Genomic DNA, 72,089 nt, shown 5'->3' with positions numbered 1-72,089 from the left:
TCCCCTTGTTTTAGAATATTTTCCCATGGTTCCATGATTCATGATTCCTACCTCCTCACTCTTTCCTTCCCCCTCCCAAAGCTGACAATCAGTTCCACTGTACATGTAATATTGTTCAAAACCCATTTCCATGTTATTCATATTTGCAGTAGAGTGATCCTTTAACATCAAAACCCGAATCATATCCCTATTGAACTATGTGATCCATCATTTGTTTTCCTTCTGCCTTTCTGCTCTCACAGTTCTTTCTATGGATGTGGATAGCGTTTTTTCTCATAAATTCCTCTGGATTATCCTAGGTCATTGCATTGCTGTTAGTAGAAAAATCAGTTATATTCAATTGTGCCATAATGTATCTGTCTCTGTGTACAACGTTCTCCTGGTTCTATTCCTTTTGCTCTGCATCAATTCCTGAAGGTCTTTCTAGTTCACATGGAATTCCTTCAGGTCATTCAATAATGTACTTTAAAATTTTGACTCTACCTAGCTTTTGGAGATATCATTTTCTTCCTTTTGATTTTTTGGATATGGCTATCATTAAATCCAAAGATTAAAAATAAATTGAACTTGGAATCAGATCTTCAAATTGTTTTGATGTATCACAAAATGTTAAAACAAAAATTTCAAAAAAATGAATATTATATCACATTTATCATAATAATTATAATGATAATAATATTTTAATGACAAAAGGGGGTTTGTACTAATTAATCATGGAAATAAAATTGAACATTAAAATTTAAAAATACTTTTTATTTGATTTTTATGCCATCCTTTTAATTTCTAATTTTTATATAGTTCATAATTTATATAGCACTTGGCTTAGTATTTAGCAACAGTAGCAATAAATGTCTGATGACTACATAACATATTGGTTCAATAATATATGTACAGTAAATAATAAACAGTCCTGAATTTTCTTTTTTTTTTTTTACTATTGATCTCCCCTCCCCCAAAGTTAAAAAAAAAAACCCTGGGAGACTTTTGCCCTAGATTTCTCTGAGCTCAGTAATCATGAATTTCAATTGTTCAGTGCTGCAATAAGAGACATGTCAAAACTATGAGGGATTAGTCTAATAATTTTCAGGCAATTTGCCATCTAGTGATGAGAGGTGATACTGCAAACTTTAGTCCAGTTACCCCATTGGAAAAAAAACTGAGGGAGCTGCAGTCTGGTTGCTCTAGGGAGAATGCTGCCTGATGGGCTGAAGAACCCTTGTACCACTTCTACCAGCTATCCAATTCTTTCCTCCGATTCAGTGATGGGGATTTCTAAAATGGGTCTCTGCTTGGCTGCTTTCCTAATTCTGAGGTGTATGAGGTGTTTAGGGAAGAGTAGTACCAGTGGTGGGAGAGCTTGGCCTCTCCTTTTTTCAAGGTGGCTTTCCTCTCTTTGTGTCCAATTGCCATTCAGCTCTTATCTCTGGCTCCAAAAAGCTGTAGTATGTGCTGGGTTCACCCCACAGTAAATTGTCCAGTACAAAAGGGAATTTTTATTTCCTTTGTCTATTTTAAGTTAATTAATCAAGAACTTGAAGTATACCTTCTTAACACTTAGTAAGACACTAACAAAGAAAGTTCATGCCCTAAAAGGCCACTAGCACTGCCCCCCCTTGCCCCATGCTAGGCAAATTGAAAGCCTGTGATTGATTCCTGAAAGAGCTGATGGGTGGATAAAATTGTATATAAGTGGGATCCTGAGAGAGATTTGATCTCTTCATTCTTGGAGGCTCTCAGCCTTAGTAGCGTGAACGTGAGCTCTGGTGGGATTCTTGGCTGTCTTGGCCTCCTGTGTGGTGAAGGTTCTTGGTGGTTTTCATCATCTTTTGACTCTTCAGATTTAGGCTTCCTGATCTGGACTTTGCATTCTAGTGAAGATTTCGCTTCCTGCATTGGAGACTCAGGCTTAAGACACTTACTTGGGTGAGACTCTTGCCTCCTTGGTGTGAGAGATTGCCCTTTGCAGCTCAGCCTCTTTGGTTTTGGTTTTTGGTTGTTGGAACACCTGACTGGAGACATTCTTGTGGACTGGTGAGATATGCAATCAGATTTGCATTTGTGGTCTGGAAACACCATGATTAGGACTTAGGGTATTTTTAGCTAGGTGACATTTTTTACCTCCTTCCTATATTTTCCACTTTAATATCTCTACCTTGCTCTAAATAAAACAAAATAAAACAGCCTACTGACTCATACTTTAAATTTTATTTTTATAAATGGTGACCACAACAACTTTTTTAACTTATAAATTTAGTCAAACCATTTTTAACCCTTACTCTATGCAGGCTAAAACCAGGTTGAGGGTAAACAACTGAAATAGGTGGGTAATAAGGAAGGAAAAGTTTGTAGCTTTGTTATATCAAGGTTTGACACATCACTGAGATTGTAGGCCAACAGGGCCTGGGTAGGCCTAGAATGCTATCTGACTCTTAGAACACAGTTAAAAAATATCACAATAGGTTTTATTATTATCTAAAGAAGGAGGACTGGAGGATTTGAATAAATGTATCCCTAACTCTAAAAATATTGGGTACTCCTTCCCCCTGATCCTAAGGGCCTTGTAAGAAACCGTCTTCAAAGTCTTCTGGCTCTCTACTTCTACTCTCTCTTTCTAGAATCCCAACTATATATCTCTCTGATCTAAAAAATCCTCCCAAATACTGTTTGGATAAGTTATAGTTCATCAGAGTAGAAAGGATTTGAACTCTTGGTGATTTCAGCCTCTTTGACCAAGGCCCAAGATGGCTACAGGCCTTTCCCACAGACAGACTTTACTAGGTACAGGCAGTTCTCTCCACAGACTTCAGGAAACATGATCAGGACTCAGGAACTCTAGTAGATGATGAAATTAGGAGACAGAATTGGTAGAATCTCACACCAGGAAGTCAGGGTTGTAGGACAGGTCAGTTTGGCAGGTCAGCACACTCCCACTTGTCACAGCAGAAGAAGTTGCCTCTCCAAGGACAGGAACCAATGGCTTCCCCCACTGTCTCCCTATGTCTGTTCTTATCTCTTCCCCAGGCTCTAGAATAGAGACTATAAAGTTTTGTGCATGCTGCAAGTTCCCACTTTGCAAACTCTTGCATTTAGTTTTTCTTTCTTTCTTTCTTTCTCTTTCTTTCTTTCTTTCTTTCTTTCTTTCTTTCTTTCTTTCTTTCTTTCTTTCTTTCTTTCTTTCTTTCTTTCTTTCTTTCTTTCTTTCTTTCTTTCTTTCTTTCTTTCTTTCTTTCTTTCTTTCTTTCTTTCTTTCTTTCTTTCTTTCTTTCTTTCTTTCTTTCTTTCTTTCTTTCTTTCTTTCTTTCTTTCTTTCTTTCTTTCCTTGATTTTGGACTCTTCAAGTACTAAGGACAATAACTAAGAAAATCTTTCCAACTTCCCCCTCTCACTTTTTGCTTCTCACTGCTTTCCCCCTGTAATTTTTGGGGACTCTTGCTCCTTAGATGGAGAAATAAGGGTTGAAGGCAGTGAAGAAAGGGTTGATGAAAATGGCTTCCCTCACTACTCCCTCCTAGAGTCCCTGAATTACTTGAGGGAGACAAAATGGAGATCTCCCCTTGGTGAAGGCTTTCCCCTTGGTGGCTGTGCTGGCCCTCAAGAGTGGCAGGGAAGTTTTCTCTACAAGGAGAGGTATGAGGGACTTCATTCTGGATATGCAGTGCTTTGGGGCACTCACAAGCCTCCCCCTTGTGTCCTCTTGAAAAATGGCAAGAAGATGGAGTTTGCCAATGGGCTTACTCTCTAGATGTAAATAAATGAGATTGAATTAGTTATTGTTTATTTGATTTAATTGTTGATTGGGGCAAAGGGTTAAGGTTAGAGGGGTTGTAAATTGCCCTAAATCTCTTTCTAAATAAATCTAATTACTGAAGTACAAGATTTTATCCGCTTAAGTGAGGTAGAAAAGGGGAGAGAGTGCTGCTCACCAATTTGAGTACAGTATCTCAATAATTCAAGGAAATGAAAATTTTCAGAGAAATTAAGTTTTGTTGACAGGAACCAATGATATTTTAAACAGGGCCCCATGATGTTAGAATTTCTGTCAGTGTCAGAAATCTCCACAAGTATCTTGAAATGGCCCAGAGAAATAGCTCCTCCTTCCACTCCCTTCTGTGTCTCCCCCTAAAGATGCCTCTCCTCAGGAGAATTTCCCAGAAGTCCTTGTTCAGTTCCCAACTGTTGTTCTTGCCTCATGCACTGTAGAGCTCTCAACTTCCATTTCCCCTAATGGTTCTTTTTTCATTCTCCCCATCATTATACCCTTGCCCTTCCCTCTCCCCTCTTCCCCTTCCTTCTCCCACTTTTTTTTCTCTATATCATCTACCTTCTCCCTAATCCCTATCCCTCCCCTATCTTCTCCATCTATTCTCTTCTTTTTTATCCATTTACCTTTCCTTTATCACAGAATCTCAGAACCGAAAAGGACCTCAGTGGCCATCTAAGTCCAACCCAGGCCACTATGACCTAACCCCAAAGTGGTCATTAGATTTTTTTTAATGTTCTCCAATGAGGGGGAAATTGCTACTTCTCTGGATTAATCCATTCTACTTTGGGATAGTATAGTGGTTGGGTCTGAAGACTTGGAATCAGGAAGGCTTGGATTCTAATCCCATCTCAGATAATTTCTTGCTATGGGATCATAGGCAAATTCCTTGACCTCTTTGTGTCTCAGTTTTCTCCTCTATAAGGTCTCTTCCAGCTCTGAATCTATGATCCTAGGATCTCTGGTCCCCAAGACTAAATTTGCCTCAGTAAAGTAGGATTACAGGCTCAGAACTGGAAGGGACTCTTGTGGCCTCATTTTAAACATGAAGAACTGAAGGAAAAACTTTGTCCAAAGCCACATGAGTAGTGGGTAGTAGGGATATGAACAGAATTCCTTTGTTTCCAGGCTCAGAATGCTTTCTACTCTACCACACTGCTTTCTATGTTCTACCATTCCTTTGTTTTCTCTTTTTGTCCAGAAGAACAAGTTTAATCCAAGACATTTATTCTGCTCCTTTCTCCCTCTGAAGCCTCTCTTCTCTGGGCTAAATACCCACAGTTCCTGTAATCTATCCTACTATGATACAAACTCCAGGTCCTTTATTTTCTTGGTTCATTTCCCCTGGATACTCTCCAAATTATCAACATGGTACCTGATAGGGAGTTGGATTGGCTTACTTGGAGCCATAGAATTTGTTAATGCACCCAGCTCTCCCCTAGAAAGCATTTTGGCTATTAAAAAGCAAAACTACTTACAAAATTACTTAACAGCATGAGTCAGTACAACGAATCCTAAATTTGGATCCAGGGGACCTGGGTTTAAATCCCAGCTCAGCCAGTGGGTACCTGGTGAATTTGTACAGAATACTTGGCATTTTCTTTATCTATGAGTGAAAGTATGAACTAGATAAGTCTCTTTCATTTCTAAATATTTGATATCATCATTATGCATCAACTAATTTTTAAAAGAGACATAACACAAATGAAAATGAAATAAGGAGTGTATATATGAACACAATACTCCACATGTAGTCTTACCAGAGAAAAAATTTGCTTAGGATTGCATCAAGCCCTAGTCCTGCACCCTCTGCCTCTCCTAAAACAGCTGAACATGCCATTTTCTTTTTTTTACTAGCATATCACACAATTGTCTCATATTTCCCAGACAAACTTCTGTCTAACTATACCGCTCCAATCTTGTACTTGAGAAGCAGAATCTCTGAATACACATATAACTTTACATTTCTCCCCACTGAATATCATTTCATAGAATTCAGCTGATTGTGTTATTCATGTGATAGCTTTCCCTTCAAACTTGTATCATCTGCAAATTTTACATGCCTGATCTCTCTGTTTGTGTCCAAGTCATTGAAAAAATGTGAAATAAAACAGAACAAAAACATAAACCTGGGATTCTCTCCTAGGGACATCTGTTACAATAAATTTATCTAACTAAATTATCAACTAATCTTCCTCTTTTAATATTTTCCAAGATTAAATATTCTAATAACAAAGCAATAAATTTTGTCAGCTACTTTGCTAAAATCTAGGCAAATTATATTTATAGCATTCTGTTGATGTATCCATCTAGTAATCCTGGCTGTCCATGATGAAACCAGGCTGGCTAGTTACAATCACCATTTTCTGTTTTAAATATTCATTCACTTATGATTTACTTAAAAATTCTAGAATTTTGTCAGAAATTGAAGTAAAGCTCATTAACTAAGTTATTAGTCTACAGATTCTACATTTTCATATTTTTGTAATATTGGAATGATCTCCCTTCTCCAATCCTGAGCTATCTCTTCTATTTCCCACAATTTTTCAAAATTAATTAAGAATGGGTCAGCTTTGACATGTGTTAGTCTTTTCATCTCTTGAGATTAAATTCATTTTGGCCGGATGAAGGATAAGTTGATACCCTCATACTACACTGCTTTTTATTTTGAATTTCAACTCTCCAATGGCCATCTTCTTGTCTATTCTGTCAACTACAGAATAAAAGATAATTCTCTTACTCATGTAAGTTTGAATTAGATTTGTGATTTTAACACTGTAGAGAATTAAAAGTCATATAAAATTGAATAGTAAAATTAGAACTAGAACCCAAATCTCCTGACTCTTAGGTTAGTTCTCTTTCCAGTATATTTTTCCACTAGTATATTTTTGGATTCATTAGGAAGAAGATAGAGATAGAGCCTAGACCTAAGATTTCATTGGAATAGGGAATTCCTTGGTGATGAAACTCTCACTTCAAAATGTTCCCCAGTCCTCTTACTTATTTCCTAAGAAGAACAGAGGGTTTCTGGGAAGATGGTAAAATAAGGCAGGAAATTTTCTGTTTCTCCCAAATTTACCCCAGACCACCCAGCACACAATAAACAGATTTAGAAATAATGTCTCAAAGTAAATTTTAAAGTGACATAAATAATTAAAAGGGGGAAAGCAGTGGTCCTAAGAGAACTTGAGAGGACTTTAGGAAAAAAATTGACTTTCCAGGATGATGGTTTGGCCTGATTAAAGTGCCGATACCTCTGCACAGACAATTCCAACTCAACAAATAACAAGTCCCAGGGGGTAGCTATGTTAGAGGTAGCCTCAGATTCAAGAGCTTCCCCCCCCCACCCCAGATTCTGACTGTTGGGGTTGAGCAGCTGAGATTGTGAGGCCCAGTTCATCTATCTAAACTCTTCTACTCATTGAGGGTTCTACCAATTGAATTACCAAAAAAATTTATTGAGCTAGAAAAATTATAATTCATTAGGAAGAATAAAAGACAATATTATGAAAGGGATTAGTTAAGAAATGTAAGGGAAAGTCTAGGTACCAAATCTTAAACTGCATTATAAGGCTATAATTATCAAATCTATCTGGTTCTGCTAAGAAATAGAAAGATATATCTGTGGAACCAAATAAACATATAATACACAGCAGCAAATGATTATAGTAACCATGTATTTGATAAATGTAAAGATTCAAGCTTTTGGGATAAGAATTCACTATTTGTTAAAAATTAATGAGAAAATTGGAAAGCAGCCTGGCAGAAACTATGTATAAAACAATATCTTAAGTCCTTTATCAATATGAAGTCAAAATGGATATATGATTTATAGAGATATTTTAAGCTAATTAGAACATGAACATATTATCTATCAAATTTATGGATAGGAGAAAAAATTATGAATAAACAAAAGACAGAGATCATTGTAAGATGTAAAAATGGATAATTTTGATTACATTTAATTATAAAGGAGTTGAATCAATAAAACCAATGTAGCCAAGATTAGAAGAGCAGAAAAATGGGGGGAAATTTATTGTATCTCAAATATATAGAGAACTTTGTAAAATCTATAGGAATATGAGAAATTGTCTAATTGTTAAATGGTCAAAATATATGAATAAGCATTTTTTTTGGATGAAGAAATCAAAGCCTTTTGGGAAAAATTCTCTAAGTCATTGTTGATTAGAAAAATGGAAATTTAAACAACTTTGAGATATATCAGACATATCAAATTGAGGGAAAATGATAAATGTTAGAAGGAATTGGTAAAAATAGGGATACTAATACCTCATTGGTATAATTGTGAACTACTCCAACCATTTCGAAGAGCACTATGGAATTATGCTTAAGAGTTATAAATCTCTGTTTACCTTGTGACTGTGTAATTAGAATCTGCTCCCCAGGACTCTAAATCCCAACATCCCACTTTTGTTCTCATGTTATGTCCTTACAGTTTGGAGATAAAGTTTTGTGTAGCTCCACCCTTCTCTCTATTTCCCCCTGATCACAGTTTGTGGAGGTGGGGCTTTGTGCCAGGTAGGAGAATCTATACACCTGGGTTTACTTTTTGTTAGATGATTACGTTTGAACTTCTACTTCTTTTTAGTTTACTTTCTTTCTACTTCAAGTAATCATTAATAAACTTTATAAAATATAATGCTTGGAGTTATTGGATATTAATTTAAATCTCACATGACCCAGAAATATTACTATTATGTTTATTTCCCAAGGTGATGAGGGATAATGGAAAATAACCTATATGTTCTAAAATCTTTATACTAGCTTTATTTTTGGTGGCAAAGAACTAAAAGTTGAAGTGTTATCCATTGTGAAGATTGAATTTGACTATCTCCTGATTGTAACAATGAAGGTACTTAGCTCTTCCTTTATTGTGAAGATTAAATTGTAATCCCCTGTCTATTTTTAGATTTTAATCCCCAAAGGGTAAACCCAGTACTTAAAGTAGATCTACTCATTTTAACTAACCATCAAAGGTGTGAACTAACTACAAAAGGTGTTAATTAACAACTAAAGGTGTGATCTAACTACAAAAGGTATGATCTAACAAAAAAGGTGTGAACACCCATTTTATACATTGAGTGGGCAGTCCTGGAGAGGAGCGTCTGCTGTGATTGGTAGATGTGAAATTTAGGGGAGGTGACACAAGAGGAAAAGGTCTTTAAATAGAGGAAACAAAGACTGAAGAGGAGTCACCCAGGCTTGGAGTAAAGGATCAGTCACTTGGAGCTGGAGGGAAGATAGATATTTGAGGAGAGACTGGAAAACAGACACTTGGACTTTATTGTGGAACTCAACCCTGGAGGAACTCAGACTGCTTTTCTTTTAGATGATCACCATGGTGAGTGAAAGGCTGACTTAGTTTTCTTGCCTTTCTGGAGGTGTGAACTTCCAAGAAAGACCCATCATCTTAAAACTCCTTTACTCTGGCTAGGGCTTAGAATTTCTGTATGGCTCCGAGGAAGCCAGAGCTCTATCTGCCTCTCTCTCTCTCACTCCCCTTTCCTCTCTTCCTTAACATCTTCCCTCTATTGTAAATAAAACTACAATAAATTCTATTCTACTTTAGTAATTCAATTTGGGATTTAGAAATTAAATCCGTGGTGACCACCAATTAATATATTCAGTCCAAACACAAAAAATTTAACACCGTCGATTAGGAAATGACTAAATACATTGTGGTATGTGATTGTTATGGAATACTAATATGCTGTATGAAATTATGAGTATATTGATTTTAGAAAAACATGGGAAGATTTGCATTAAATAATCAAGAGTAAAATGACCAGAAGCAAGAGAATGTTGTATATAGCAATAGCAATATTGATTGAAGAATAACTGTAAATATCCATCTCTAGAGAAAAAAACTGAAAGAAGTTGCAAGATACATTTTTACATGTATAAACACACAAGCACACATTCACACACAGTGGGGAGGGAGGGAGTCAGTGCAGAACTTAAAATGTAACAAAAAATAAATTTAGTTTAATTTAAAAAAGAGCAGCCTGCATTTGAGCATAGATAACAATTACCTGACCATTTCAAGAAAAAAAACAACAAAATATTCACTATGAAGGACAATGCCACCTTGCTCTCCATACTTTATGAAATCAGTACTCTATATCCTTTGCCACTCTTGCTAATCATCTCATATGAATCCAAAGTCCAGTGGGCCTTCCTGCACTAGGGTCTGGGGAATGAAGAGGAAGACTGATCTCTATCTCTCAAGCAAAAAAGGTCCAGCAGAGTCTTTTTCTAGCACACTATTTCACAAGTCAGCTCACAATGCCTGCATTCATCTACTAGGCTCCATGTCCTCAAGCCATAGAAATATATGTACTAGGAATCACTTCTGTATTCTCCTCTCTCTCTTTTTCCCTGGACCATAGGGGGTGCTTATCCATTATTAATAGCAGTGCTCCACCTTTTTCTTTCTCTTCTGCCACCAAAAAATGTAGACATCTCTCCTTCCAAATGTTAGAAATTCTTTCTGTTCCACTGTTGGGTGATTACAGGAGGGGCTCAGGAGAATAAATTCTCCATTTGAGCTGAAGTAAAAGGAGATGCTGAAGAATGAGGCTGGAGATTTCAGGGTGGCTATAAAAAGTTTATTATTATAGGTAACTTACACATGGATAATGGGCTGTCCATGATAGCAGGTGGACAAAGTGAGTCCCTGTAACCATTCTATACTAAGAGAATCCTTTTTATAGGGAAAGGGTATACAAAGGCATATATAACAGAACTATAAGGGTTAAATTAAAGGAGGTCGACAATGAGGAGAGCAGTCTAAGAAACTTTGTTTAATCTAAGAAAGAAGTACAGATAGAAAGAAAAGAGGAAAGAATAACTAAAATTTCTAATAACTACTATAGTAAGGAGTTTGTGAAAAAGCAAGAAGTTGCAGAGCCAACATTCCACTTGGAACTCCAAGGACTTGGAACTGGACAGAGAGAGACAGTTACTGAAAAATCAGTTAGAAGTTGGGCGCTGGACTCCATAGGAGAGAGAAGCTGTATCCTGCTTGCTCTCAAGACACTTGGAGGGTAGCTGTTTGGTATTCCTTGTGTGGACCTAGGAAAAGACATGTAGTTCCCTCTCTGTGGCTGTCTTGATATTCCTTCCTGCTTCCTGATGATTATACTACACAGTGAAAGTGGATTTCTACTGGAGGTTCTGATAGCTCTCTGGAGCAAAGGAGGACTCTTGTTGTGAGATTCCCTTTGGGCCTTGGTTGTCTTTCTCTTACAAAATCTCTCTCAAATTTAATTACCCCTTTTATTAGTTGTGTTAAATTTAGATTAGAAACTTAGTGTGTTAATATCTGGGTGGGTTAGTAGTAAGTTGGTTCCTGATCCCCTTCCATTCCCTTGTCCCTTTAGCTAATAAACCTGTATCATATATATTTATATTTAGTTAGTTAGTTAGTGTCATCCCTTCTGTTTAACTTCCCTATAACACCACCTAAAATTTCCTAAAACTATCTCTAAGTAGCTTCTCAGGACAGGTTCTTCTGCCTGGCACACCAGGATTATCTACTCTATTCTATATATTGTGAAGAGTGAATCAAACTTTCTTTGTCTATCAATCAACAATTTAAAAACTAATCAATCAAAAATTTAAACACCCCTTCTTAACACCAGGTGAGTTCCCAAGTCACTTACTAAAGTGAGTGACAACTCCAGAAGCCGCAGACCACCCCCTTGGCAGTGCTAAGCAAATTGAAAGACTGCAATTGGTTCCTGTAAAGTGGGGGAAAGGACAGGAAGTGATGTGGAAAACGGACTATAAATGTCCTGAACTTCCTGTCCAAAGAGCTTCTCCTAGTGATTTGGCTTTTGGAGGTGGCTTTGGACTTGACCTTCAGCTTGGACCTTGACTTTGTCTCTTGTACTGCTTTTTGGAGAATTGCTCCTGGATCTTCTCCTTTGGACTTTGTCTTGTGTGAGTGAGTAGATGGCCTTCCTTGCCTGGCTTCTGGAGAGATTAGTTCCAGAAAGGCCTTCTTTTCTCAAAGGCATCTACTTAGGTTGAACCCTTGCATAAGACACCACTGGGTCCTCTGGCTAAGTGTTAACAAGCCCTACCAGGGCTCAGTCAGACACTGGAGCAACATTTAGTGTGAAAGGCTAGATATTTTTTTCTACCCTCTTCTTATATTTTTCTACTTTCACTTTACCTCTTTGTATATAAACAATACTAAAAGTCATTTTGACTTGAGCTTGTATTGATTAGAATCTTGAATCCTGGGGACCTCAACCCCCCAAATTCCCTTTTCCTTTTCCTATGTGTGTGCCATTTTACGTTGATTAAAGTTTTTAGTATTGGTTTTGGTCACATTGGCTCTCACCCAGGCTAGGTCTCTCTGATGGGAGTCACATGGAAATAGGGAGCACCTGGCATGGCTTTTCTCTATATTTTACTTTCCCTTTGCCCTAATTTGATTTTAATAAATAGTATTAAATATAATACTCAGAGTACTGGATATTAATTTTAATCTTTGCATTTTGTTGAGCATGGAGGGACTTAGAACTCAGAGTCTTAAAAAAAAAAGTCAACAGACTCCTGCCTGGCTTCAGCAGAGTTCACCTCCCCCCTGCCCCCCTCCCCCACCAGTGGTTGCTGGGGCTTGTATTCACAGCCATACCTGTAAGTGGTTCCAGCCAGGTTCACATTCCCCCCTACTTAGCTACAGTGGCTGTTTGCTGCCACCAGTGAGCAACAACAAACAAATAAATAAATACTTTTCCTCTTTTTTAAAGAATAAAAATCCAATATAATCATGAAAAGTAAAATAAAATAAGCTAAATATCCCTCATTTTACCTTTCCACCACTCCTTATAATAATAATAATTATTATAAATAAATTAAAAATATACATTTTTTGGGGGGGTCAAAATTCTAAGCAGAATAAATGCTACTTTACATGAAAGCCTTCTGTTTTTTGCCCTATCCGGATTACCTCTTTCTCCTTTTATTCCTAGGACATTTTATTTTTCTGATCTTCAATATTAAGATAAAAAAATGCTACCATATGAGAGATTAAAGCAGAAATGCAGGCCAACAGGAAAAGTCAATTGGGCAATCTCAAATACTACTTACGTGATCTAATGAAAAATGCTGATCTCATTCAAAACAAGTCTGAATTTTGCTAGCCTGTTCCTGAACCACTGAGAGAGGACAATCTTATTTCTCCTGAAATGGAGATGAGATACCCCTCTCCTATATATCAAGTTCAGACCCTTCTCTCTGATACTCTGCAACATCTCTCTCATGCTCTGCAACTCCTGGCGAGACTTACCTCCCCTGATCCTTCTTCTAATCCCCATCCTCTCCTGTCCCTTCTTCCACTCCACAATGAGTCCCAGCTCCAAGGAAATCTCGCCCTTCTACCATACCTGTTCATACCCATGTTGCCTCAGTATCCTCACAGTCAACTTCTAAGGAACCACAGCCATTGAATGATTCCTACGAATTTCTTTTCCCCTTAATGGAAATGCCCAAAATAGGACTCAATGGGGGTGCGGTAATCCGAAAATACCTTATACCTTTTACTCCTCAAGCAATTAGAGAATTGAAATATAATATACCTCTTTTTGAATGTGAACCTATTGTGGTGACGAAGAAGATGGCCAATATTTTTTTGTCAATATGACTCATTCTATAAGGATGCTTAGAATTTGCTCAATGCTTTTCTAACAGAATGTGAGAAAAATAAGATCATCTCTCATGTTAACAAGGTTTGAGGGCAGCACACTGGACAGCTCAGGATCCTGACTGGGATTATAACAGCTCCAAGGACCATTTGTAATTAAATTGTTGTAGGGAGGCCATTATAACAGCAATGGGAGAATACTCTGAAGATATGGAAGGATGGACCAAATTTGAAAACCTTAGCCAATCCGATGATGAGACACCTTCACAATTCATGGATAAGCTCATTGAACTTGGGGGTCGGTACCTAGACTTTGATGTTTCTAGACAAAGATGTTAAGCAAATAAAGAAACGCTTTGTCAACAACTCTTGCAGGATGGTCCAGGATTATTTTAAAATGCATTTCCAATGGTGGCCTCAGATGGACGTTGAGGAATTGAGGAAAACTGCTGTTTATGTCTTTAAAGGTCAAAAAGAAAAAACAGGAAGAGACTAATAATATCATAGAAATCTTGCAAAAAGAAATTGAATCTTTAATGGTTAGGTTTGATAAAGAAGACAAAGGGAATGATGCTCAACCAATGGCACAAGCCCCTCTCCAAGAATCTATCAGTCTCCTACCTGCTACTTATGTCAGAAGAAGGGCCACATAATGATGGAATATAGGACTTTGTTCCAGGCAATGAAAAACAATATCCACTGGAAAAATTATCAAAGAAACAATTATAGGAATAATTACAAAGGCGATTTCAGGAATCATAATTTTAGGACTGATAATAATTCTAGGAATATAAATCAAGCACCCAATAGCTCATACCAAATGATCCCCCAGCAGTATACCTTGAGTGGAGCTTGTCCCCAAGCACCCAGGGTGCTACTGTCCCTCAGTGGGAGCCCAAGGAACTATCCAAAGATTATGAAAGTGTATGGAGGGGGGAGGGTTGGGGCATAGGAATCAGAGGATTTGATTTTCCAGATGCTGATGTATTACTGACTATTGTCTCTATCCCCTCCCCCATACTGATGAGCCCCATGTAACATTTAAAGTTGGTTACACCTAATATGATTGTCTTTTGGTCACTGGCGCTTCCCGGTCTGAATTGAAGAGTACATCTGATTTGGATTGCACTTCCATTGGTTCAATAAATGTTGTGGGGGTATCAGGAACCACCCCTAAAAGTTCCCAAGCTTTCTCCTAGAATAGTGTCCTTAGGAATCCTTAGTGTGGAACATTCTTTCCTCTTAATGCCTGGCTCCCTCATACATTTTCTGGGGAGAGATCTTTTATGCAACCTTAGGGCCACAATAACTTCCTTTCCAGATGGCTCTATGTCACTGGAATTGCCTGAGGAATCCTTAACTCTGCTTCCTGTACTTCTTTCAGATACTCATGAGACAAAGGAAACTCTTATGTTTGAGAACCCAACTGATATACCCAAGTCTCTCTGGGCCACATAATCTTCTGATGTAGGCCTACTTAAATTGTATGTCCCTGTCCAAATTCAAACAAAAATTAGCCCACCTTCTTTCATTCCTCAGTAGCCTTTTTTGAAGGAGGCAATTGATGGCATTACACCAGTAATAAATTCATTGATTGACCAAGGCATCATAATTCCCTGTAAGTCTGAATTCAATATTTCCATCCTGCCTGTTAAAAAGCCAAAACTGGGGCCTTATGGCAAGCATCTCTATTGATTTGTCCAGGATTTGAGAGCTGTGAAAAATCATGTTATAGAGACACCCTGCAGTTTTCAACATAAGCACTGTTATTTCTTCTATTTATAGCACAGCTATATACTTTACAGTAGTAGACGTGTGCTCAGCTTTCTTTTTTATACCTATAAATGAGAACTCCAGGCATAGCTTTGCTTTTATCTGGGACATGGGCTTGTTTGCCTCAGGGTTTTGTGGACAGCCCTACCTTGTTCACACAATTCATAACTGCAGATACAGATGCCATAAAATTTAAATGCAGCCCTTTAATTCAGTATATGTATGATTTACTCTTGGCTTCACTAAACTCTGAAGCATGCAAAGAGGCTAGTAAGTACCTTCTTTTAGAGCTACATAAGAGAGGCCACAAGGTCCCCGAAGACAAATTTCAGTGATGTGTCCCCATGGTACAATATTTAGATTTCATTTTAACTCCTGTGTCCCATTTAATTTCTCCTACGCATATTGAAAATATCCAAAAGTTGAGCACTCCTTCCACTAAAAACTAATTGATGGTGATTCTTGGAGCAACAGAATTTTGTCAGCAGTGGATCCCTTGCTATGGGGAAATAACTAAGCCCCTTGTAGCCCTCACAAAAAACTCAGCCTCTGAACCACTTAAATTGGAAACAGAACACCTGAAAGATCTTTCAAATTTAAAACATGTTGTCCTGTCTGCCTCTGCTCCAGGAATCCCAAATTATGATAAACCATTTACCTTATATGTCCATAAACAGAAAGGGGTAGCTCCATGTTTTTTAAAACAACTTTTGGGACCTGTTCAATGCCCGGAAGCCCAGCTTGACCCAGTAGCTGCAGGAGCACCACCATGCCTTAGAGGAGTAGCTGCCACAGCTTTATTGGTAACCAAATCTGTTGATCTGGTATTGTGATGCCTTTGACCATAATGTGCCCACATGAAATCAAGGTATTATTATTAAGACATAGGAAACAGGCATTTACTGACCAAAGGATTACTAGGTATGAAATAACCTTATTGAATAATGAATATGTTACATTAAAACACTGTGGAGTTCTTAATGCTTCAACCTTGTTCTCTGATTTGCCAACTTTCAGAGTACCTTTACATGATTGTACATCTTTAGTGTCCATTGCTGATAAATCTTGTAATGATTTACTGGACACCCCTTTGGATAATTCATATTTAGTATTATTTACAGATGGTTCTTCACATATGAAGGATGGTGTGCACTATACAGGAACTACAGAAGTTACTGAATTTGGTACTCTCTGGTCAGCATCCTTGCCTGCAAATGTAAGCACACAGGGTGCAGAACTCATAGATTTGAAACAGGCCTATATCATTGCAATGGATAAAAGAGTCACAATTTACACAGACTCCTGCTACATCTTTGGCATATGTCATGCCGTTGGCATGCTATGGCTTCAGAGGGGATTCATAACATCAGCTGGAAAATGTATTGCCAATGCAAATGTTATTACTGAACTTCTTTCTGCTGTCCATCTCCCCAAAGCTATAGCTGTCATCCACTGCACTGCACATATAGGTGACACTGACCCTGTCTCCAGGGGAAATAACTAAGCAGATATTGCAGCAAAATTAGCAGCCTTAGAAAGCCCTGAATTAATTATGCCACTAACAATTAGTGATGATTTGGATTTACCCCTTTCTTATAATGAAAAGGAAGTGGAAAAATGGAAGCAGAAATTTAAAGCAAAACAGATAAATGGAGTATGGGTATCATAAGATGGCAAACCCTTATCCCTAGAGTTTTCTATAACCATATTTGTCACCCCATTCATAAACATAGTCATTTTGGCACCCAAGGCATTGTAGACTCTGTTAAAAGAGTATGGATAGCTCCTGGAATAACTACAATTGCCTTCAATGTATGTACAGCTTGTCCTACCTGTCAGGCCATTAATCAATACGCCTTTTGCAGAAAAGCCTTCAGTGGAAGTCCTCTTGCTTACACACCATTTGAGCACCTACAAATTGACTTTATCTCTATGCCAAAAGGTGGACAGTATACATTTTGTCTGGTCATAGTCAATTAACTGACCAGGTGGCCTGAAGCATTTCCTACTGCTCATGCCACAGTGGATTTTGTTGCTAAAATCCTTTTGAAAGAAAGTATGCCTTGTTTTGGCCTGCCAACACATATTGATTCGAATAAAGGAACTCATTTTACCAATTTGGTGTTATCTCAAATTTATTCATGTCTGGGGATAATTCCTTAATTTCATACACCATATCATCTCCAGAGTTTTGGCCAAGTTGAACAAATGAATAAAGAACTTAAAACCATGATTGTCAAATTGTGCATAGAGACTCATTTTAAGTGGCCTGAAATTCTACCTCTGGCCCTCTTTTATCTCAGAAGCAGACCCAGAGGTGATTTACACATCTCACCATTTGAGATGCTATTTGGACATCCACCTATTCAGGCACAGCCATTTGCCCCTGCCTATACCTCACTATTAGGAGGGGATACAACCATTGCTACATATATCAGACAATTACAAATAAAATTGAATGGACTGCATGACTCTGGAGCTACTGTTCAAGCAGGCTCCATAGACTTCTCACTTCATGATTTAAACTCGGGTGATAGTGTGTACATAAAGAATTTCAAATGTACTGGGTCGACTGAACCTGCTTATGATTGATCATTCCAAATCCTACTAATTACACCAACAGCCATAAAAATTGGAGAGAAGGACTCATGGATTCATTGTAGCCATGTAAAACGAGTATCTTTTATTGATGGTAAATAATTGCTTGCACTGATTGTTTTTGATTATTGATTGTGATTGGACTTCTTTATTGCTGGATTTGTACCATTTTGTTTCACTTTATTTGGTTAATCCTTGTACTTGCACAAATTGCCTTGTAGGACAGCACATATACTACCTCAGAGAAGAAAGTCTGTATTAGTGACCTATGTTGACCTGATGTTCCCTTTGTAACATTTTGTGCCTTTTCTAATATTTTTTTTGCATTTTCTTGAGTGAATTATTGCTTTATCTACCTCATTTGACTAACTTTGTTTTGTTTACCTTATTTGCTCTCACGCTGTGGATCATGGCAAGTCAAAGAGGAAGTGAATCTTATTTTTTGAAAACTAGCCTCTATACCTCTGTAATTGTGAAATACCCATTTTAATATTTTGTTTTCTTCCTACATGTGTCATATAGTATTTGATTTTTTCCCCTTTTTCTCATTTTTTGTCACTAGTATTGAAAAGGGTTTTTAAAAAATATTTTTACTTTTTGCAATAGAATAACCTAAAGATGTTTGTTTACCTAGCATATAAAAGCATACCCCCAAATCTTTGGACTATAGCAACCTGTCACTATTATTTAACTATTATAAGACTTGTTCGATGACTATGTCTAATGCAAGGAGAAATGAACCACAAAGGAGCACAGAACTTGACCTGCAAAGTGCCAAACAAGCACAAAAAGGTAAAAGAAACTAAGCCAATCTTATGGGGATTGATGACATTATGCACAAAAAGCACAATGACTTGATCATTTGTGAGACTCGTGGTTGTGGCTGTTAAAATGTGTTAAATGCAGAACTTCCCTGTACCACACTCTATATCAAGCAAAAAACATCAATTGTTCTGGCTTCATTATCCTGAAAAAGCGAAGGAAAGGGTTGAAGTGGGGAATTCTATTTCCCATTTGTCTTGATATCTAGTCTCTTTTTCTATTTTCTCTCATGATGTCGCAAGTTACTAGAGTACAAACTCCTAAATTGGGTTAGTGAATGATTGTTGTTGCATGCTTATGGGACAAGGATCGCTACAAGAACCTGTTGTGAGATGTGAAATTTTTTTCTTTTTTCTTTTTTTCCTTCTTCCCAGAATTTTTTCAAGTTTTCTTTTTATATTTTACTCATAGTTTATTTTTTAATTTCTTTGACTTCTTTGATATTTTTGATACTTGATTCATATGTCTTATGACTTGACCATGTATCCCTGTGTAATTCCCATATGTATCCCTATATCCTCCTCAGGGGGGAATGTATTATTATTTTCCTCAGGGAGGACTATGTTATTGTTGTGATCTTTGACTTGAATTTGAGTCTAATTTAGAACAAATTGTCTAGTTGATTGTCTAGAACTCTTTAAGTATTCCGTCATATCATCTGCAAAGAGTAATAACTTTGTCTCCTCATTGCCAGTTCAAATACCTTCAATTTCTTTTTCTTCTCTAATTGCTACTGCTAGTGTTTCTAGTACAATGTTAAATAATAGAGGGGATAATGGGCATCCTGGTTTCACTCCTGATCTTATTGGGAATGCTTCTAGTTCATACCCATTGCAGATGATGTTTGCTGATGGTTTTAAATAGATACTGTTTATTATTTTTAGGAAAGGCCCTTCTATTCCTATACTTTCCAGTGTTTTCAATAGGAATGGATGTTGTATTTTGTCAAAGGCTTTTTTTACATCTATTGAGACAATCATGTGATTTTTGTCAGTTTGTTTGTTAATATGGTCAATTATGTGGATGGTTTTCCTAATATTGAACCATCCTTCCATTCCTGTTGTGAATCCTACCTGATCATAGTGAATAACCCTTGTGATGACTTGCCAGAGTCTCCTAACTCCTCCTCCCCCAACTCCCTGAGATGATAAATGTGAAACTGGTTCACAATAAGACTTTTCCTGCTTCCTTGTGGGGAACATTCAATATTCTTGACCCCCAAATTAATGTTGTTATTTAGTTGACTAATTAATAGACACTGGCATAACAAGGAATTCTCTGTGAGAAGGGTTTTGCCACAAAGCTCTCAGTATTCAGCAGTCATTTTGCCCATTTTAGCTTAAAATATATACAAAACAACACAATAAATGTGCTTGATGGTGCACATTATACCACATGTACAAAGATTCATAGGACAAACGTGTGAGAGGGATAATGGAATACAAAAGTTTACTCAGAAGAATCTTAGGAACAATGGAAATGACAAGATTTCAGGACAGCCCACTACAGTAAAAAAGGAAAAGAAAATGTCCAGTTACATAAAAAGTTATATAAAGTAGACTTAAAAAAAAAAATCCAATTCCCACATGTAATACCCACCATGCAACACTAGAGAGCAGTGTTGATAATCAGCTTACACTCATTCTAAGCTACTCCAATGTGATCAGAGGGGAAAGAAGAGAAGAGGGAAACCTGTTCAGGTTAGCATCCATATCTCTATACATCTCCATCCCTTTGACCTCACCACTACAGGCCCAACAGAATCTCACCACAGAGTCATCACCAATATAGGTCATGGGATATTAGGGAATGAATGAATAGTTATAATCATCCTAGCTCTTAACCCATACAAAGGGCAAGTGTCTGTCTCTCACACAACAGCAGTGGTTAGAAACTAAACATCATCCTTATAACACAGAGGATCTAACATTTTTGTGTTCTGGATCACTTTAGCTGACTGGTGAAGCCTAATTATACTTTTAAAAATGATGAAAGGAAATGTTAACTTTCAATTAAAGGTCAGTGAAAATAAAGTATAATCATTGCCTATTCAAGTTCATGGACCCTCTTGAAATCTTCCCTCTAGCACCCCAAGATATAAATCAAACTCAAAAAGAAAAAAAAAAGACTGCTCACATTGTATCATTTGAAATTTCTAAAGAAAGTCACAATCGTCAGTAAAGAAATTTGCCTGGGTGTGTCCTGACCAAAGTGTTATAACCAGAGTCCTTACTTTGATGTGGACAATCTCAAACCACTATTGTGGCTAGCAAGCAAAAAATTTGAGAACTTGAATCCCTCATTATCTATGTCCCCTTATGAAGAAGTTTATGAAAGGGTAAAAGGGAGAAGAAGTGGTCAAAGGATGCAAACAGTTTTCAAAAGTAGAAATTCAAACTATCAGAAGAAATAATGTTGAAAATCAATCACACCTATTAAACTAATGAAGAAGATAAAAGAAGGGAAACTACTTGCTGGAGGGACTATGGAAAGATAGCCAGATGAATCAACAAGCATTTATTAAGTGCCTAATATGTGCCAGGTATTATACTAAGCCCTCCGGAAACTGAGAAAAAGCAAAAATAGTCCCTGCCTTCAAGGAGCTCACAAGTATAATGGGGTTAAGCACTATAGAAATTACTATGTAAAAACAGGATGTATATATAGGGTACATTGACAACAATCTTAGAGAGAATGCATAAAGATTAAAGAAGATTGGCAAGGACTTTTTTCCCTCATTTTTTCCAGATTACATGTCAAAATAATTTTAATGCTCATTTTCTGACATTTTGCAATCCATGTTCTTTCTCTCCTTGTTTTTCCTCCTCCCTTCCCCTGAAGGCAGGTAATAGAGAATGAAGAAATGTTGTCATACAGTACAGATTTCCTTGTTCATCATGTTGTAATTCAAGACATATATTGCTTACACTAGAGAAAAATTCATGGAGAAAATAAAATTAAAATTGGTATGCTTGAATCTGCATTCGAAATATGTCTGTTCCTTCTTTGGCTATGGATATCCTTTATCATCATGAGTCCCTGGGAATTGTCCTGAATCCTTTCCTTGTTGATAATAGTTGTCATTTACAGGTGATCATCATGCATTATTGTTGTTTTGTGTACAAAGTTTTCTTGGTTCTGCTCATTTCACTTGGTGTCACTTCATATAATTTTGAACATTGGATATGATTTTTTCTGCAAGGCAGTATTATAGTAACTCACAAGAAATATGAGATGCTAAGATTTAGAGACAACTCCACTCCAAATGTTTATATTGACTATTTGCATGAAACCTGTGGGAAGATCTTTAAAGCTCATATTGATCTGATCAGCCACATTTCAATATACTTTATAGCGTGGACCACTGTAAATTACATCATGTTATCATTAGAATGTGAATATTCTGAATATGAATGCAATGTTTTAGAATTTTGTGAAATTATAGAATATGAATTATATCTTAGAATATAAAGCATACCAATTGAAATTCATTCCTGGTGGGGCTATGGATCAGTTTAGACATCCTGGAAAGCAATTTGGAATTATGCAAGAAGAAATGACAAGATGTTATTATTTGATATGGAGATCTCATTATTGGGACAATATCCCGAGAAGCCTTCTGACTTCATTTTGGGATGATAAGTCACAGTTAGATACACTATACATTGACTTAGACATTGTGATATCATATAAAAACAATCCCTTATTTTCTGTCTTAGAATCAGTACTGTGTATTGGTTCCAAAGTAGAAGAATGATAAGGGCTAGGCAATGGAGGTTAAGTGACTTGCCCAGGGTCATACAGCTAAAAAGTATATGAGACAAGATTTGAGCCCAGGACTTGGTTGTCAATTTACTGAGCCGCCCAGCTGTCCCTATCATGATGGCATTTTGATCCTCTTTGAGTCCAAAGGACAATGACTGACTGACTAATAGAGAGGTATCATGGTAAAAGATAGAAAAAGCTGATCTCAGAACTAGGAAGAACTGAGTTTATGTTCTGCCTCTAATATGTTCTTGCTGTCTAAGCATGGGCAAGCCCCTGGACAATTCAGAAATTTCATCTACTTTCTAAGATTATAAATTATAGAGAAGTTGATGACCTGCTTTGGTAGAAGAAGTTTCTCACTGGAAGCCCCCTACCTTAGAGAAATCATAGCTTTAGTCTGTCACACAATTCCCATCACATTTACATAAAGCTTGTAGCTCTACAATGACATATTGACCCCTCATACTGCTTATGAACACTGACATCAAATACCTCTTTCAATATTCAGGAATACCAACAGCATGCAAATTAAGGGCTCAGAGCCACAATGGGGGTTACATAGCCCCCACGCTGAATATACACAGAGATACGATCATATGCTTGTTTCTATAGTTATCATGTGCCTGAGAAATACTGTTAATTTAGGAATCCAGTTGTTTCTGTCACCCTGTTACGTTGTAGCTGATAGAGAGGTTGGTTTTTATGACATTGTTGGCTCTGTGTAGGTATGATTTCTTTTTTTCAATTCCTTCTAAGTTGTGTATTTTAATTTAAAATCCAAGAATTTTGATTTTTTGTTGAAGATTGTATTGTTATAAATATCTAAGACTTTGAATTTTGTTCGAGAAATTATCTTCAAGAAAGAAGCTTGAAACTCCTATATCCAGAGAATGAATTATTGCAGAAAGATGCCAAAAATTCTACACTTCATCAAGAAGATCAAGAATGAACTTTGGAAATGATTGATTGAACTGAACTTTGATTGAACATTTATTGTAAATGTACACATTTATGCCAAAAGGGACTGCCCCTAATTTAGCTTTCTGTCAATGCGCCTAGCAAAACATGGTTTTGCTTTCTTTTCTTTCCTATTTCCTCCCTCACTATTCTAATTCCTCTTAGAAAATTGAATATTGTGTATATCTATAGTTAGAAATGCATTTAGGATGACAAAATGATTGTGTTAAATGATCAATGGGGAGACTAGTCTCCCAATGATCATCAGGGGGGATTGTAAATCTTGAAATTTCTCAGACTTGTGAATGTTAAAAATTTCCCCATCAGGGAATTCTCAATTGGAACAATTCCCTACTGGGAACATTCCACATTTGGATGTGAGAACTCTATTTAGATTAGAAATGGGAAGACCTCTACTCCACCCGTACTTAAGGACTGGTTTATGGGAAAAAAAACTCCTTGCTAAACAATGAGGGTACTTGGGCCCATACTTATAATGAGGTAAAAAGTTCTTTAAGCCATGCCTATTTTTAGAATTAATACAATGGGGTGCTAAGTACCAATTAAAGGTTAGGCAACTTGTAAACTTGCCAGGAGCAAAGAGGTGAAAACTTATTCAGAAGTTTTTTCTGGTTCAAACTTACTAAAGGGATTAGTCGACCCAGCAGTGAATTCAGAATGGGTTGTCCTTTGGAAAAACATCTACTGTAATTGGTAGATGTAAGGACTTAGGGGAGGTGACATAAGAGAAAACCCCCTATCTAAGAAAAAGCAGAATCTCTTGAGAAAAAATCCTTTTGGAGAATCACTTGAGGAGAAATCTCTTGAGAGAGGCTCTGGAGAAGGGAAGCTCTTGGAGGACAGTCTCTAAGGAGGTCTCGCTGGAGCTCCTCTGAGGGGACTCTGTCCCTCTGGAGGCTCTTGAGAGAGGCCCTTTGAAACAGTCTCTGGCTGGAAGGCTCTTTGAGGAGGACTCTGGCTGGAACTCTCTCTGAGGAGACTCTGTCACTAGAATCCTTGCTTAGACAGACCTTGTGGTGAGTGATAAAAGACTGACTGACTGATCTCTCTCTCTTAAGACTCAGGTCTAGGCCATGTTGGCTTAAGGCCCTTCATACTTATTTACTTTTTCTCTCTTTCTCTCTTTTCTTTAATTCCTCGTTGTATTATTAATTAAAATCTCTATAAAACCCAGTTGACTTGGGTATATTCATAAATTGGGAATATTTCCCTGGCGACCACCTTATATTTGATTTTAAAACCAAGACACTATAGTGAAACATATTTTCTGCAGTCACAAATTTACTCACCCACTCTTACATCTACTCTTATTATATCTTCCACTATTTTACTAACTACAGTTTACAACCTCAACTCTTTTAACTGCCACAGTTTATGGCATCCACTCTTTTAAATATAATAGTTTATGGCTCCACTAATTTTAAATATTACAGTTGGGTATATCTTGGGTCTACTTTTCCACTATTAACTGTGGGCAGCCCTCTATTGTTTCTGTTTAAAGGATGTGAAGTCAGGAAGACTGACCTCTTCTATTGTTACATCATCACTACAGTTTAGTAAAGGTGTTGAAATAGTTGACACTCTGGGAGACTAAGGTCTTCCGTATGCCAGATCAGGAGACTTTTAGGATGGTAGTAGGTGGTACCTGTCCACTACTATCTTTTGTTTTTCCCACTATCTTAAGTAGTTTGTTTATAGATAAGCAACAGGCTTTGTCTCTTCCTAATTCTCTCTCTCTAGCTCCCATCTCACTCACTAGAAGGCAAAAAAATGATATTAATTATACATATGAAATTACATAAAACATATTTCTATACTAGCCATATCACAAAATGTAAAAATCAAGCTAGAAAATTATACTTCAATTTGTATTCAGAGTTGATCAGTTCTCTTTATGGAGGTGGATAGCATGTTTCATCATGATTTCTTTAGAATCATCTTGGATCATTGGACTGATCAAATAGTTATTTCAAAGTTGATCATCATTTTATTACTGGGACTCTTGGGTAACTTCATTTCACTTTGTATTAGTTCATATCACTCTTCTCATCTTTTTCTGAAACTTTAAAAATAATTTCTTACGCTTTTTAAATTAAATTAAACCTTTAAAAATATTTTCCCCAATTACACATAACAATTTTCAACATGTTTTCCAAAATTAAAGATCCTAATTTTCTCCCTTCCTCCCTTTTCTCCTCTCTCCTAGAGATGTTAAGTAATTTTATTTGGGTTATACATGTAATATGTGTTCCCATGTCAATAATTATTGTGAAAGAATACTCATATAAAACCAAAATACCAAAATAAAAACACAAATAACCCCAAATGAAAAATAATATACTTTGATCTGCATTTGGTCTCCAACAGCTCTTTCTCTGGAGGTGGATAGCATTCTTTGCCATAAGTCTTTCAGAATTGTCCTGGATCATCATATTGCTGAGAATAGCTAAGTCTTTTACAGTTGATTATCATACAATGTTGTTGTTAGTGGCATAATGTTCTCCTGGTTCTGTTTACTTCACTCTGTATCAATTCATGTAAATCTTCCCAGCTTTTGCTGAAATTGTTCTACTCATCATTTCTTATAGAGTAATAGTATTCTATAACAATCATATACCACAATTTATTCAGACATTCATTCCCTTGTTGATGGACATCACCTCAATTTCCAATTCTTTGCCACCACACACACACACAAAAAGAGCTGCTATAAATATTTTTGTACTGATAAGTCCTTACTCTCCACACATACTTTTAAAAACCTGTTTTGGATATAGATCTAGTGGTGGTATTGACATGGGCACTGTACCCCAGAAACCCAGGCGAACTATGGTCAAAGGAACTCCCTTGTTGTTTTTCTAACTCTGAGACTAAAAACATCCAATGACCCCACCTAGGGTCCTGAGATGACTATCTTCCTTTGATCGTCCTCTAGATGGTCAGAAAGATGCACCTTCAGACCACATCTCAATCCTATCAGACATCTGTTTGTCCCCTAAAACTAAGGGATCTTTATGTCCCTAGGCAGACCCCAGTATGATCACCCCACCTGAGTGACTAACTGTTGTGAAGAATGTATAAAATCCCCAGAACTGATGTCGTCTGGGGGACAGCCTCTCCATCCATGCTGTCCTCTTAGGGGAACAGCCTTTCCTTTCATGCTGTCCTCCCAGGGAACTGCTCCCCATCTTGCTGTTCTACCTTGCTATCCTCCTGGCCACTCTCAACATTACTTTCTAAATTAATAAATCTCTTTTTGTTTTTAAGCTAAGTTTTGGAGTCATTGCATGCTTGCAAAAGGCATCCTTCCCTAACCCCAAAGGGTATCCTTTCCATACCCATAACAGTATTACTGCATCAAAAGGTAGGCATAATTTTATAGACCTTTGGTATAATTCCAAAATCACTGGAGCAGTTCACAACTTTGCCAACATTGCATTTGTGTCCTAGTTTTGCCACATTCCCTCCAATATTTATCATGTTCCTTTACTTTCATATTGGCAAATTCATCATTTCTTATGATACATTATTCCATCATAATCATATACCACTATTAGTTAAGCTATTCCTCAACTTATGGGACATCCCTTCAATTTCTAATTCTTTATCTCTACAAAAGAAGCTACCATAAATATTTTGTACATATTGGTCCTTTCCCTTTTTCTTTGATCTTTGGAATACAGACCTAGTAGTGATGTTACTGGGTCAAAGGGAGTGTACTATTTTATAGTCCTTAGACCAGTGGTTCTCAACCTCTCAATTTGTAGCAATGAGAATACATAATGCATATCAGATATTTACATTCCAAATCATAACTGTAGCAAAATTACAGTTTTGAAGTAGCCACCAAAATAATTTTTTTGTTTGGGGTCACTGAAATATGAGGAACTGTATTGCGGGGTCATGGCATTAGAAAGGTTGAGAACCACTACCTTAGAGCATAATTTCAAATCATTCTCTATAATGAATGATTGAGATAGTTCACAATTCCAACAGTATATCAGTACCTATTTTCCCACATCCCTGCCAGCATTGTTATTTATGATAGCTGTGAGGTGGTACATTAGATCTGCTTTAATTTGCATTTGTCTAATCAATAGTGATTTGGAGCATTTTTTCCATGAGTATGGATAGTTTTAATCTCTTACAATCAGAAGTGTCTATTAATATCCTTTGACCATTTCTCCATTGGGGAATGTTTTGTATTCTTAAAAATGTGACTCAGTTCTTTATATATCAATTAGAAATATGAGGCTTTTGTCAGAGATACTTGCTATAAATCCCTTCTCCCCACCCCCGAAATTTGTTGTTTCCCTTCTAATCTTGGTTGCATTGGTCTTATTTATGCAAAACATTTTAATTTTAATGTAATAAAAATTATCTATTACATTTCTCATAGTATTCTCTATGTCTTGTTTGGCCTTAAATTCTTCCCCTATCCATAAGTCTGACAAGTAAACTTTTCCTCTAATTAGTTTATGGTGTTACCCTTTATTACTAGATCGAGTATCCATTTCAAATTTATCTTAGTATATGAAGTGAGATGTTGGTCCATGCCTAATTTCTAAAAATGGCTTTCCAGTTTTCCTAGTAGTTTTTGTCAGATAGTAAGTATCTAGTAAGTGATTTGTGAACTCTTAGTGATTTACTAAGTGTTAAGTACAGGTACTTTTAGTTCTTGATTGATTAACTCAAAATAGACAAAGGGAATGTAAAAATATATTTTTAAGCTAATGTTTTTTGGAGGTAGTGGTTAACAAGTATATCATTTTTAGAAATGCTCTTAAATCAGGGTACACCTTGGTCCCTAGAAAGCATGGATTTAAACTTGAAGTAACTCTCCTCAACCCCATCCCAAAGTGGGATACATTATTCTCTCCTATATCAATCACTCACTGGGAAGAATGGCCTTAAACTTCAAATACTATAGCTAAAAAGCATTCCTTCTATTTGTCTGATATAATTGATGTATAAGTTACTGCTTTGATTGTAGTACATGGCTTATAGATTTTTGAGGCTGGTGCCTTGATTGACTAGAATGAGCATGAGCCTTAGGGCTGCATTACCTAATAAGACTCAGATGCTACAAGTGTGACAGACGTGCTCTGGAGGGAGGGAGGGAAAGAGAGAGAGAGAGAGAGAGAGAGAGAGAGAGAGAGAGAGAGAGAGAGAGAGAGAGAGAGAGAGAGAGAGAGAGAGAGAGAGAGAGAGAGAGAGAGAGATGTAGGGAGGGAGAGAGGGAGAAAGATAGAGGGAGGGAGAGAGGGAGAGAGGGAGAAAGATAGAGGGAGGGAGAGAGGGAGAGAGGGAGAAAGAGAGAGGGAGGGAGAGAGAAGGAAGGAAAGAAGGAGAAAGAGAGAGGGAGGGAGGGTGAGAGAAAGAGCTTTGTTAAATGCCTCAGTCATGTAGTTGATTTGTATGCACAACACAATCACTTAATTATGTCTCAGTAGCCAGTTAAAATACTTTTTATGAGCACAGGATAATTCAATAGGAAACAGGAATATCTGAGCATATTTAGAATCAGGGGCATTACACATCCCCAGAAGCAGGCAGGAACACTTACTGAGTTATCTGGTGGCTTCCCATTTTAACTGAAATAACAAGAAAACCGGAAAGGCAAGGGGTGTTATTTGTCTTATTTTCTGGTTGTCAAGTACTTTGTAAGTTTCTGTGGCTTATGCAAATCACACTTGAGAAGAGGCCTTGGGGAAAAAGGAAGGAAATGGGTGCCAAGGACTTTATGCAAGGAGAATGAACAAGATTTCACAACTTATTTTATGTGGGGTGAGGGGAAACCACAGGTAAGGAAATGCCTCGGAGAACTCTCAGGTTGTGAATTTGGATGACTGGAAGGTTTGTGGTATCCTTGCAGAAACAGAGAAGATCAAGGGGGGTGAAGCCTAGAGAGGAGAAAGAAAGAAAGAAAGAAAGAAAGAAAGAGAGAGAGAGAGAGAGATGTAGGGAGGGAGAGAGGGAGAAAGAGAGAGAGAGAGAGAGAGAGAGAGAGAGAGAGAGAGAGAGAGAGAGAGAGAGAGAGAGAGAGAGAGAGAGAGAGAGAGAGAAGGAAGGAAGGAAGGAAGGAAGGAAGGAAGGAAGGAAGGAAGGAAGGAAGGAAGGAAGGAAGGAAGGAAGGAAGGAAGGAAGGAAGGAAGGAAAGAAGGAAGGAAGGAATTGAAGGGAAGAAAAAGAAGAAAAGAACGATGAGTCATTTTGGTTTTTTTTCTTTGCAATGTTATTGATGTGTTTTGGTTTTCCATTCTGTATATTTGTGGATCCTTCTTTTAACAAGGCAAAATATAAATAAAATACTTATAATGACCTTGTTTACAAGAATATACAGCATCTCTAACACCTCCCTACTTCTCAATTGTGTTTTTTTCTTTGAATTAATTTATTTAGTCAATTTAGAACATTATTCCATGGTTATGATAGTCACATCATTTCCCTCCCTCCCCTCCACCCACCCTTCCCGCCACATAATTTCATTGGGTATTACTTGTGTCCTTGATCAGAACCTATTTCCATGTTATTGAGGTTTGCACTAGGATGATCATTTAGAGTCTACATCCCCAACCATATCCCCTCAACCCATGTATTCAAGCAGCTGTTTTTCTTCCATGTTTCTACTCCCACAGTTTTTCCTCTGAATGTGGATAGTGGTTTTTCTTGTGGATTCCTCCAACTTGTTCAGGATCACTGCATTGCCACTATGGAGAAGTCCATTATATTCGATTTTACCATAGTGTATCAGTCTCTGAGTACAATGTTCTCCTGGTTCTGCTCCTTTCACTCTGCATCAATTCCTGGAGGTTGTTCCAGTTCCCATGGAATTCCTCCACTTTATTATTCCTTTGAGCACAATAGTATTCCGTCACCAACATGTACCACAATTTGTTCAGCCATTCCCCAATTGAAGGGCATCCCCTCATTTTCCAATTTTTTGCTACCACAAAGAGTGCAGCTATGAATATTTTTGTACATGTCTTTTTCCTTATGATCTCTTTGGGGTACAAACCCAGCAGTGCTATGGCTGGATCAAAGGGCAGACAGTCTTTTAGCACCCTTTTGGGTATAGTTCCAGATTGCCCTCCAAATTGGTTGGATCAGTTCACAACTCCACCAGCAATGCATTAATGTCCCAATTTTGCCACATCCCCTCCAGCATTCAATTCTTTCCTTTGTTGTCATGTTAGCCAATCTGCTAGGTGTGAGGTGATGATTTTCATCTCTCTGATTATAAGAGATTTAGAACACTTTTTCATGTGCTTATTAATAGTTTTGATTTCTTTAACTGAAAATTGCCTATTCATGTCCCTTGCCCATTTATCAATTGGAGAATGGCTTGATTTTTTGTACAATTGGTTTAGTTCTTTATAAATTTGGAATGATTAGTTTTATTTGTACAAAACCTTTTTAACTTGATGTAATCAAAATTATTGACTTTACATTTTGTGATTTTTTCCTAGTTCTTGCTTGGTTTTAAAGCCTTTTCTTTCCCAAAGATCTGACATGTATACTCTTCAGGTCATTCACCCATTCTGAGTTTATCTAGTGTAGGGTGTGAGATGTTGATCCAGACCTAATCTCTTCCATACTGTCTTCCAATTTTCCCAGCAGTTTTTATAAAAAAGTGGGTTTTAGTCCCAAAAGCTGGGATCTTTGGTCTTATCATAGACTGCCTTGCTGAGGTCATTTACCCCAAGTCTATTCCACTGATCCTCTTTTCTGTCTCTTAGCTGGCAGCAGATTGTTTTGATGACCACTTCTTTATAGGACAGTTTGAGACCTGGTATTGCAAGGCCACCTTCCTTTGCATTTTTTTAATGATTTCCCTGGATATCCTTGATCTTTTGTTCTTCCAAATGAACTTTGTTATGGTTTTTTCTAATTCCATAAAAAAGTTTTTTGTTAGTTCAATAGGCATGGCACTAAATAAGTAATTTATTTGGATAGGATTGTCATTTTCATTATGTTAGTTTGTCCTACCCATGAACAATCAACATTTTTCCAATTGTTTAGATCTAGTTTTAATTGTGTGGAGAGTGTTTTGTAGTTATGTTCATATAGTTCCTGTGTTTGTCTAGGCTGATAGATTCCTAAGTATTTTGTATTGCTTGAGGTGATTTTTTAATGGAATTTCACTTTCTAATTCTTGTTGCTGAGATGGGTTGGATATATATAGAAATGCTGATGACTTATGTGGGTTTATTTTGTATCCTGCAACTTTGCTAAAGTTGTTGATTATTTCGATTAGCTTTTTGGTTGATTCCCTAGGATTCTTTAAGTAAATCATCATATCATCCACAAAGAGTGACAGCTTGGTCTCCTCATTGCCAATTTTAATACCTTTGATTCATTTTTCTTCTCTAATTGCTACTGCTAGTGTTTCTAGTACAATATTAAATAATAGAAGAGATAATGGGCATCCTTGTTTCACTCCTGATCTTTTTGAGAAGGCTTGCAGTTTATTCTCATTGCAGATAATGTTTGCTGATGGTTTTAGATATATACTGTTTATTATTTTTAGGAAAGGCACTTCTATTCCTATACTTTCTAGTGTTTTCAATAGGAATGAGTGTTGTATTTTGTCAAAGGCTTTTTCTGCATCTATTGAGATAATCATGTGATTTTTGTCAGTTTCTTTGTTAATATGGTCAATTATGTGGATGGTTTTCCTAATATTGAACAATCCTTGCATTCCTGATATGAATCCTACCTGGTCATAGTGAATAACCCTCATGATCACTTGCTGGAGTCTTTTTGCTAGTATCCTATTTAAGATTTTTGCATCTATATTCATTAAGGAAATTGGTCTATAGTTTTCTTTCTCTGTTTTTGACCTGCCTGGCTTTGGAATCAGTAACATATTTGTGTTGTAAAAGGAATTTGGTAGAACTCCTTCTTTGCTTATTTTGTCAAATAGTTTGTATACTATTGGAATTAGTTGTTCTTTGAATGTTTGATAGAATTTATTTGTGAATTCATCTGGACCTGGAAATTTTTTCTTAAGGAGTTCTTTGATGGCTTGTTCAATTTCTTTTTCTGATATGGGGTTGTTTAGGTAATCTATTTCTTCCTCTGTTAGCCTAGGCAATTTATATTTTTGTAAATATACATCCATATCCTCTAGATTGCCATATTTGTTGCCATATAGTTGGGCATAAATAGTTTTTAATGATTGCCTTAATTTCCCCTTCATTAGAGGTGAGGTCTCCCTTTTCATCTTGGATACTGTCTATTTGGTTTTCTTTCCTTTTTTTTATTAGATTGACCAGTACTTTGTCTATTTTTTTTCAAAGACCTGTTTCTAGTCTTATTTATTAAATCAATAGTTCTTTGAATTTCCATTTTATTAATTTCTCCTTTGATTTTTAGGATCTCTAATTTAGTCTTCATCTGAGGATTTTTAATTTGTTCACTTTCTAGTTTTTTAATATGCATGCCCAATTCATTGACCTCTGCCCTCTCTAGTTTGTTAATATATGAACTCAAGGATATGAATTTCCCCCTGAGTACTGCTTTGGCTGCATCCTATAGGTTTTGAAAGGATGTCTCATCATTGCTATTTTCTTCAAGGACATTATTAATTGTTTCTATTATTTGTTCTTTAACTGGTTTTAGAGAATCATATTGTTTAATTTCCAATTAATTTTTGATTTACCTCTCCATGTATCCTTACTAATTATTATTTTCAATGCATTGTGATCTGAGAAAGTTGCATTTATTATTTCTGCTCTTTTGCACTTGTTTGCAATGTTTTTATGCTCTAATACATGGTCAATCTTTGTGAATGTACCATGTGCTGCTGAAAAGAAACTTTGTTTCCTTTTTGTCCCTATTTATTTTTATCCACATGTCTACTAACTCTAATTTTTCTAAGATTTCATTCACTTCTCTTACCTCTTATTTATTTTTTGGTATGATTTACCTAGTTCAGATAAAGGAAGGTTGAGATCTCCCACTAATATACTTTTTCTGTCTATTTCATCCTTGAGGTCCACTAGTTTCTACTTTAGAAATTTGGATGCTATGCCATTTGTTGCATAAATGTTGAGTACAGATATTTCCTCATTGTCTATACTGCCTTTTATCAGGATGTAATTACCTTTCCTATCTCTTTTAATTAGATTTATTTTTACTTTGGCTTTGTCAGATATCATGATTGTGACTCCTGCCTTCTTTTTTATCAGTTGATTCCCAATAGATTTGGCTCCATCTTTTTACTTTCACCCTATGCATATCTACTTTCCTCATGTGTGTTTCTTGTAGATAAAATATTGTAGGATTTTGGATTCTAATCCACTCTGCTATTTGCTTGTGTTTTATGGATGAGTTCATTCCATTCACATTCAGAGTTATGATTACCAGCTGTGTAGTTCCCAGCATTTTGATTTGTACTCCTAGTCATGCCTTTTCTTCTTTCACTATTTCCTTCTACACCAATATTTGTTTTTAATCAGTTCCCCTAGTTCCCACCCTTATTTTAATTCCCTTTCTACCCCTCCTCCCTTCTTATTCCCCCTTGTTTTCTTTGCAGTCTTTTTAAAAATTACCTCCCCAGGGGGCAGCTGGGTGGCTCAGTGAATTGAGAGTCAGGCCTAGAGACGGGAGGTCCTAGGTTCAAATCTGGCCTCAGATACTTCCTAGCTGTGTGACCCTGGGCAAGTCACTTGACCCCCACCGCCAAGCCCTTACCACCCTTCTGCCTCGGAGCCAATACATAGTATTGACTCCAAAACAGAAGGTAAGGATTTAAAAAAAAATTAAAAACAAAAAACAAAAATCTACCCCCACCCTCTCCCACCCTTGTACTGCTTCCCTCCGCACCAGTCCATTTTTTACCCTTCTACTCCCCTATAGGGTGCAAATCTATTCTCTGCCCCAATGGATTGGATTGTTCTTCCCTCCTTGGATCAATTGCAATGCACATAATAGTTGAGTATTTCCTATCTTCAACCTCTTTACCCTTCCAGTGTATTGATGTTCTCCCCCCTCCCACCATGAGCTTCTTTATGACATATAAATTTACCCCCTTTTGTTTCTTTTCCCATTTCTTTTGGTATTAACCTCTTTTTTAGCTCTAGTTGTATATATGTATATATATATATGCATATATATGTGTGTGTACATGTATATGTATTTATGCATACATATATCTATATACATATTTATGTCTTGTCATTTCATCCTATACAGTTTGTCACTGTTCCTTCTATGTGTAATTCTTCTAGGTGTCCAGGTGATAATAACAATTTTTAAGAGTTATCAATGACCTCTTTTCTTATAGGGATACATATCATTTTAACTTATTGGGTCTCTTAAAAAAAGTTTTTTGTTTTTTTTTGTTTTTGTTTTTTGTTTTTTACCTCTTTTTAAATCACCTTTTGATGATTCTCTTGAGTTCTGTGCTTAGGCATCAAATTTTCTGTTCAGGTCTGGTCTTTTCTTTACAAATGCTTGGAATTCTTCTATTTTGTTGAATGACCATACTTTCCCCTGTAAGAATATAGTCAGTTTTGCTGGGTAGTTGATTCTTGGTTGTAGACCTAGTTCCCTTGCTTTCTGGAATATCATATTCCATGCCTTTCCGTCCTTTAGTGTAGATGCAGCCAGATCCTGTGTTATCCACATTGTGGTTCCATGGTATCTGAATGACTTCTTCTTGGCAACTTGTAATATATTTTCCTTGGTCTGATAGTTCTTGAATTTGGCTATAACATTCCTGGGTGTTGTCAGTTGGGGATTGAGTACAGGATCTGATCTGTGGATTCTTTCAATCTCCACTTTTCCCTCTTGTTCTAGAATATCAGGGCAGTTTTCTTGGATAGTTTCCTGTAGTATTGTTTCCATGCTTTTTCTTTTGTCATGGTCTTCTGATAGACCAATGATTCTTAAGTTGTCTCTCCTGGGATGATTTTCTAAATCTTCTGTTTTGTGAATGAGATATATTTTCCTCAATTTTTTTCATTCTTTTGGTTTTGTTTTATAGTGTCCTGCTGCCTTATGAGGTCACTTAATTCTAGTTGTTGTATTCTGGTTCTTAAAGGCTGGATTTCATCCCTGGCTTTTTGGTCATCCTTCTCATTCTGGTCTGATTTTTTTGGGGGGGTCATCTTTCATTCCCTTTACTTCATCTTTCATCTCCTTTACCTTGTGTTTTGTCTTCTTTGCCTCATCTTTCATCTCCTTTGCCTCATTTTCAAGCTAGTTGATTTTGGCTTTCAAGACACTATTTTCTATTTCCAGATGACTTATCTTAGTTTTTAAGTTCTTTTTCCAGTTGTCTTCAGCCTCTCTTAATTGTGTTTTGAATTCCATTTTGACTTCTTCCAAAGCCTGTATCCAATTTGCTGAGATTTTGCTTGATGTTCCCTCCTCCTTCTCTGTTCAGTTTTCTCTTTGTTTGTTGCCTGTATAGAAGCCGTCGATTGTAATTTATTTTTTCTTTTTCTATTGTTTGCTTATATTTACCCCTTCTTTGCTCCCTGCAATTGTCTGTGCTCTTGTTCCTCTCATTTTTTTTTTGGTTTTGGGGTTTTCTGTCAGTCTCTCTTTTTGGAGCTTTGTCAGATCTCTCAGTGCAGTCTGTGGGGGAGGGGTGTTGGAGGTTGAGCTTCCCTGACCTCTGAAGACTTTTGATGGGATTAAGTTCAGCTGGGTTGGGCTGGATGTGCACTGAGGCCAAAAACTCCTGGAAGGCTGGAGCAATACAGAGTGTCTCCGTAGCTGTGATCAGGCTGTCAGCTCTGTGCTCCCTCTCCAGCTCTTTCCCCACTGCCTGTGTTTGATGCTCTGAGCCTGGCACAGCCCTGCCCGCAAGGTACTTCCTCAAGACCAGCACCTTTGCCTGCCCAGAGGTTCCTGCTGCTGCTGGAGGCTTAGTGCTCTAGGTGGGGGAGGGATCCTGGGACCTTCCTTCTTCCTTCCTCTTAAACCGTCAAATTCCAGCTTTTGGGGGACATACCTTTAGAACTGAGTCAAGCAGGAGGGTTCCTTGGCTCTGTCTTTTTGTTAGGTTTGATTTTTAGTCCCTTGGGAGCATTTAATTTGTAATTGGTAAGGAAGGGTTTTCAGAGGTCTGAACTTTTGCTGCCTCTATGCCACTACTTTTACTTTGCCTCCACTCAATTGTTTTTTTTTTAATAAACAGAAATTGTTTCTTTTCCCTACCACTTCTCATACCATTAGGGGAAAAAAAGAAAATTTCCTGTAATAAATGTACATAGTCAAGCAAAAGAAAATTTCCCAGTGACTATTAAAAAAAAATGTGTCTCATTGTATAGCCCAAGTCCCTCACCACTTTGTAATGGGAAGAGTCCTTCACCCTTGGAGACATATTAAATTCATAATTATTTATTTGCAAAAGAAAGAGAAAGAATGAGCAGTCTAACTAAAAGGTCTCCAAGCTTAGTTGCATCCTTTGAGTCCAAGTTCTCACACAGCAGACTGGTGGGTGCCACTGATGCTACAGGTCTCAGCTTCTTCAAGCCACCATTTCTTAGAGATTTATTCCCAATATAAACTGTTACCGGAGTCGCTGAGAGCTGAGAGAGGAGTGCTGGTCCTGTGAGAAGAAATGGCTCAGATCTTACACTTGTCACACTGGCCTTTGAAACCTCATTTTAATCCCTTCCTCCCAGATTTTCAAGTAGTGCAGGTTTTGACTTCAGTCCAACACATCATATATATTGACTTGTGCACTGGAAGATTAAAACACATGCCTTAATGGTGCCTGTCTGTGAGTGAGCCTTTCTGGAATTGGGGTCCCGGGATATTTAACTCACACCAATCTCTGGAATCACGAGCAGTAACTTGGAATTCCATTTTGGATGTGTTCAGTTTGACATTCCAGCAGAGATGTCCAGCAGGCAGTTGGTACTGAAGTTTTTTCTATCCTCCAGGCTCAGCATGTCCAAGGGAATTTGCATGAGATAGTTTCCAGCCTCTCCTTATTCTGCTCACCCTCCTCTGTCCAGATTCTGGCTTGCCTCTGCCCACCCTCACTTGTGGCAGCAGCTTTTGAGCTTCACTTCATCACTGAGGATACTTTTGATTACCTCTATCAAAAGTATCCAAACAGTTTGAACCTGATTGGCCAGTTAAACAGTTTTGAAAAGTTTTGAATCTGTATTGGAACAGTTTTTCCATCTAAATATTTTATGTTTATAACTTGCCAATTTTATTTTTACACTGCAGAGAGGAGAAAGGGTCTTTCTTCCTCTTAGACTGTTAGGAAAGAGAGCAGGCCACTTCTCTAGTTCCCATTGTGGTCTCAGGGTCCTAGGATGATGACAGCAGCCCCCTCCCCAGCTCCCACCCTTGGGGATTGTATTTTTCAGACTTCTACTCCTCTCCACTGCCTCCTAATGGCCAGTATAAATGTTTACATTCCTTGATCTGTCACCCTTATCTAAACTAACTCAAAGAAGGCTCATATTTTGGAAAGATGGCCCATTCTCCAGTGGCCCTGGGCTCCACTCTCCTCAGGGCCTCCCACCTTTTTAACTCCTTCAAGGTCCTCCCTCTTGCTCCCAGGGTCTTTTCCCTGGTTGGCCCCACCTGCTCAGGGAAATCAGGACCCAAACCTCAGGGAAGGTGGGGGTCAAGGGAAGGATCATTGAGGAAGCATCTCCCTGCTGCTAGCTTAAACTTGTTGCAACTCAGGATTTCCTATTACTTTCCTCCTTCCTGTCCTGCCTCATACTCCACCCTGTATGTAAGAAGTGTGGAGCAGGCCTGATGCTCCACCGTGACTGTGCCTTCTAGGGCTGTCCACTGTCCCAGGCACTCTCCTAGTCATCCCCCTTAAGGGCGATTCACCCTTCCTTTGGACCCAAATGCTCATCTCTGGGCCCTGCAGTCTGTCCCTGTAGCGGGTACCAGGAGAGCCATGACAAGTGCCCGGTGATGGGTGGGAGTCTGGTGAATTTCGCCCCTGACTTCTGAATGAGCCCTAAGTGGTCAGCCCCATCTCTGCCCTCGGTGACTCAGCGAGTGCGTGTGCCTTTCTTGGCCTCCCTTGCTCAACCCACCCGCATCGCAGAGATTTTTCTTTGCTCCTTCCATATTCGCCTGCGGATGGTTGTTCCAGCCAGGGCTTGGCTGGCTGCCCAGCCTCCGTCTCCTGTTTATTTAGAAGAGGAGGAGTGGTGTGGCTCTGGAAGCAGCCAGTGATTGGGAGGGAGTGAGAGGAGAGGGAGGAGCAAGGCCGAGGGCATAAGTCTCTGGGGCTCTGTTGAACCCAGCAGGAAACCCAGAGGCCTGTTGGAGAGGCGGGATTGCTTTCTACTTGACCCAAACTCCGGAAGCAGGGACACAAGGACTCCGTGGGTGGAAGAGAGCTTTGTCTTCTACCCTGAAAGGCTCGAAGCTCTGAAATTGCAATTCAGACTTCGACCAGGTTAGAAGAGACATCCAGAGAGAGAAGTAGCTTGAGTCTGCTCTGTTACTGTAGTCCTTAAATAAAAAGCATTTGTTTTTTTTGGGGGGGGGGAAGGGTAGACTGGGGCCTGGAAAAGGCCAAGAGGGGTGATGAGCTTCTAGGCTTAATTACCACCCACAAGAAAGTGCTGGCCACCCAGAAAACACAACAAAACACCCAAGACCGAGATGCCAGCTAGGGGAAATGAGGGGGCCTTTTTTATTGGGGTCACAGTTTTCTCTAGTGTGTTTGAGGTTTCCTTTAGGAATCTGGGGGATGGTTCCCCTCTAGGAATGTATGTCTAGAGGACTTTGGACCTAGAGGGGCCAAGGTCCTGGTGCCTCTTGACTTGGTGTCTTCTTTCTTCCACACATCTCTCATTTTCTTCTATTTCTTTTCCCTCTTATCTTTCCTAATCTTGATATACCTCCTTAGACTCCCCTACAATGGCCCTCTACATTTAGGCCCCCACTCCATCCCTCTTTGTTTCTTCATTCCTCTCCCACATTTCTAGCCACTTCTTTTCTCCCCCAGCTGACCTATACCTCCTGCTATGGTTCACTACCTCTCTTCCAGCAGAATGCTGCCTGGCTCCAAGTGGCTATCTCACCACCTGTGCCTGTCAAGCCTAGAGGCTGAGGTTTCTTCCATCTTGATCTTGGCTGGCCTGACTCTTAGCACCTGGATCCTGGTCCAGGGCCTGGCCTGGGCCCACCGATATTATATCAACTGCCAGAGGCTTCGGTGCTTCCCTGGGCCCCCTTGTCAGAACTGGTTCCTGGGCCACTTGGGAATGGTAAGTGGGGGTCCTGGGATAAAGACTAAGACTGGAGGGACTAATGGAGTGTGGGGAACTTGGGCTGGACTACTAGTGGGGAACTAATGGGCTAAGGGACTAAGGGGATGTCAAATTAATGGAATGAATCCCGTAGACTAGAGGACATAGCATGGTATGAAGTCTATGGGTCACTGTGGAATTTGTTAGAATCTTCAATATCCCTTTGGGAAAGCAAGGTGGTGCAAGGATAGAATTCCTAGTCTGGAGGCAAGAAGATTTACCATTTCCAGCTCAAATGTGGCCTCAGGCACTTATGGCCCTTGGCAAGTCACTTCACTCTGTTTGCCTCAGTTTTTTCATCTGTAAAATGAGCTGGAGAAGAAAAGGGCAAACTACTCCAGTATCTTTGCCAAGAAAACCCCAAATGGGGACAGAATTAAAACAACAACCCAAGTTCCTTTTTAGGGACTGATATGATTAGAAGCAGGACTACAAGGACAAAAACAGTAAGGACTTGGGAATACTGAAGGCAAGACAGGAGCTAAAAGGCCTTGGGGAATGGGGGGACAGAGAAAGAAGGATCACGGGCTCAGAAGATTGAGCATCTAAGATGGCCAAGGGCCTGAGAAGCTTGGAGATCCAAGGAAGTGGTTGAACCAAGGTCACTGAAGGGCTGAGCTGAAGAGCTGCTGATAAATTGAGATTCTGAGTAAATCTTCCCTTTAGAAGGATGGCCTGAGCATTCTGTCTTTCAGTAACTTATCCTCAGAATTGTCTTAAAGAAACATAGGGAAAGTGGCTGTTTTTCAGTGTGATGTGGAAACATGAGAGGCTAATGGCCCAGACTAAATGCCAAGAAAATCACAGGGAGGTCTGAAGAGTCTAGCTGTGTCTGGATCAAGGGCACCAGAGACATCTTGGGCCAACTTCTCCCTCCAATTTAGTTTTTCCTTTATTCATCCTCCAGACCTCTTCCCAAGTCAGAGATTTCCTGCCAGAGGCTATAGATTTCATTCCAACTTTCCTCACCTTTACTTCTCCCCTTTCTACATTCTTCTGAATCCCTGTGACCAGGAATCTGTCACCCTAAACCTTTCCTTTGTTACATGATCCAGTATCCATCTCCCAGAGTCACAGAATATCCTGCTTAAAAGGAACCATAGAGAGCACTTAGTCTAGGTCTTACCTAAACATAAATCCCTACCATGTCTTCAGTGTCATCATCCAATGTTTGCTGGAAACTCTCCACTGGGAGGTAACTTTTGTCCCCTACCTGCTGCGACTTCCAAGGCAGCCCATTTGACTTTGGCATAGTTCCAATCATTAGGAAGTTTTTCAGTTCTAAAAGTGTCTCTTTCACTCAGTGCTCCTGGTTCTGCCCTCTAGGATCAAGAAGAATATATCTAATGGGCTTCCACATGATAGCCCTTCAAATACTCGAAGACAGTTATTATAGCTTCCCTTTTCCTCTTCCTCCAGTCATCTCTTCTACAGGCTAAAAATAGCCTCAAATCCTTCAACTTATTATTCCATAGCTTAGTCTTGAGGCCTCTGCTCTTCTGGCTACTTTCCTCCAGATGCTTTCTATATTGTTAATGCCCTTCCAAAACTGGTCATGGTAATTTATTTGTGATCATGACTGGATGCCTCCCTCTAGTTTAACAATCCTTGGATAATCTCTATGCCTTTATCCAAATATTTGCTTTTGTAAAAGCTTAGATGGTGATAGAAGGATAAATTCCTGGGGCATTACAGTAGAAATCTTCTTCCAAATTGGTTTTAGGACATAAGTGGCTCTTCTTTAGGTCCAGCCATTCAAATAGTACAAAATCCATTTAATTGTTCTGTCTCCCAACTCATATTCCTCAGATTTATAATAATAGTTAATATTTAAGTAGCATTTACTATGTGTGAGATAATGTATTTTAAAATTGTATTTCATTTGATCTTTATAACTTTGGGATATAGGTACTTTTAGTATCTTCATTTTAAAGATGAGGAAACTGAGACAAAATGCCTTGCCCAGGGACACAAAAATAGTATCTAAGGCTAGATTTGGACTTAGGTTTCCTAGTCAGTATTCTATCTACTGCACCAGTTAGCTGCCTTGTCAAAAGAATGACAAGAAAGATTTTCTCAAATGCTAAAATCTATTTAATCATCACTAAACTGGCAAAATTGCTAAAAAGGAAACTCTGTTATCCTAATAATAGCTAGCATTTCTATAGCAGTTGTAGGTTTTCAAAGAGCTATTTGGGTATTATTGCATTTGATCCTTACTGTAATACTTTGAAGCTCCTTTTCTTTTCCAGTTGATCACGTACATTATCATCATCTTTAAAACTTCTTACATGGGGGAAGCTAGGTGGCTCAGTGATTTGAGAGCTAGGTTTAGAGATGGGAGGTCCTGGGTTCAAATTTGGCCTCAGATGTTTCCTAGCTATATGACCCTAGGCAAGACACTTAATCCATATTATTTAGCCCTTACCACCCTTCTGCCTTGGAACCAGTACACAGTATTGATTCTGAAATGCAAGGTAAGGTTTAAAAAAAAAACCCTTATAAATATTATCTCAATTTTCCTCAAAACAATCCTCAAAACAAACAATGAGGTAGGAGCTACTATCATCTCTAAATCCTAGAGTTATGCAGAGGCAAAGTGGCTTGCCCAGAATCACATAGCTGCTTAAATGTTTGAGGCATGAATTTGAACTCAAGTCTTAAAAAAAACCCTAATAAAATCAAGAATAAGCGTTGGTTCTGAGGCAGAAGACTGGTAAGGCCTAGGCAATTATGGTTAAGTCATTTGCTCAGGATCACACAACAAAAGGTACCTGAGGCCAGATTGAAACCAGGACCTTCTATCTCTAGTCCTGGCTTTCTATCCATTGAGTTACCTAGCTACAACCCTCAGCACTTCTTAACTTCAGGTCTATACTCTGAGTCAACCACCTGCCTATCCTTCCTAACACCCCTGATTTCAGCCAAACCAACAATAAAAAAACAAATATAAAAAAAACCCTGCTAACATAAAAAAATTCCATAAACCTGCTAATACTTCTCTAAAGCCTTTAGCATGTGAAAGCTTAGACACTGTCAACAGAGCAATAATAGAAATATTGTTAAAAACGTGAAATAAAATGTATAGGATTACAAAGGAAACCAATTATATTTGACACTTCTCTGGTGGCCAATGGCCAATTTTCCCATACTAGTGAATCTATATGATAAAATTCTCCTAAATCATCTGCATTATATATCTGGGGGGAGGAGGGGAAAAGCAATTACCAACAAGGAAAGTTTCTGTTGTATTGTGGTCAGTGTTATTGGGAAAATAACTACAATATTCTTTAAGCATCAGTACCACACGTGTTTTTTTTTTTTTTTTATTTGAGCAATAGCCCAAGATTTAGCCCTGCCAATTTCTAGGCCCATCTTTAAGCTCTGGATGTAATAATATTCTTTCTTCCTCTATCTCAGGTGATTCTCTGTACTGAAAGGCTTGGGAAGCTTCCTCTCTAGACTACTGTTTAACTTGTGTGTAAATAGAACTTGCTCCCCTGCCCCCCTCTCTCCCCAGGGTCATCTGACCCAGCTTGTCCAGCCCAGCTCATTCCATTTGCATGCCTGCATTGTATGATGTGCTGGCACAGAGAATAAAGATGTGGTATGGGGCCTGGGCCCTCTCCCTGTTCCCTTGGATGGTGGCGGTATAGTAGGCTGAGAGCCATGCTGGTGGACCAACCCATGTGGTCAGGAAATTAGGTTAGAAAATAGGTTTTAAACCTATACCTATCTGCTTTCTTTATTTCAAGTAATTATTAATAAACTCTATAGAAACTAAGAACCTGGAGTTTGTAATTTGACTTTAAACACTGTACTCCAATCTGGACAACCCGGTATCTCTGGAAGAATGAGGAACTTGAGCCTAAACAGTAATGGTCCAGAGCCAGGTCCTCATACCTCTTCCCATCTCTCTGCTTCCTTTTATTCCTTTCCACAAAAACTATGTTTGGAAGATGAAACCGAGTCTCTTGGTGGGAAGATATGAAAGTTAGAGATGAAAAATTTTCCCTGCGTTTTTAGAACTCAAGGAGACCTGAGAGTATCATATGATGTTAGATCTAAAAAGGACTCTAGAAATAAGTTAGATTAACTCTCCATTTACTGAGGTCTAGAGAAGTATGGGAGCTTGCCCAAGGTCACATAGTCAGAACTAGAGTCAAGTCTTCTGATGCTCAGACCAGGGATTTTTATGACAAGCTGTCTCTCTTGTTGGTGTACAGAGGATTTCTGTAAGTCAAGGAACTACTTTAACTCCCTCCTCTTCAATTTCCTTAATTAAACCATATAAAGGGTAGTTTTGAGCTCTCTTAAGTGGCTGACTGGAGCTGGTGACTCCCCCTGTTTCATTGTTTGCAGAATGGCCCCTTGGAGGAAAACATGGATCAAATTGTTTAGCTGGTGGTTGCTTATTGGGAAGCCCTTGCAATGTGTCTTGGGTTCTTCCACCCATTGCTTATACTTTGCCACCCTGTTTACATCAGCCCCCTTCCTTCACTCTCAGGTACAGATGCCCCAGGTACCATGTTCATTGGGAGCAATATCTAACTAATCTTGAGTCTATTTTCAGGCACACAATGCTCTGTTCTCCCTCTTTCACACCTGTCAAATCATCTGAGCTTTCTGACTGTGAATCTTCTGTAAGACTCCTCTTTTTGTGTCTCAACACTGAATGAAAAACACATTTATTAAGTTCCTAATGTATCTGTGTCAATTGGTCTAGTTTTCTCTATTTCATTGTCTTTGATAACTTGAATGCCCTCTTCAGTACCATCCCATAATACTCTCTCTTTTTTTCCCCATCTTGTATCCTATGTACCTTCCTGAATCCATCCTTCCCCATCAAGAATTCTTAGTCATATTTTCTCCCTCTTCCTTGTTATTATCTATATCTTCTCCCCCCTTTTTCTCTTCTATGGTCATCTTATTTCTTCATTTCTGAATGGTCTCTAGCTCTCCAATCCCTGCTAGGTAAAAGTTTGGGGGAGGGAGTAGTTAAAGGAAAGTGACTCTTATTTGACTGAAGATGGATTGGGACTTTCCTGTACTGGGAGTTGATCTTAGAAGGCAGCTGTCTGGTCTTATCCAATAGCAGGTGTAGGTATGAGTGTGAGTACATGCATGTATGTGTGTACATATAGTATGCCAACAATGAAAGGGGGAATGGAAGAGGTAAGCTGAGGCTCAGAGCAGCAGTGACTACTTTGGTCCCAAAGGCCATCATTTTACAAAAAATATTAGTGACGGTGGAACAGAATCTCTAATATTTGAAACTAGAATGATCCACAGTTTTGGTGGTAGAAGAGAAAGGAGTTGATAGGGCAGTGCTCTTAATAATGGAGAAGGATTCCTGGGGTCAAGAGAAAAATAGAGATAATACAGTGGCAATTTCCAGGCCATATATTGCTGTTTTTTGAGAACATGGAGTCTAGTAGATGAGTCCAAGCATTGAAGGAGGATTTGTGGAAGAGTAATTAACACTAGGCCTACTGGAGAGGGAGAAGATCTCAGCTTTCCTCTTCCCCCTGCCCACTGTGTTCCAAGAAGACCCACTGAACTTTGGTTTCATAAGAGATATTAGCAAGAGTGATAAAAGATGGAGAATCTTGCTTTCATAAAGTATAGAGAACTAAGTGAATTTTCATTGACCTTCATAGAGAGTATTTTGTTCTTGAAATGGTCAGGTAATTTTTATCTATGCTAAAGTTACAGATACGTCTTCTTCTTAGGAAATAAGGTAAAAGAGCTTGAGTACCACCTCAATTTTATCCAGATAATTAGAGAGAATGAAATATTCCTTTAAAAAATGGAAGAACTTCAAAGTGAAAAAATAGAAAACAAGAAAAAGGTTGTGTGGTAGATTCCATTATACTACATTCATGTGATTAGGATTCATTGAAGTGGGAGTTTCTTCATCAGAGAGTTCCCTAAACTATTGAAATCTTAGAAGTAGGTCCTATCCCTGTCTTCTTTCTATTGGATCCAAAATAGACTAGTGGAAAGAGAACTAATCTAAGAGCCATGAGACTTGGATTCTAGTTCTAGTTTTACTATTCACTAAGCTATGTGACTTAGAGTTCTCTACAGAAATTAAGGCACAAGTTTAGTACAAACTTATCTGCCTAAGCGAATGATCTTTTATTCCGTATTTTACAGAACAGATTACAAGATGGCCACTGGAGAGTTGAAATTCAAGATAAAAATGGGGGAAAAAAGAGGGTACCAAGTTATCCTTGGCCAAATGAACTGATCTCAGGAGACTGAAAGACTAATAGATGGGAATGTTCATTCTTAGAAATTTTTGAAAAACTGTGGGAAACAGGAGAAGAGATTCAGGCTTGGAGAAGGGAGATTGTCTCAACATTTCCCAAAAGTATGAATGTGGAGCTTATGTGCAAGCTTGGCTTCAATGTATGACAAGATTCTAGAATGAATTTTTAAGTAAATAGTGAATGAACATTTAGAAAAGAAAATGGTGATATAATCAGCAGGGCTTCATCATATGCTTTTTGCACAGGGCTCTAGATATAGTTTACTTAGATTTTGGCAAAATATTTGACAGAATATTTCATATTGGTATTCTTTGTTGGAAAATATTGAAAGATGTAGACCAGATGAAAATATGGTTAGGTGGAATCATAAGAAAGGATAAGTGGTCAGATTCAAAGAAAAGATGCAAATGATTTTTTGTGGACATTGCAAGAAGTCCCAGAGGAGAGTCCCAGGGATATAGTTTCGACTCTGTGCTGTTTCACTTTTTTTGGCAATGACTTGGACACAGGTAGAGAGAGCAGGCTTGTGAAATTTGTAGATGATATGAGGTAGAAGGGGTAGCTATCACAGAATAACAGAATTAACTTTATCTAATAAGATAAAGTTCAGTGGAAATAAATATAACATACTTGTATTCAAAACTTCAATTTCTTAAGTATAAGATTAGAAAGGTATGGTTAGACAGAAGTTTGTCTGGGAAAATTCTCTGGGTTTTATTAGACTGCAAAGTCAATATGCATCAATAGTGATGTGGTAGTAAAAAAATGAAAATGGGATGTTCAGCTGTATTGAGGTCCAGGGTTAGGGATTGCTGTGATTCTATAGGTAATCATTGCTCTGGAATGTTGTATTCAGATATACATTCCACATTTTATTTTCATTTTTTGTTATATCACCTTTTAAAAAGTTACCTGACACTTAATAATGGGATAAAAAAATTAGAAACAAAGGGGGCCTTATAGATTGTCTAGTTCACACTTTCACTGACATGTAAAGAAACTGCTAAGTATGCTGTACAAATTCATATTGGTATTCACTGGCAGAGCTGGAATTTAAACCCAGGTCCTCTGGTTCCAAATACAGGTTTGATTGTTCCAAACCATGCTGTTCATCAATACATTGCTTTTTTAATAGTCAAAATGCTCTCATGGGGAGAGCTGGGAGCTTGTCCCAGCTTGACCACTAACAACCTCTGTGGTATCAAGTAAATCAGTCCATCTCCCCATCAGGTACAACATTTCAAATAAGACATCGATAATTTGGAGAGTACCCAAAGGAAGGGTACCTGAAGCACCTGGAGTTCAGATCATAAGAAGATGAATTAAGGGAACTGTGGGTGTTTAGTCTAGAGAAGAAAGATTTCAGAGGGAAAGGGAAGCAGAATAAATATTTTCCAGAATTGGAAAGTATAAAATTTGTTCTTCTTGATCCCAAAGTGCAGAACAAAGAGAGACAGAATAGAAAACAATGGGGGAGAGTGGAAAAACTTTCTGGGTCTCTATTCAAATCCCTACTACTTATTGCATGTGTAGCTGTAGACAAAGTCATTTAACCTTTTGTCTTTTACTCATATTTAAAATGAGGCCACAAAGGTCCCTTCCAGGTCTAAACCTATAGTCTTATTCTCCTGAGTTGCAAAAAAAAGTACATTTAGACTTAGGATCATCAGTCCCAGGATCAAAGATTAAAGAGCTAGAAGGGACCTTACAGATGAGGAAAATGAAACACAGAGAAGTTACAGAATTATCTGAGGTCCCATTGCTAGGAAGTATCTGAAATGGAATTAGAATCCAAGTCTTCCTGATTCCAAGTCTCACATCCTAATAACTATGGTGACCCAAAGTAGAATGGACTGCTCTAAGAAATAGCAGTTTTCCCTCTCACTGGATGTTTTTTAAAAATGCTAATGATCCCTTTGGGGTTCAGTTATAGAGGTCTCAGCTGGACTAGATAGCCACCGATGTCCTTTTCAATTCTGAGATTCCATGATTTGGGGAGGATGGATGGGGAGAGAAGAAAGGAGAATAGATGGGGAAAAGAGGGAAGGGACAGGAATTATGGAGGGGATGATATAAGGAACAAGAGAAAGGGAGAAGGAAGAGGGAAGGGAGGAGAGAAATAGAAGTGAGAGATAAGAGGGAAAAGAGAGGAAATAGGAAAGTTAGGAAGGCAATAAAGGAAATCCCCACTTCAGGAAGCCATGTCTGAACTGGAGTGCTCAGGAGAGAGGAAAAAATTGGGTAGCTGTCATGAAGAGTTCTGTGAAGGCTCTGTAGCTTTTTTCTTGTGTGGGTTTCTAACCCCTGCTTGTTGCCTCTAGGTCTCCACTTCTGAAGAGGGCATTCGCTTTATTCAGGATGTGACTCGGCATTACAGTGATGTCTCCCTCTTTTGGTTTGGGCCTTTAATACCTGTGATCAGACTCCACCACCCCCAGGTCATCTCTTCCTTGGTTAATTCCTCAGGTAGGGCCTTTGGTTTTCTATGGGCCCTGTTTGGAAAGGGAGACTTTAGTCTTAGAGGGGGTCCAGCCAGGGTCAGGGTGAGGATCCAGGGGAAAGAATGTAGAGTGATTCAGATTCTCTTCCATTCTCAACTTCTAGGCTATTTTTGCCCAATATTAGGTAAATATTTTCATTCTCTAGATTTCATTATCCTGATCTATAAAATGGAGATGGACCTGACTTATCTAACTTATGTTTGATTCAATTCAATCTAATAAAATATGTAATGTGTTTATAAGGTTCAGGACTGTGCTTCTCACATAAAAAATAAGATGTTCCTTTGCAAGGAGCATTAACTGCTTGTGTAATGAAATTTAGCAGAAGTGGGACAGAGAGGTGATAATATACTTGTGGAAGAGTAAACAATGGTTTGACTAAATTTGAGTTTAAAAAGTTGTTGTGGTCACCATTTACAAAATTAAAGTTAAACTATGGGTTAGTAGGCTATTTAGTAGCTTTATTTACATCAAAGTGGGAAATATAGGAAGGTGATAAGAAAATATCATCTAGCTAAAAATACCCTAAGTCCCAATTCTAGTGCCTCCAGACCATAAAAGTGAATGCGAATCACCAGTCCACGAGAGTGTCTCCAGTCAGGCATTCCAACAACCAAAAACCAGCGCCAAAGAGGCTGTGCCACAAAGGGCAGTCTCTCACACAAAGGAGGTAAGAGTCTCATCTGAGTAAGTGTCCCTCTTTAGTGTCAGTCTCCAATGCAGGAAGCTGAATCTTCACTAGAATCCAAAGTCCAAATCAGGAAGCTGAAATCTGAAGAGCCAAAAGATACTTAAAACTGTCAAGAACCTTCAGTGCACACAAGGCCAAGACTACCAAGAACCCCACCAGACCTTCCTCTCACACTCCTCAAACTAAGAGCCACTAAGAATGAAGAGCTAGAATAAAGACCCCTCTCTCAGGCTTCAGCTTATATAGAGTTTTCTCCACCCATCAGCTCTCCTCCTTACATCTCAGTTATCAATTATAGCCTTTCAATTTGTCTAGCACTGGGCAGTGCTTGTGGCCTGTTAGGGCATGAACTCTCTTTGTTAGTGACTTACTAAGTATTAAGGAGGGATACTTAAGTTCTTGATTAACTTAAAATAGACAAAAGGAATAAAAATTTCCTTTCACACTTGCACACATAAGCATGATACATGTGATGAGATAGGGGAAGAAAAAGACAAAATGCTCTAAGAAAAATTGAAAATGGAGAAATCAACATTAGCTGGATGAATGAGGGAAGGCCTAGAAGTAGCAGTCTCTGAGGTGAAGCCTAAATAAAGGTAAAAGTCAGGAAGGAATGTGTTTATGATGTGTGGGACAGCCTGTAGAAATGCATGTTGATAGGAGAAGGGAGAACTAGATGTGGAGACCATTAAAAGTCCAATGTGGCTGGAGCTTGAATGTGTGATGGGAAGTAGGGAGTTAGCTCACCTGACCAGATGACAGGATTCAAAAAATTCTTGTGACAGTCAGGATTCAGAAAACCTTGATGTGTAAGAATATTGGGCTGAACTTAAGATGAAATTTAATGGAGATAAATTATATTTGGGGCCAAAAAGTCATTTTCTCAAGTACAAGATAGAGAAGCATAGCTAGATATAAAAGCTCATCTGAAAAAACAACAAAAAATCCTGTGATATGGTAACTAAGAAAACTAATGGGATCTGAGACATATTGAGAGGGGTTTGAGGTCCACAACTAGAAAAAAACTTGTACTGCTTGGATGTACTCTTCCAGTGAAGGACTCTGCCTTGGTTGGGCCATATGGAATATTGTATTCAGTTCAGAGTACCAAATTTTAGGAAGGGCATTGATAATGTGGATGATAACCAAACTGATGAAGGGCTTGGAATTCCTGTGATGATGTGGGAACTAAGGGGTACTTAGCCCAAAGAGAAGACAAAAATTAGAATTGTTTTCTTCATTTATAAGGGATTTATTGCAAGAAGTGATCTGTGGATTCTTTTAATTTCTATTTTCCCTTCTTGTTCAAGAATATCTGGGAAATTTTCTTTGATAATTTCTTGTAATATGTCTAGGCTTTTCTTTTTTGGTATTGACTTTCAGGTAGTTCAATAACTCTTAAAAGTCATACCTAGATATATTTTCCAGGTCAGTTTTTTTTTTCATTGAGATAGTTCATATCTTCTATTTTTTCATTCTTTTGATTTTATTTTGTTGTTCTTGATGTCTCATGAAGTCATTAGCTTCTATTTAACTAATTCTAATTTTAAATAATAAATTTCTGACATGATCTTTTGATCCTCCTTTTCCATTTGATCCATTCTACTTTTCACAAAACTCTTTTCTTAATTGGATTTTTTTTGTCTCTTTTCCAGTTGGCCAATTTTGTTTTTTAAGCTGTTATTTTCTTTTTGTATTACTTTCATTTCTTTCTCCCATTTTCTCATATCTGTATTATTTGATTTTTAAATTTGTTTTTGAGTTTTTCCAGTGCTTGAGACCAATTTCCATCTTTCTTTGAAGTTTTTCATGTGGTTGCTTGGATCTCACGGTTCCCTATTGATTCCATATTTTGCTCTTTGTCTCTCCAGACATTCTCTAGGGTTAGGTGTTTCTTTTGTTATTTGCTCATTTTCCCAGCCTTTTTTGATTGCGAATTGTCATATTAGTCAATCTGATAGGTGTGAGATGATTTCACAGAATTTCTTTAATTTGCATTTCTTAAATCAATAATGATTTAGAGCATTTTTTCATATGACTATATATAGCTTTGGCTTCTGAAAACTGCCTGTTCATATTTAACCATTCATCAACTGAGGAATGACTTGTATTTTTACCAATTTGACTTAGTTCTCTATATATTTGAGATATGTGGCCTTTTTCTAGACATTTGTTATAACAATTTTTTCCTTCTAATCTTGGCTGCATTGGTCTTGTTTGTGCAAAAAATAATTTTTAATTAAATATAAGCAAAAGTATTTACTTTATATTACATAATGCCCTCTAACTCTACTTTGGTCATGAATTATTTCCTTATTTATATTCTGACAGGTAAACTATTCCAATATCCCCTAATTTGCTTATGGTGCCACCCTTTATGTCTAAATAATGCACCTATTTTGACTTTATTTTCGTGTATTGTATGAGAAGTTGGTTTTTATTGTGAAGAACTTATTATTACAACAGAAAGACTTGCAAGCAAGTGCAAGGAATGAAAGCTTGAAGATCTGTAAATCAGGAAGACTCCAAAGGAGAATGTGGCCAGGAGGGAGGCAGTTGGAATAAGCTGGCCCAAAATTTTTTTACTCATCTCCTTCTTCCTTGGACTCTGAGGAAGGGGCTATCAGAGAGAGTTATTCTACCTTTCTGGTTATTGGCTTCTCCTTGAAAGACTTGTGGCACAGCTCTGAAGATCTTTTCAAGTTACTAACAATATCCATTAAAGACTATTCAACCTTACTTACTCATATTGAATTTATAATAGATTAGGGAACCCACAATTCCCTCTCTCCTATCACCACTCCTTTAGCCTTCTTCCTTAAAAATAAATCCCTGTTTTCAGTATTATAGAGTGAGATTAGTCTGTTAAAAGCTGCAGCCAATTTACCAACTCTGAATCACTGTTGCAACTAACAGAAGGAAACAGGAAGTGGGTGGGGGGGAGGAGAAGTAAGATCTCAATCTTTCCTATAACTGTATTTCCCTATGTGACTGTTCCAGCCTTTATCCTTACCTTAAATACCCTAGTAACTGAGCCTCTAACACAATATCTAGTTTCTACCATATTATTTTCCAGTCCTGCCTGCAATTTTTGTCAACTATTCAATTCTTCTCCCAAAATCTTGTATTGGTTTATCAAACATTACATTGTTATGGCCATTTACTACTGTGTATTGTGTACAATCTATTCTTTTGATCCAGTACTCTATTTCTTAGCCAATATTAGATTGTTGTGATGATTATATAATATCTATACAATATAATTTGTACTCTATTATAACTACTTCACCTTCCTTCACATTTCTTTTCACTAATTCCTGTGATATTCTTGACCTTTTATTCCTTCAGATAAATTTTGTTATTTTTTCTAGCTCTATAAAATAATTTATAATAATTTGATTGGTATGTCACTGAATAAGTAAATTAATTTAGGTCAAATTGCCTATTTTTTGTAATATATTGGCATGGCCAAGCAATGAACAATTGATATTTTTCAAATTGTGAAGATCTGACTTTATTTATGTGAAAAGTCTTTTATAATTGTTTACATAGAGTTCTTAGGTTTGTCTTGTCAGGTAGACTTTAGTGTATTTTATCTTGTATATAGTTATTTTATCTCTTGCTTCTTGGGTTTGTTGGTAATTTATAGAGGTGCTAATGATTTATGTGGACTTAGTTTATATTTGACAATTTTGCTCAAGTTGTTTTTCATTTTAATTAATTTTTAGAGAATTCTCTAAGATTATTTAAGTATAGCATCATATCATCTCTAAAGAATGATAATTTAGTTTCTTCATTGTCTATTCTAATTCCTTCAATTTTTTTCTGTTATTGCTAGAGGTAGAATTTCTAGTACAGTATTGAATAATGGTGAAGATTATAGGCATCCTTGCTTTACCTTTGTTATTATTGAGAAGGCTACTAGCTTATCTTTGTTACAGATAATGCTTGCTGATGGTTTTAGATAGATATCACTTATCATTTTAAAGAAAGCTCCATTTATTTCCATGCTTTCCAGAGTTGATTTATTAAAAATAGGAATGGGTATTGTATTTTGTCAAAGTTTATTTCTCCTATTAAGATAATCTATGATTTCTATTGATTTTGTTATTGATATGATCAATTATGATGATAGTTTTACTAATATTGAGCAAGACCTGCATTTCTGGAATAAATTTCACCAGGCCATAGTATATGATTCTTGTGATATATTGCTATAATCTCCATGCTAGTATTTTATTTAATTTTTTGTTACCACTTATTTTTGTATTGGTATATACCATAAAATGTAACATAGCAATAATTTGAGACATATGGTTTGTTATAAGTATGTAATAAATTATTAGAAATATGCTTATCCAAAAGAAACAAATTCTCACATTAGCTATGTCCAGAAATCTGTCTTATTTTTTCCCTTCCCCTATTTCTCTCTTCTCTCTCCAAAAGGCAGTTAATATGATATAGGTTGTACATATATTATAATATAATACATATTTCCCTGTTCATCACCGTGAGAAACAAGATACATATTGCCTACTGTTGATGAGCTACATGTAACTATATGAAAAATACTCTAAATCATTATTGATTTGCATTTCTCTAATCAATAATGATTTAAAGCAATTTTCATATAGTTACATATAGCTTTGATTTCTTCATCTAAAAACAGTCTCTTCATGTTTTTTACTTTTTATTGATTGGGGAATTGTTCATATTTTCATATATTTGACAAAGTTCTTTTTGTATTTTAGATTTGAGTCAACTATCTGAGAAACTATAAAATTTTTTCCCAACTTATTGCAGTTCTTCTAATCTCGGCTACATTTGTTTTATTTATACAAAACTTTGTCATTTTAATGTATTTAAAATTATCTATTGTACAATTCACAATGATTTCTGTCTCCTATTTATTAATAAATTCTTCCCCTAGCTGTAAACTGATAGATAATATGTTCCGTGTTCTTCTTATTTGTTTCTGTCTCCGTAGTATTTAATATCTAGTATTTTATTAAACATTTTTGCCTTAATATTCATTAGGGAAATTGGTTTCGAAAGCAGGCCAGCCATCTCTCGAAGCTGAGGGTTGTTTTCTGGCTAGGTAGGATGACTCAGGCAAATAATGAGGAGTGGGAGACAGCTGAGTGCTCAGAACCTGATGCTCAGGTGTCACAAAGCTGTTCCATCAGGCACAGGGTTCATGTTTATTATATATATAGCTCAAGGGTTATGTGCTTTTCTGGTACACAGTCATTTTTCAACATACACCATTTCTTGTAGGTAATTGGCTGTGTCACACATTAATTTCTAACAGATTGTTTAATTAACATTCTATGATCATCTTGCATATCATGTTGCTACAACAGAGAAATATGTGATAGAAATAAATGACATAGACAGGGTAACCAGGGGGTCAGTTCCCCCTGACCTGTGGGGTGATCAGATAAGAGCATCATTGTTGCTTTTAATCAGCTTTCATAATCAATCACAATTACTTAGGAGATAGGTAACAAAATATTTCACAGCTAGGTACGAGGTTAAAGGGTAACCTATGTAAAGGGTAAGTTTAGGTTTGAGACTGAATATAAAAATTATTGGTTGCCAGGGATTTCATTCCTTAAATCCCAAATGAAGCACTCAAGTAAGAATAGAATTTTATGGTGATTTAATTACAATAGGAGGAAGAAATTAAGAAAGAAAGAGAGAAAGAGAGGAAAAAGAGTTAATTTAAACTGCTCCAGCTCAGGCTGAGCCAGGCAGGAGTTCAAGGCTTTGGTCAATGGGGCCTCCCCTGAGAGCCAAGGGAAAAGGGAGTCAGTCTTATCATTCACCACGTGACCATCTCAAGGACACTGTCTGAGGGAGCTCCTCCAGGATTGAGTTTCAGGATTGAACTGGCACCCAGCCTCCTCACAGGAAGTGATGAGAACTCCAAAGGCAGTTCTCTACATCACTTCCTGTGTCTCAAATGTGCCAATTGTGGCTCAAGCTTGGCTTAGGACAGCCCAGGGGACAGTCAGTTGTTCCTGATTTGTCACTTGCTAACACATGCCAGTGTAGTGTGGGTGTGTACATTCCTGGGTGCTAGACTAAGCAAGATAGAGAAATTCTAAAAATCACACTTAAGACAGACCAGAATCAGGAATTTCCTCAATTTTCATGTTACTTTTTTCCAGTGTTTCATTAAAGCACCTTAACAATGTTGCCTGGTTATTGTACACAAACAGATTCAGTTAAGTGTGTCACATTAGCTTGTGCTTTGAGGAGTGATTGATGTGCCTGTGTGTTTGGCTTGCAATGGGTGTGGAGAATCTGAATGTAACTCTGCTAAGAGAGAAAGGAGAGGGTAGTGGGTAATGATCTTTAGATTTTTAATTCTGTGAATATGATCTTTGGGGTATTATTCTAGGGAAATTATAACAGGACAAATGAATAAATACTGTGAGTATTTGCTCTCATCTGTAACTGGTTTAGAACAATAATCCTAGCTAGTAGTAAGGGAAGTTGGTGGCATAAGTCACATAGAGGGGATTGAGTGAGTGCCTCATCTTTTCTGAAGGCTGCTTTGCAGCTTTCATTCTCCATCTGAGACTCTATCAGACAGCATGGATTTGATGGCTTCCCACAGATTGGTTTCTTTTTTCTTTTTCTATTTTTGTTTTCCCAGATTTAGATGTCAGCACCATATTACTGTCATAAAAGGAATTTGGTGGAATTCCTTTTTCACCAATTTTTCCAAATATTTTATGTAAAATTTTAATTAATTATTCTTCAAATGTTTGGAAGAATCCACTTGTGAATCCAGATGGGGATTTTTTTCTTAGGGAGTTCATTGATGGCTTATTCAATTTCTTTTTTCTAAGATGAGGGTATATACATATTCTATTTCCTCTTCAGTGAATGTGGACAATTATGTTTTTGTAAACATTCATTTTGCTTAGATTGTCAGATTTATTGGTGTATAATTGGGAAAACTAGTCCCTAATGAATGCTTTACTTTCATCAGGAATACTTGAAAGTCCTTAATTTCATTAAATATTCATTTTTTTTACTCTGAAGGATTATATTTAGTTTTGTTGGATAGATGATTCTTGTAATTCAAGTTCCATTGCATTCGGGAAAATTATACTCCAATTCCTCTGATCCTTTCATTAAAAGCTACTAACTCCTATGTAATCCTGACTGTGTCTCCATGATATTTAAATTTTTTTTGGCACCTTAAAGTATTTTCTTGTTGGTCTCCGACCTCTGGCATTTGGCTATAATATTCCTGGGAGTTTTCATTTTGGGCTGTCTTTCTGGAAGTAATCAGTGGATTCTTTCAATTTCTGTTTTACCCTCTTGTTCAAGAAAAATGGGGCAGTTTTTTATAATTTCTTGCAATATGATGCCCTTTTTTTCAATCATGACTTTCAGAAAGTCCAATGTATCTTAAATTGTCTTTCCTTGATTTTCCAGGTCATCTTTTCTATTTTTACATTTTTCTATTTTGTCATTCTTTTGATTTTGTTTTGCTGTCTCATAGGGTTATTAGTTTCCCTGTGTCTAATTCTAATTTTTAGGAAGTTATTTTCATCAGTGAGCTTTTGTGCCTCCTTTTCCATTTGGCCAATTTTGCTTTTTAAATAGTTTTCTTCTGACAATTTTGGTTTGGATTTTTCTATTTTTTATACTTCCTTTACCAAACTGCTGACTTTTTTATTCATAATTCTCTTCTATTACTATAATTTATTTTCCAAAATTTTTATTCCTCTCATATAACTTTTTAATTCATTTTTTAGCTTCTCTAGGAGTTCTTTTTGGGTCTGACACCATTTCACATTTTCCTTTGAAATTTCACATAGACATTTTTATATTGTTTTTCTCTTCTGAATGTGTTTTGGTTTTTTTTTCTGTCATCATAGTAACTTTATATGATTAATTTATTTTTATTTTATAATATTTTTGTTTTTTGCTCATTTCCCCAACCTATTTAATTTTTTTAAAATTCATGCTATCATCCTGGGGGGAAGGGGGTGCTGTCCCAAGCTTGTTGGGTGGTGGGGAGAGGTTTGTCTGACTTTGGGCTTGTATGCCTGAAGGCTGCACCAGCAGCCATTTGGACCTAGCTGCCTGGAAGATCCTTCTGAGGAACACTTTGGTTTAGGTGCATATGGAGCTGGGATAGGGTACTGGGCAGTAGAGCTTTGGGAATGGCTTATTGAGCTAGGCATATTTATGGCTTGCCTGGATGCTTTTTGCATTGGATTATACTCCTTGCTTATCTTGCTGAGACAGACCATTCCTATAACTGTCTCAGTTGTCTTGGGTGGAAAATTGTTTAACCCCATCCTTTTGTTGATTCTGTAGCTCTATAATTGATTTTGAGACATTTTTAAAAGTAGATTTTTGGAGGTGAATTTGGAAGAGCTCAGGAGTTCCTGATTTTTCCGCCATCTTTATTTTGCTTCCCTCTTGGACTAATCAATTCTACTGGAAAGATGACTAACTCTGGAGTCAAGGGATCTGGGCTCAAATCCCTTTCTGATGTTTAATAACTAAGTGACCTTGGGCATGATGCATAACACCTCCAGACATTAGTTTCCTCATCTAGAAAATTATGGGATTCTAATTCTGAAGTTCCATCTAGATCTAGGATCCTGTGACCCCATGAACCAGTTTGGGTCATGCTTGAAGCAAAGTTAATGCTTCAAATAGAAGGAAGGGCCCAGATACCCAGAATTTCTTCTCCTTCTAGTGTTCTACCAAACTCTTTCAAGGTCTGTATATTTCCTTCTGCCATGGATGGAAGAACTACTCCCTTATTTTCCCCTCTTCTCTTCTTTACTCTGTCATAATTTCATGGGAGGATGTATTCTGGGAACTCTTTTCTAAGTGAGTTAACAGAATTGAGAGGGATGGAGATATCAGAAAATGGGAAGACAGTGGCTCTAGGTTCCTGTCAGTTTTTCTGCTCATCTGGCTCCTTGCTCCTCCTGCTTCCTCAGGTGTGAACCCATCCCTCTCCATTCTTCCCCCAGATTCATAGTTCTGAAGAGGGCTTGCTGTACAATCAGAAACTAGTCTGCACCTTCAGAGATGTGTGCTGCTTGTGGATAGGGCCCTGGTGCCCTGTGATACGTATCTTCCACCCCAGTTACATCAAGCCAGTCCTCCTGGCCTCAGGTAGATGTTTCTCCTCTGTGCTCCACCCTTTTCCATCCCCTTCTCATTGAAAAGCTTGACTACTGAGGTCTCTGTGTTGCCTGCCTGCCCTAGAGAAGGAGAGATGGAAGTAATGACCAGGAATCCTTCAATCAAGCTCTGTAAGCGACAAGGGAATGGAGAATGTTGGTTCAGGCAACTTTGTCTCCTGTTCATCTGGTTCCCCAGGAATCTTACTCATTTAGCCAACTGAACTGGCAGAATTGTATGACTGAAATGCATCTTATGCCTTTGCGTCTGACCTGCCTATATCTGTGATTTGTCTGGGTTCAAGTCTCTGGCTGCTTAGTTCTACATCCAGAATGTATCTGAGCTATGTTGATGTTGTGTTTAGGATCATGTCTTGGGGTGTTCAGGGCCTCGACTGAGTTGTGTGTGGGCTAGATTTAGGGCTCCATGCAGCCATATCTAGTGTGTCTCTGAGTTGGGTTGGTGTCTTATTTGGGGCCATGTTTCAGACTGTCCTGGGCCATGTCTCAGCTTTTTTGGGAATATGTTTGTGTCATGTCTCAGACTGATCATGGTCATGTCTAAGCTGCTTTTCTTGCTATGTTTGGGGCTTCCTAGAACCATATCCAGAGTATATCTGATCTGTGTCTGAGTTTTATTGGTGTCATGTTTGAGATCATGTCTTAGGATGTTCAGAGTCAAGTCTGAGCTGTGTTGGTACTATATTTAAGGCCATATCTCAGGCTGGTAGGACTACATCTGGGCTGTGTGTTACTATGGAGGCTGCAGTTTGGGATCATATGTGAGTTATAATGATGCCAGATTTTAGGGGCATATCTAGGCTATCCTTGTGACCACATATAGGTTATATCCAAAGCCATGTCTAGAATGGGGCTAGAGCTATATTTAAATTTATATCCAGAGTATTTTTTCTAGGGTTGCATCCAGGATCAAGATTAGGAGGTTTGGGGATCATGTTTTTGGTAGGGGAACCTGGCCTTTATCTCAACAATATATCTAGATCATCTCTTGTGAGACAAAGGTTGATGGAGGGGGGAGTTACTGATGCCTTTTGGAACTATGTCTATAATTCTGGGTCATGTATCCATAGATATTATATTGGAAGCCCTGGGACCAAGTGTGGGAGGGGGATCTGTACTATGTGAGGCATATCTCTAGGATGATATCTAGGGCATGAGAGCAGACTGGCATAATGGATAGAGGTCTCTCATTGGAGTTAGAAAGACTTGGGTACTTATACTATCTCTGACATATACTAGCTACATAACTATAGAAAAAAACAGTTAACGTCCTAGGGTCTCACAAAATTCTGAGATTGTAAGCTTCAGATGAGTGGAAGATATGCAATGATGTCTAGAACTTTCACAATGGAAATTCTCTGCACCAATAAAATCAGAAATTAATAGGGGAGAGAGAGGCAAAAATACGCAGGTTATATCCAACACCATGTGCGCATTTTGTCTAAGTCCATTTTTAAGTCTGTGTCCAGAGTATATATGTCTGGGGTTCTCTATAGGGGCATGTCTTGAGGAATGTTTGGGCCATGTCTATGGTGTGTCTTGGCTCATGTCTATAATTTGTATGGTCAGTGTTTGGGGATGGATGGTACCTGATAAAATGTGGATGCTATGTTGGCAATGTTCAGTCAACTCTGGACCATATCCAGGGTACTTTGCACCAAATCTGGGACCTTCACTAAGTTGTTTCTATTCAGCATAGCCAGATGTGTCTGGTCATAATACTATCTCCACTCTCCTTCCCCTGTTGTCTGCATAGCCAGGCCTCTTTTCTAACTCCTCTTTTTTGTATTCCATTTTTTTTTTTGTCCATGCTGGGCATAGAGGGGAGGTAGAAGGGATGACTCAGGAAGGGAATCTCTACATGCTTTCCTCCCTGACTTAGAGATTGGGCCCCAGACATAGTTGACCTCTCCTTTCAACACTTCTGGGCTGTTATATGCTCTTTGCCCTTCCCCTCATCCTTCAATCATATGGTTATGTCAGACCTCTAAAGGATCTCGCTCTTTCTGCAGCTTTTATTTTACCCAAAGACGACTTCTTCTATAGCTTCCTGGAACCCTGGCTGGGTGAGTGATGTCTAGGAATAAGATCTGGGAAGAAGACAATGGCCAGGACATAGAGGATGGGTTGGATTGGTCAGGAGAATTTAGGGATGTATATCTGTGACCTGAGAAATTGAGGCTTGAGATGGGGCCATTGTTTGGAAATCTGGGAGTTAGGCTCTGGGGATTAGGTATTTGAAGTGATGGAGGATGAAGCCCTTGTTTTAGTGAAAATGGGACTTGAATATTGATATTTGGGAACCGTAAAGGGGAACAGACCATCCCCTTGCAAAAAGCTCTAGAATTGGGAGCAAATGGTCTAATGGGTTTAAGGCTAGGGAATTTGTGATGGGAGGTGTGGGCTGAGGATCTAGTATTTGGGATCTTGAGGCTAGGTTAGGGGTAAGGTTGGGAAAGTGAATAGAGGGTTGAGATGAGGGTCAATTGTCTGGTCCTAGGGGCTGGGATTGAGGCTGAGACCTAGAGATTGATATCAATCACTATCTTTCTTCCAGGGAATGGATTGTTGCTGAGTAAAGGAGACAAATGGAGCCAGCACCGACGCCTGCTGACCCCAGCTTTTCACTTTGGCATCCTCAAATCCTATGTGAAAATCTTCAGCCAGGGTGCAGATATTATGCATGTGAGCCTGGATTATCTGGGGCATGATGGGAGGAGGGACCTATCCAGAGTTGAGACTGCACAGTAGTCTGGATTCTAATAGACTTAATGGGGGCATTCTTAGTCAAATTTGAGTTTAATGGGATTGGGTTTGAGAAACATGAATGCCAAGTCCATGGTGACCATCAGCCAGGAGACTCTTCTAGGACTTTACAGGTAAGTTTCTAGTCCACATGTCCTCATCTCCTCCAAATATCTTGGGAGGTATAGATGGCAATAATTATCCCAATTTTACATATGATGACGAAAGATCTGAAAGATGTAGTCACCTGTCCAAAGTCACACGGTGTTTTAGGGGCAAGGCTAGAACTAGCTCTCAGTTCCTGACTCCCAGCAGAGATGCTTTCCATCTCAAAGACAACTTCTCAAGGTGGCTCAGAACCCTGCTATTTACTGTATTGCAAACTAAAGACATTGTGCATGACATTGTCAGATGACATTCGCATCTGTAAAATGATGAGAGAGTTCACTAGATGACCTTTCATGTTCATTGTAGTTCTAAATCTATGATTTAATATCTCCAATCCTTTCTGAGAACTCTGGGAGCTCCCTGACGTCTGGGAGAAGGGCCTAGGTATGAGTTTAATGGGGAAACTGGGTAGTTTCAAGTACATATTGTGAAAAGTATTCTTTACTGAATGAGGATAATTTTTCATGGTTCCAGTAGCAGCAGAAGACAGAAAGCCTGGGAGAGATTCTGCAAAACACAATAGATCTTTAAGGAAATCTTTTAGGTCACTGATTCCCTTGTTCTGAGTGCCTGAAGGGGCAGGGGCCAGTGAATCAGGTTCTAGGAGAAGATCATCACCAACACTAATCTCTCTCTCTCTCTCTCTCTCTCTCTCTCTCTCTCTCTCTCTCTCTCTCTCTCTCTCTCTCTCTCATAGGCAAAGTGGAGGCGTCTCTGTGCTGAGGGCAATACTCGCTTGGACATGTTTGAGCACGTCAGCCTCATGACCCTAGACAGTTTGCAGAAATGCATCTTCAGTTATGACAGCAACTGCCAGGAGTGAGTCTTAGCTTGGCCCTTGGCTGTGCAGACTCAGGACCTAGAGATGAAGAAATGAGAGCCCCAGGAAGTAGGGGGAGAACCTCAGAACTGGTTGAATGTTTAGTGTTGAGGATGGAATCTGGAAGGGTTGGGGAGGAAGAGCAACTTAAAGCTAATATGGAAACATGAATGAGTATGAGAGGCCATGGAAAATGTGTTGGATTTGGACTCTTAAAGACATAGGTTCAAATTTCAGTTCTCCTATTTACTACTGGTATGATCTTAGAAAGGTTAACTTCTCTTGGGCCTCAGTTTTCTCATCTATAAAATGAGAGGATTGGACTAAAGGACATCTGATATTCAATCTAATTCTAAATCTATGTTTTAATGTCTATGATTTTCTTCTGAGAGCTCTGGTTGCTCTCTGATACCTGGGAGAAGGGTCTAGGTGTGAGTCATGGGGAACTGGGATAACTTCAATTATATATTAAAATATTTTTTATTGAATGAGAATAAGCTTATTTTTCCAATAGTAGCAAGAGACAGAAAGCCTGGGAGAGATTTTGTGAAACATAATAGGCCTATTGGGAAATCTTCTGGATCACTGGATTCAACCCAAAAGAGACTTCAACAAGTTTAATTAGGGTGATCCATTTATGTAGACTCTCCCTGGGTTTGCACCCTAATGAGTCAAATAGGTTTCTAAACAGTTACAAATATGGACATTCACCTGGCCAGATTCAAGCCATTAGCTACCTATTTTGCCTATAATTGCTCTGGCAATTATCTGGGTCAGATAGTAGTCATTAGTATAAGTGGAACCAAGAGAGACCCTTTAGTTCATTTTGTCTTTTTTTTTTTTAACAATGTCATTAACACATGTATATCCTACACCTTCTGCCATTGTCTTCTCTCTCTCAAAGAGAGTCATCTTGTCATGGACACTTCCCCAGACTAGGCATTCTAAGTTATTTTGTTTGTTTCAACACCAACCATTCACATTTTAGATGGCTCCAGGATAGGCATACTGTAAGTATTAAACTAAGACATCTGCTGGAGGCAAAGCAGACCTCTGGAAAGCCAGGAAATAGAAGTCCAGGTTTGGAGGTCATTTGTTCTGATCTCTTCCTATTGACCTTTCTGATTTTTCTATCTCTCCCTCATTCATTCCTTTTCAACCATTTCTTCTTCTGTAGAACTGCACTTTTATTGATTCCTTTAGTGCTTAGCCCAGCGTCTAGCACATAAGAAGTACCTAAATATTTGTTGACTTGTTCCTCTTATTCTCCTGTTGCCCTGAACATGTGGAGTGCTAGCAGGGGTTTTTGTGGTGGTGGAAAAAGCCAAATTGGGAGCGCAATGACCAGATGAAGCCACAGGGCAAATTACTACCTTGGTGATTAGGGAAGGCTTTATTGGAGGAAGTCCAAGTAGGAAGGCAGTTGATGTGACTTAATATAACCATTCAGGGTACTGATTCACCAGGAGGACAGCATTAGAGGGTTCAGCTAGAGTTCTTAAATAGAGATCCTAGAAGGCAGGGAGTCAGCCTCAGTAGGATTTAGTAACAGGTAGCTGAGACTGATCCATAGTGGTTAGGGATACTGTGTAGGGCAACATACCATAAAAGGTCTTGAAAGAGAACAAGATGGAGTTCCATTCTAGATGGATCCTACTAGTCCATTGTGAAATAGTATAGAGTAGTGGAAAGAGTTCTAGTGTAAGAGAGAAGACTTGAATTTTGGTCCTGACTTTGTAACATCCTTGCCATGTGATCTGGGCCAAATCATTTAATCCATCTGTGCTTCATTTTCTTCATCTGCAAAAGGAATATGATAATGTTTGTACTTCCTTCTTCCCAGAGTTACTATGAGCAAAGTGCTCTGTAATGCCCAATTCTTGTGGTAGTCACCTCTGAGTCAGCTATATAGTACAGTCAGAATACCATCTTGTTAGAACAAAGATCAAAATTAATGCAAAGCAGAGAAAAAATGTCAATAGCTGGTATTTCCACAGTGTTTTAAGGCTTGCAAAATGCTTTACAAATCTGATTGAATTTAATCCACACCACAACCTTGGGAGTGTAACAGTTAAAATTTAGGAATATGGGAAGACTGAGGCAGGTAGAAATTAGTTCCTCTCTGCAAGGAGTATTATATTTTTTAGAGGTTTATTAAGGATTAAAGAATATACAAGTAAGAAACATATGCCTAGGCCAGAGGCCTAGACAAAATAACCTCACATCATGGAAGAATTGCCTCTGCTCCAAAATGGAAGTCCAAAAAAGAGCCCCAAAAACCTTTGCCACCAGCTTAAATCCTTCCTCCATCTCAGCCCACCTCAGAATTCCTGTGAGATTACAAAGCATTTTGGGGAAGTGGAGCAAAGGCTTGTGGGGATTGTAGTCCTGTATTCAAGTCTATTGTTTACAGGAGGTAGGTACTATAGAAGTACTAATATACTAATATACTAACCCTAACCTTATAGAAGAAGAAGAAGAAGAAACTGAGTCAAACCAAGGTGAAGGCACTTGAATTTTGTTAGATAATTGGGAAGTATCTAAAGCAGATGTTAGGTCTACTTGACAAGTGCATCTCATTATTAATTCATGGCTCCATCTAGCTGGATCTATCAGTAATTATAGGAAACAAAATCAATTCATTTAATAAAATGAAGAGTTTTGCATGACAAAAAGAAATTCATTGAAAATAAAAGGTAAAGAAACAGATTGAGGAAAATGTTCCAGAAATATTACTAGCAAAAATATGACATAAAAATAAGAAATTGATTCAAAATTATGAAAATGAGAACCATCCTCTGTTTTTCAGTTGATAAAGTACATGAACAGGAGTAAAGATGGACTCCCTGGTCCCTAATAGGTTCCCTAGAGGTATTAAATAACTAGGCATAGGCTGTGACAAAACTATTGCCTTTCTTATTCCACAACTCAATGGCACTTTCATCCTGTTATGTCAATCTAGATTGTCAGTCACTCCACTTGGCTCCTGACCTTTGAAGCCAGATTCTCCTCTTTTCTCTATAGACACCAAGAATAACCAGGCCTTGGGGAAGTCCTTTTCCATTCCCCACCAGCTAGGTAGAGACAAGGAATATTAACTGGTTTAAAAGAAAATTATTGAAATTGTTCTGGGTCATATGTAGTCTGAGGGGTAAGAGTTCTCTCCCTACTGAACCTGGCCTCTGACCCTGGGTTTCATATTTTCATCAGGAAACCAAGTGCCTACATCTCAGCTATCCTGGAGTTGAGTTCCCTTGTGACGAAGCGTTTCCAAAAGCCACTTCTATTCTGGGATGCCTTGTACTCTCTCACCAGCGAGGGAAGGTGTTTCTCTCGTGCCTGTCGTTTGGTGCATCATTTCTCAGAAGCTGTCATCCAAGACCGACGCCAAATCCTCACCAAACAAGGGACTGAATCCTTCCTTAGGGAAAAGGGCAAAAGAAAGACCATGGACTTCATAGATATTCTCCTATTGGCCAAGGTGAATAATGAGATTGGGGAGGAGAAATCAAAGGAGAGAGCTGACAGCTTATGGGGATCCTAAAGAAGAGAGGGATAGAATTTATAAGGAATATGAAGGAGTTTGCAGAAGGGAAAGTCATAGTCTTAGATATAAGAGCTAGAACGCAATATGGAATTGGCTGTAGTCTTGAGTCAGTAACAAAAAACTACCAGACTCTTGCTCACTTCTTCAAAAGCTATCTGAAGAGGATGTACTATCCCTCTGAATGGAGAATGGAATAGTTACCCCCTCACTGGTTCTAGATATATTAGCAGAGTCTATGAGCTTATATATATATATATATATATATATATATATGTTATTCATATATTATATTTATTTTTCAATGGGTGAGTATTTCTAGTAACATTGAAAAAAATCTCCTTCATTTTAGGTATATAAAGAGAATATTTCTAATTCTAGGTGAAGTTAAAAGTATTACTGTGGCTGATTCTAGATTTATCTAGGCATATAAGAGACATTGCTAGAATTCTAAATATATCCAAAAGTAACTCTGTAATTCTAGGTATATCAGAATGCTCTCAAATGGCCTAGATTTATCTAGAAATATCTCTGTTTTGGTTCTCCACCTATCAAAGGAGGTTCTAATGAAATAAGTAGTTGAATGGATAGATAGATAGATGTCATTGATAAATATTGATTCAAAAGAAGGATGGACACAAATGTAGATGAGAAAGGGAGAGAGGAGAGATAGAAGGAGAAGAAAGAAGGGAGGAAAGAGAGAGGGAGAAAGAGGAAAGTAGATAGAAAGAATAGATGTAGGGAGGAAGAGGAAGGTTCCTGAGGCTATTTTTAGGTATATTAGGGAAATCTCTTAGATTCTAGGTATACTTAGGAGCATCTATTGATTGTTTCTAGATATATCAAGAGAGCTTAAACATACTAAAAAGACCCAAAAGTTGTGATGATTCTCTGAAATATTCTCACTGGTTGAGAGTATCTTCTAATTTTAGGATTCTTTGATTATCTGTCAGTCATTTCATCTAGTTTCATCTGGGCAGGTTCTGAGATTCTAGGTACATCAAGGGACCTTAGTGTTGCTCCAGGTATCATAGGTGATAGGGAGATTAGCCTTAGGGTTCTTATGTGGCAATAGGCACATTATATATAACTTACTTGTTCTTTACAACAACTCTGTTTGGGACTATCTCCATTTTACAAATGAGGAAACTGAAGTAGATGGAGAAATAAAGTTATTTGCCCAAGGTCATAGGACCAGTGTCTGAGGCAAGATTTAAGCTCAGGTCTTCCTGACTACCAAGTCCTATGCTCTTCCATTGTGCCACCTAAGGGAGTAGTTCTAGGTATAATATGATTATTCGGGGGGTGGGGATTTCCTTAAGCCATCTAATCAGGTTCTCTTGGAAGTCAAGGGACCAAGAACTCAGACAAGGGTTTGTTCCAGGATAAAGATGGAAAGACTCTGTCAAACAAGGACATTCAGGCAGAAGCAGACACTTTCATGTTTGGAGGTAAGCTTCAAATGGGACAGAAGAAGCAGAGCTGAGGATCCTTGTGAAGGAGTTTGTATTTTCCATTTGTATGCTACTCCTGATATCAGTCCCACTGATCCTCGCTTGAACTAGGGTTGACCTGGAACCAATCCTTTGCCCCAGATTAAGGATCTGGTGCCAAGTAATCCTGGGGACATGGGCATGTTCTTCCCTCAACACATAATGAACCCCACTATTGCCTTATACTGCTTCTCAGGGATTCTCACCCTTTCTTTCTTTCCCACACCCTAGGGCATGACACAACTGCTAGTGGCATCTCTTGGGCCCTCTATAACCTGGCCCAGCATCCGGAACACCAAAATCGCTGTCGCCAGGAAATAGAGGAGCTCCTGAAGGGCCGTCAGCCAGAGGAAATTGAATGGTCAGTGTGGGCTAACACTAAGAATGGAACCCAGGGCTGAGGGGAACCTTGAATATGCTGGAGCCGGCTATAACTATAACAAGAGTTCAATGTTAAATTGTCAGTGTGAGCGTTTATACCTCAGAAATCAGTTATCAGGTCTTGATTTCTTGTTTTGTTGACTGTCTAGATTTGAGAAAGAAATGCAGAAAATGTAAACTTAAAAGTATGTTTATACATATATGCCCTTTCCCTCCCCAGTTTGGTTGTTAAACATTTACCAGTATAGCCCTCTATTGCTCTATAAGCATTGCTTGAGCTCAGCAAGAGTGCATTAGAAATCTCAGAGAATGATGCCATCACCATATTGGATGTGTGGTGACTAATAATAATAATTGGTCTGTATATTGTATTTTAAGGTTTGCAAAGTACTTTATATCCATTATCTCATTTGCACCTTACTATGTCCTTGGGGGGAACCTCTAGGGATGGAGAGAAGGTGACAGAGGCTAGCCCATTGTTCCATCTGGTTTTAGCCCAGTGTTCTCCACAAGTTAAGTTGGTTACTAGATTCGTGTTGGGGTTTTGGTTAAATTTCCCTCGCTACTACCCAGAGCTAAAATACTGGGAGATTTCTACACTCAAGACTCAACTTTAGGTCAGGTATTCCCTCCTATACACCCCTCCCCCAGTTTTCTCTTCTTTCATGGTCCCATCAATATCCTCCAAGTTTGGAATGTAAGAGTCCAGAGACAGACTGTTATGCCACCTCTTTCCCATATTTGACATCCAGTGCTTCATGATCACTGAGTATCAGGATAGCATAGACTTTGCCTGTCTCTCAATCTCTGATTATCGAGGTTTTGGATGTTAACACTGTCCCTTCTGCTCCACTTTGGAATGGAGAAGAATCTCTTCCTCTTCACTTTCCTGGAGCTGACAGGGTTCCTTTCTCCAGGGATGATCTGGCCAACATGCCCTTCCTGACCATGTGTATCAAAGAAAGCCTCCGGATACACCCACCAGTTCCCATGGTCTCCCGCTATTGCACCAAGGACATCCAGCTGCCTGATGGGCGGGTCATTCCCAAAGGTTCACTTGTCAGGGCCTCACACCAGAGCAAGGGGAAGGGGTTAGAGAGGTCTTAGGGGACCTCCACAGAGTCCCACTGGGGAGGTTGGGACCATAGGTAGTTTACAAGCTATATTAGGTTCTCTCCTCATTCTGGCCCACAGGGAACATTTGCCTGATCAGCATCTTTGGAACTCATCATAACCCAGCTGTGTGGCCCAACCCTGAGGTATCTTTGCTGTCCTTTTATAGAAACTCTCTGGGCTGATCAGAGCTGAAGAACAGGGACATTCATGGGGAGGGGGTAGGACTCTATTCTAAGCCAAAGTATAAAAGGCCTGAAGGCAGGAAAGGCTTTGATTATCTTAGTAGATGTCTAGCTGTCTTGAAGATGAGTATCCTGAGGAGGAGGGAGGGTTTATGTCTAGGATGAAGAGGGTTCTGGGCTACCTTAATCTGTCTCTGATCCTGTGAACACTCCAGGTTTATAATCCATATCGCTTTGATACCAACAATGCTGAAAAGATACCACCCCTGGCCTTTATACCCTTCTCAGCTGGACCCAGGTGAGCCAATTCTTCCATTTTTCCCCTTTCTCTCTTCTTGATTCCCTCCTCCCTGAAGTCGTGACTCTATTTAGGCCAATGTGGGAATTATGCCTATCAGGGGCCCTATTCCTATATTCCAATTCTGTGGAAGGACCCTGGGGCCAAGACCTGGGAACTGCCAGACCCTCCTCATTTGAGCAGGAATTGCATCGGCCAGAACTTTGCCCTGTATGAGATGAAGGTTGTGCTGGCCCTAACTCTGCTGAGGTTCCGAGTCTTCCCTGATGACCACCCAGTCCGAAGGAAGTCAGAACTGATTCTCAGAGCAGACAATGGTTTGTGGCTGAAGCTGGAGCCAGTGTTGGGCCCTTCAGGTCCTGAAAAACCCCTCTCATCAGTCTCTCAGGAATGATGGCTAGACATATTTTTCTGTCTTTGAACATGGAAGCCTGTGGTCTACCTGTCTTGCCAGCCATGTTTACTTTGATTGTAATTCTTCTAAATAAAAATATTTCAGCATAACATAATGGCTTTCTCTTTGTGTTTTTTTTTGTGTAGAAGACAGGAGGAAAAGGGCCAGGAAGAGAGTCCAGGATTCAGTGTTCCTAATTTTGGACTCACATCTTCCAGGTTTCCATCCAGTCAGAGTACAGATCATAAATCTAGAGCCAGAATAAACCTCAGAAGCCACTGCTGGCTTCATTGTCTTCATTTTACAAATGAGTAAACAGAATTAGGGAGGTAAAGAGGCTTGCCCAAGTCTCACACTGGAATTGAGGTCCAGAGCTAGTAGATCTTTCTACTGAAGCCTTCCCATAGACACACAGCTACATCTCTCAAACTCATTCAAATTTTATATTCTAAATCCCAGTGCTAATGCCCTCAACAACAATCCACATAAAAATCCATTTCCATATAACCCAGAGCCAATTTACCCCATACCTACAGCAGCATCTTGCACAGGACTACACAATCACGGACAACTGTATACCAGCCTAACTTCTGGACAATAACTACTCCTATTTTCAGTCTATGGGCTTATCCTTACTCAAATGTGAGATCACCGAGATTCAGTGTTCTGCAGCAGGATGGCACAGAATGAATGGAAAGAGTACTAGGCTTGTAATCAACTCAGAAAGACCTGGATTCAAATCCTATGTTATAATTCATTTCTTTCTTCTTTAAAAATTTTTTAAAATCTAACCCTCCTCCCAATTACTTGTAAAAACTATTTCCAACATTTTATAAAGAATTTTGAATCTTATATTCTCTCTATCCCTCCCTCCCCTTCCACCCCCCAACTCATTTGAGATGGTAAGCAATCTGATTGAGATTTTATGCACGTAATCATGTAAAACATTTTCCCATGTTAATACTTTTGTGGAAGGAAACTCAAATAAAAATAATAAGAAATAATGTGAAAAGAAGTTTGCTTTGATCTGGATTCAGACTCCATTAGTTTTTCTGGAAGCAGATGTCATGTTTTTTTTTTTAATCAGGAATTTCTTGGGAATTTTTTGGATCATGGTATTGCTGAGAATAGCTAAGCTATTCATAGTTGTTCATCTCATTCACAGTATTGCTGCCTCTATGTACGGTATCCTCCTGGTTCTGCTTACTTCACCCTGCTTTGTTTTCATGCATTTTTTTCAGGTTTTTCTGACTATCTCCTGCTTGTTATTTTTTATATCACAATGGTATCCCATTATAATTATATATACTATAACTTAGCCATTCTTCAATTCATGAGCATCCCCTCACTTTCCAATTCTTTGCCCCCACAAACAGAGCAGCTTTAAATATTTTTTATTTAAAAGTCTTTCTCCATTTAAAAATATCTTTGGGATATAAACCTAATAATAATACTGGTGGGTCAAAGAGTTTCACTGTTTTTTAGTCTTTTGGGCATAGGTTCAAAGTACTCTGCAGAGTGGTTGAATCAGTTCACATTTATTTTCTAAGTTAATTGTTTTTCCAATGAGATATTTCACATTTTCTTCTATTTTTTCATTCTTTTGATTTTGAGTGTTTCTTTATGTCTCATGGAGTCATTAGCTTCCACTTGCCCAATTTTAATTTTGAAGGTAAGATTTTCTTTTTTTCCTGAAGATTAAAAAAAATCTCAAGAAAATTTTATTTTATTTTATATATTTTTTATAGATTGTTAATTTTTAAGTGAATAATATTATAAACTGAAAACCCCAAAACATAAACCCAAATAAACAATTGAAAATCACATGCTTTCATCTGTATTCTGACTCAAACAAGGCTTTCTCTGGAGATGGGTAGCATTCTTTGTCATAAGTCCCTTAGAATTGTTCTGGATCTTTGTTTGTATGGTAGGTAAGTTTATCACAGTTATCCATAGTGATGCAACCTGGCATAGTGGAAAGTCTACATGACTTAAGGTCAGAAAGATGTTGTTTAAACTTTACTTATAGCTCTTAATAGCTTTGTAATAATGGGTAAAGAACTATTTTGAGCTTTATTTTTCTTCATTTTTTAAAGAGGGGGGCTTTTTTTTTTTGTATCTTCAGTTCTTAATACAGTAATTGGCATATAGTAGACACTTAATAAATGATTGGTGACCTGCCTGGACTCTTCTGTAAAGACAGTTTATGAGGTTGGCAGGAGAAATCTCTGACTTCTACTATGGGGACCAGCCTAGATCACACAAAGGGCAACTTGATCAAAGGGTCTTGGAGGCAACTGAGATGGTGGCAGTAGCAGCACCAGAGTTTGGAGCTCTCTGCCCAGAGATTGTAAAAGGGTTAGATGGATGGTCTGAAAGAGATAACAAAGGACATTGAACTGACACTGTGTATAGGACCTGGTATTGTTTGGCAACTCTATTGCCTGTAGGCAATTCTGGGTTGCAATTCCTCGGTGGAGAAACAAACACTATTTATTACTTGTTGCCACAGGAGAGTAGAGACCCTTTATTCATAAAGACAGAGTATAGACTAAGAGACCAGTGAACACATTTATTCCAGGATCATATCACTTGGAAGCACAAAAATCTTTTAAATTCCCAGAGATAGTTCTGAAAATAGTAGCATGAAGCT

At 38.2% G+C, this 72,089-nt stretch overlaps 1 protein-coding gene across 4 annotated transcripts; it reads left to right on the top strand.

Moving 5' to 3' along the window:
• The first annotated feature begins 38,616 nt into the window (after positions 1 to 38,616).
• Positions 38,617 to 69,548, top strand: LOC100013494 (cytochrome P450 4F3-like). Of its 4 annotated transcripts, none has more exons than XM_007489713.3 (13): positions 38,617 to 38,778; positions 39,376 to 39,595; positions 58,122 to 58,266; positions 60,308 to 60,361; positions 60,853 to 60,980; positions 61,906 to 62,027; positions 65,239 to 65,509; positions 66,957 to 67,023; positions 67,297 to 67,426; positions 68,364 to 68,497; positions 68,641 to 68,705; positions 68,960 to 69,042; positions 69,226 to 69,548. In XM_007489713.3, the coding sequence occupies exons 2-13, from the start codon at positions 39,380 to 39,382 to the stop codon at positions 69,434 to 69,436; spliced, it is 1,626 nt and encodes a 541-aa protein (XP_007489775.1). In that variant the 5' UTR covers positions 38,617 to 38,778; positions 39,376 to 39,379; the 3' UTR covers positions 69,437 to 69,548. The 4 variants fall into 4 exon arrangements, with proteins under 4 accessions (XP_007489775.1, XP_007489774.1, XP_007489773.1 ...); XM_007489712.2 differs by lacking the exon at positions 58,122 to 58,266 and adding an exon at positions 48,234 to 48,378 and having other exon boundaries at positions 38,618 to 38,778; positions 39,379 to 39,595; XM_007489711.2 differs by lacking the exon at positions 58,122 to 58,266 and adding an exon at positions 48,234 to 48,378 and having other exon boundaries at positions 38,618 to 38,778.
• Positions 69,549 to 72,089: the final 2,541 nt, after the last annotated feature.

This window comes from Monodelphis domestica, chromosome 3 (genome assembly GCF_027887165.1).
Source record: "Monodelphis domestica isolate mMonDom1 chromosome 3, mMonDom1.pri, whole genome shotgun sequence".
NCBI lineage: Eukaryota > Metazoa > Chordata > Mammalia > Didelphimorphia > Didelphidae > Monodelphis > Monodelphis domestica.
This window is presented reverse-complemented; position numbering and strand designations above follow the sequence as displayed.

Coding starts and splice junctions, on each gene's coding strand:
- LOC100013494 (XM_007489713.3), top strand. CDS start 39,380: ATGCTGCCTGGCTCCAAGTGGCTATCTCACCACCTGTGCCTGTCAAGC. Junction 62,028..65,238: donor TATGACAGCAACTGCCAGGA/GTGAGTCTTAGC, acceptor TATTTTCATCAG/GAAACCAAGTGCCTACATCT. Junction 68,498..68,640: donor TGGGCGGGTCATTCCCAAAG/GTTCACTTGTCA, acceptor TCTGGCCCACAG/GGAACATTTGCCTGATCAGC.